The following is a 72089-nucleotide window of genomic DNA, read 5'->3' as shown; positions in this document are numbered from 1 at the left end:
TCCAGCTGTGTTTACCCTGTGGAGACTGGAAGTTCTTCTCATCACCCCCAAGGCAAGCAGCAAAAGACATGGGTGGACACGCTCCCACCTTGAGGACCAAACTGGGTCTCCAATTCTGAGCTGATCCATCCTTGGCTCCAAAGGAGGATAAGGCAGGCGGGATGAATAAATCCCTCATTGCATTCCCCAAATCAGCAGAAGTAAGGTGGGCACCTGTGGGTAGAAGTTTCCCCTCCCTCCATCAAAACCCATCCTCTCCTCTCAATCTCTGAATCCCTCTGTGGGGAGGGGTAGCTTTTCTCTCACAGAGCTTGGCTCAAATGTGGCTCTTCCAATGACCAGCTTGTGGCCTTTCACAGCTTTAAAATGTCTCCAGGCCTCAGTTTCCTCTTCTGCAAAACTCTGGATCTGAGGGCTGCTATGTGAGACCCTATACCCCATCACCCCTGGCAGTGACATCATTCACCCCAAGAGAAGCTCAGATGGACCTAGTCACTCATCCTTCTGGCCCTACATGGGCCAGTCTCATGGCTTCCCAATAATCCCCTTATCCTCCAGAAATTTCTGGAGCCATGTTCTCCCAAGTGTTAGCCGTAGGACTCCTCTTCAAATAAAACACAAGGAAGAAGCGCAACCCTACCAAAAAAAAAATTCAAGGAAGACCTGCTCACTAGGGGAGCCAGAGGACTCACCTTCTCCCTTGTTTTCAGGCAATGCAGCACCCCCATCCCAGGTTCTCCTACAGGACAGGGTACCCCCTGAACATACCATGAAATACATTAACACGTTGTGAAAAGGAAAATGTTAAGGAAAGAGAAAGATAGATGACTGCAAGAACAATTAAAGCACAGAAGAAGCCCTCTAATCCCATGAGGGGATTTCTTAAAAATCCAAACACACACAAGTTTACCTAATTGAGCAGACTCCGTATTACTTATCAATTACTTAAGAACCATAGTGATAATGCTAACAAGTATTATTAGCAGGCAGGACTCTTTGGGTTTCGAATATTGAACTTTAATTTCTGCTCAAGGGAGAACTTGTTGCTTACACACTGGCATTGTGTGTGTGGTGGGAAGAGCGGGGCAGGTAGACCAGCACACCTGGAACCTGGGCTTGGAAGGTCCCTGGATGCTCTCCCCCATAGGGTTCCTTCTTCCTACCTCTCAAGCCCTCCTTTCAACCTGCAGCAGTCTCCTGCAGGGAGGGAAACAGCCTTCTGCAGCCTCCAGACTGAGGCCACCTTTCGTTCCAGCCTGACTGAGTACTCTAGGTCTAGGGGAGCAGGGTTGTGGGTCTCCTAAGGCTCTCCCCTCAAGAACTGCATACTGGAGGGAAGGAGGAGTCGTTCTGCTGAGAGAAGGAGTGGGATGCAAAGAGGCAAATAAAGCAATGCCCATGAATAATGTCACCTGCTCCCAGCCCCCAGCCCAAGGGGTTGTGTTGAGCATGCCTGCCCCCTGCCACCACCCTTGTCCAGCCTCTTTTGAGACCCCTAACACTCCTCAGGGAGCTTTGCTCTGGCCAAGCTATCCCAGGTGTCACTATACCTGTGTCCATTCATCTGTGCTTCGTGGGGAAGCTCATGCTTCTGCTGCAAGAGACTCAGAAGGACTGTGACCTTTTCGCAAACCAAATCTGGCCAATTTCAAAATGACTAGGATGATTTGCTTGTTGAGGTTGACTGGCAATGGAGCATTGGCTTCTTTCCTTGGTTACTGGTGTACCTGCCTCTTGTCCCCAACATTTCCTGGAAGCCTGGGCCTTGGTCCCCTGTGACCCCTACCTGCTGGAAGAAATATGGGCTTCTCTCACATGTTTCTTTGTATGTTTCTGTGTATTTTTCATTCCTACTCCTATTCCCCAAGGGAAAAAAAAATTCCTGGGCAAACACTATAAACTCGCTGAAACCCTGTGGTGCCTGCAGGCCCCTTGACAGCAAGCCTGCACTCCCTCCATCCTGACCATGTGTCTCCCAGGACTTGTATGGTGGTGCGTGGGGATCTTCAGAGTGGAGGGTCACATGCGGTCTATCTGGGACATCTGTGACTCCTGAGCTGGTCCACGACAAGTGTGACAATAAAGGTGTCAGTAGGAGAAAGAGCTGGATGACCCTATAGTGAATTTTCTAGTTTTTTTCCAAAACCTGGTTTTGCCACCTGAGTCTTGACTTCCTTAATTCCTGTTTCAAAGTTATTCAGCATCCGGAACCCTAGTTGCCTTTGCTCTTCCCAGCGCCTCCCCAGATGGAGCCCCGTCTCCCTATCTTCACCCCATCTTGCCCCTGCACCCAGCTGGGTCTGCAGCCTCCTAGTCATTGCAGTCCCCTCCCCCAAACATGTACGAGACCCCCATGCCAGTGTCTCCTTGGGAGGTGAGAGCTGGGCCTCAGAGTGCACAGAAAAGCCTGGGGGTGGAGTAGGAGATGGGATGGGGGCGGGTGGTCCAGCTTTGTCCACTTAGCCCCTTTGGGCCTTGTACCCTCAACAAAATTGGGGTGATGATAATACTCACCCCCAAGCTGGTCACAAGAGCCTTCTTTTTTACATGAGAGACTTGGCAGAGTGGTCAGTGGTGGGACAATTTCCTGAGGCAGAGGTGAGGGTCAGAGTAGACAAAGTGAAAGGGGAGGTGGCTAAGACTAGGGGTTGCACACAGAGAGAGGGGAAGGTGGTTAGGCTGGGGGTTCATGGTGGATCAAGTCAGAGGGGAGTGGCTTAGATATGGTGAGGGGAGTCTACAGTGCGAGGTGGGGGGGTCTACATGGGTGGTGGTGACTGTAGTTAGAAGTGAGGGCAAAGTTTAGCCTAGAAGGGGATCGTGGACACCGTGGTGGGGGTAACGAAGGTCCCTGACACTTCCAAATGACAAGGGGCCACATCCCCGCTGGCACAGATGGGTCTTTCCTGTTTGCAAAGCCTGTTCATGCCATTCACCTCATTTATTCTCACACCCACTCTGCAAACTAGACAGTACTTTCATCCTTGTTTTACTGAGAGTAAAATAAGAGCTGAGAGAGCTTGTGCCCATGGGTATGCAGGTCAGAACCTGCAAGGCTGGGGCCTAAAGCCCAGGTGCTCATACCAAGACTGGAATAGGGAGGGGACTCCCCACCTCCACCAAGGCATGGGTGCAGCAATGCCTGGCCAAGGCTTCCAAGGGGGCAAGTTTGAATGCTTGGAGTGGGGTAGGGGGCTTAATGAAATGCTGAGGGCACACGGCAGCACTGCCTTCTATCAGGGTGGACCCTGCCCCCCCGATGACACTCTTGGTTAATCTGAGAATGTCTGGGAAGCATGATTTTCTAGATCATCATTCATCTGCATGGACACTTTCATGTGTATGATAGCAGTGACAGTAGACGAGTTTCTTCTTGGTACTGTAACAAATTACCACAAACTCTGTAGCTTAAAACAACACACATTTATTATCTTACAAGTTACTGGAGGTTAGAAGTCAGCACGGTCTCACCAGATTAAAAACATGGTGTCATCATGGCTGCTTTCCTTCTGGAGGTCTTAGGGGAAGATTCTGTTTCCCTGCTTTTTCCAACTTTAAGAGGCCACCTGCATTCCTTGGTCCCTGGTCTCTTCCTCCAAATTCAAAAGTAGCAATTGCATCCCTCTGACCTGTAGTCTCATCATCACATCAGCCCCTTCTCTGACTCCATTGCCTCCCTCTTCCATTTTCAAAGGACCCTGTGACAACATCACATCCACTCAGATAATTCCCAGGATAACCTCTCCATATCAAGGTCCTTAACAATCCCGTCTGCAAAGTCCTTTTTGCTGTGGAAGGAAACATTCACTGATTGCAGGGATTCAGACATCTTTGGGAACCATAACTGCCTGCTGCACTAGCCCGCCCACCCACTGGGTGCCCATCCTGACCCTCCACCACATTCCTGCTCCACACTTTAGTTCACTTAGTTTGAGGACTTTTTCTTTACTGCAATACACACACACACACACACAGTTTTAATCAATTTCTTGCACTAAAGTCTTAAGCACAGAACTGTCCCCCTCTACTGGGCAGCACTGAGGCTGTAAAGAGGAGGCAGTACCAAGAGGAACCACTGGCCAGAGCAGCTCTAATTCTTGCTTGAGAGTGAGGCTTGCCAGTGCCCACCTACCTCTTCTCTCACGTACTCCTCTTTTACTGCTGTGCTTCAGCCACCCAGATGATGTCCCCTTCCCGGAACATCCTTCTCTCCCAGATGATATGCCACAGCATAGCCTCCTATTTCCAGCAACATGGACTTGGTTCTTACTGGTGCCCTTCCTGGAGTTCCCTTCCATGTCTTCATCACCCAGCTGACTCCAATTTGACCTGATGACATGCCCCTGAGGCAATGGGAGCAAGCTTTGGAGAGACCAGAGGAGAGAAGATGGGGTAAAGGGAGGTGGGGAGGCTAGGCTGCCTCCTGAAGCTAGACTTGGTTCAAACCATCCTGACCCCATCCGGCCAACTTCCTTCCTCTGTCAGGACGGGTTCAACAAATCCAGCCTTAGGAATGGGACTGAGAAATACAAAACTAAGGGAAATACAAAACTGAGGCAAGGGCTAAACAACTCAAATGTTTCCTCCTTTCTGACATCTTCTCCTGACTTGTGCATTTTTTATCCTGCAAATGTGAATTGAAGGCCCTCAATGCACTGTGGATCTGGGTCTGGTTCACATAAGTGAATAAGATGTATTCCTGCTCTCATCGCAGTACCTTGGCTGTCACACAATACACAGGTGAACAAAAAAAATGGAACTTCAGATGGCAGTTATGTTTTGAAGAGAATAAAACAGGGAGTTGTGACAAGGAAAACTAAGGAAGAAACCAAGAGGTTAATTGCATAAGCCAGTTGGGTAAGGCCTCACTGAGAGGGTGTCATGGTCAGGTTCATGTATCATCTTTGCCAAGTGGTGGTACCTGTTTGTCTATTTGGGGAAGTGCTGGCCTGTCTGTTGCGATGAGGACATTTCATAGAATTAAATATTGATCATATCAGCTGTATCCACAGCTGATTCCATTTGTAATCAGCCAAGGGGAGTGTCTTCTGCAATGTGTGATGCTTAATGTAATCACTAGAAGCCTTTTAAGGAGGATTCAAAAGAGACAGGCTCTCTTCCTGCATTGGCCGGCAAGCTGCTCCTGTGGAGTTCGTCCACACCCTCCATCGGAATCGTCAGCTTCACAGACTGCTCTGCAGGTTTTGGACTCTGCATTCCCATGGTTACATGAGACACTTATAAATTTTATATCTGTGAGTGTTTCCTGTTGAATCTGTTTCTCTAGAGAACCCTAACTAATACAATTTGGTACCAGGAGTGGTTCTTAAGAAACATAATCTTAAAAATGGATTTTTATGAATGGTTTTCTACTCTGATTGGACTCAAAGGCACTAAAGACTTTGATTCCCATTAGAATGATGCTCCCAATCTATGGAGTGAGTTGGCAAAAGAAATAGTCAAAATATCACCATTTGATTCCCCTAATGCTTCGCTTGTACGAAGCCAGGCTCTGGGAGATAATGTTTATGACACCTTTTTGGAGTTTTATGGAAATAAGAAGTATAGAGATGTTGGCTGGTTGTTGTTAGATACACCGGACACATTTAAGGCATGAAAGGGATGGGCTTAAGTCTTCAAACAAGAAGCTTAAGCGCTGTCTGACAGATGTAGAAGTTTCTATGAGTATCCTGAAGGAAAATCATATTTCCTGGAGCCGTAGACTTGAGATCTCTGGAAATCAAACTCAGAATCTTATTGTTAGAGCAGCAAATTTACAACATAAGCTGAAATCTCAGTGTTGCATGGTGTCTGCCACTAAAGTGAGGGCATTGGAAAGGAGTGGGACCCTGAAAAAATGTGATGGTGACATATGGATTGATAATGATGTCGAGGGTGAGGTTGAAACCTTAGGTCATGCTGAGTCTTCTCTAGATAACCCTGCAATAGTTTGCCCTGAGGACATAGCCACCCTACCTCCAGCCTGCCTTGAGGAGTTGGCCACCCAACCTCCTCCTGAAGAGATTAGCCCTTGAGTGATTAATCTTGTTTCACCAGATGAAAGTACAAATGAAGGCCCTGAAGAAAATGGCTTGGAAGATATTTCTAATTCTTTTCATAACCCACCCCCACCACCCCTCATTTCTTCCAGACCTATATAACTAGACTGAAGTCCCCACAGGCCCCTAAAGGTGAGGTACAAAGTATCACACATGAGGAGGTACATTATACTTCAAAAGAACTGTGTGACTTTTCCAATTTATATAGACAGAAATCAGGGGAACATGTGTGGCAATGGATTTTAAGGGTGTGGGATAATGGTGGGAGGAATATAAAGCTGGATCAGGCTGAATGTATTGATATGGGCCCACTAAGCAGAGATTCTGCATTCAATGTTATAGCTCAAGGGGTTAGAAAAGGTATTAACGGTTTGTTGGGATGGTTGGTTGAAACATGGAGCAAAAGGTGGCCGACATTACCTGAGGTTGAAATGACAGAACTCCCCTGGTATAATGTAGATGAGTGAGTGGATCAAGAGGCTTGGAGAGATTGGAATGTTAGAGTGGATTTATCATGCAAATCCTGCTCTTACACCCCGGGAATGTCCAGAGGATGCACCTTTGACTAGAACAGTGAGAAATAAATTTGTGAGACTAGCACCATCATCCCTGAAGGGCTCTGTAGTTGCACTTCTCTGTAGGCCAGATATTACTGTGGGAACTGCTGCAACTGAGCTGGAATCCTTAAACACAATGGGGATGACTAGATCCGAGTTGGCAGAAGCTAGGTGGCAGCACTTAATTGCCAAAGACAGGGTAGATGTGGCTATTATAATAGACAGCAAACTCAAAGCAGGAGTCAAAATTATATGATTTGCAGAGATTTGTGGCATTGGCTAGTAAATCATGGAGAGCTTAGAAATACAATTGAAGGGCAGTCTACTAAATTCTTGTTTGAGCTGTATAATCAAAAGAGTTCTAGGTCAAGTGAACAGAAGTCTAACCTGAATTACAAAAACACTGAGTCACAGCCCCTTAATCAATTTCCAGACTTGAGACAGTTTACAGACCCAGAGCCCCTCGAATGAATGGAGGCCAGGTCCCTTTGTAGGAGAACCCTGTGACACTTCCACAAATTTATACTGTTAATCTTCCTCCAAACCTTCCCCAAGGAGACCGACGGCCTTTTTCCAGAGTAACTGTACATTGGGGAAAAGGAAATGATCAGATATTTTGGGGATTATTAGACACTGGTTCAGAAGTGACATTAATTCCAGGGGACCCAAAACGTCACTCTGGTCCACCAGTCAGAGTGGGGGCTTATGGAGGCCAGGTGATCAATGGAGTTTTAGCTCAGGTCCATCTCACAGTGGGTCCAGTGGGCCTCCAGGCCCATTCTGTAGTTATTTCCCCAAAATGTATAATTGGAATAGAAATACTGACCAACTGGCTGAATCGCCACATTGGCTCTAACTTGTGCAGTGAGGGCTATTATGGTGGGAAAGGCCAAGCGAAAGCCACTAAAACTGCCCAGCAAAATAGCAAATCAGAAACAATACTGGATTCCTGGAGGGATTGCAGATATTACTGCCACTCTTAAGAACTTGAAGAATGCAGGGGTGGTGATTCCCACCACACCCTATTCAACTCTTCTATTTGGCCTGTGCAGAAAACAGATGGGTCTTGGAGGATGACAGCAGATAATTGTAAGCTCATCCAGGCAGTAACTCCAATTGCAACTGCTGTTCCAGATGTGGTATCATTGCTTGAGCAAATCAATACATCCCCTGGTACCTGGTATGCAGCTATCGATCTGGCAAATGCTTTTTTCTCAATAGCTGTTAGTAAGGACCACCAAAAACCATTTGCTTTCAGCTGGCAAGGTCAGCAATATACTTTCACTGTCCTACCTCAGGGGTATATCAACTCTCCACCCCTATGTTGTAATCTTGTCTGAAGGGAATGTGATCGTTTCTCTCTCTCACAAGACTTCACACTGGTCCACTATATTGATGATATCATATTGATTGGGCCTAGTGAGCAAGAAGTAGCAACTACTTTAGACTTACTGGTAAGACATTTGTGTGTCAGAGGATGGGAGATAAATCTAACAAAAATACCAGGGCCTTCCACCTCAGTGAAATTTCTAGGTGTCCAGTGGTGTGGGGCTTGTTGAGATATCCCTTCTAAGGTGAAGGATAAGTTGCTGCATCTGGCCCCTCTTATGACCAAAAAAGAGGCACAACACCTAGTTGGTCTCTTTGGATTTTGGCAACAACATATTCTTCATTTGGGTGTGCTACTCTGGTCCATTTATTGAGTGACCAGATACACTGCTAATTTTTGGTGGGGACCTGAACAAGAGGAGGCTCTGTGACAGGTCCAGGCTGCTGTACAAGCTGCTTTGCCACTTATGCCGTATGATCCAGCAGATCCAATGATGCTGGAAGTGTCAGTGGCAAATAGAGATGCTGTTTGGAGCCTTTGGCAGGCCCCTATAGGAGAATCACAATGCAGACCCTTAGGATTTTTGAGCAAAGTCTTACCATCTGCTACAGATAACTACTCTCCTTTTGAGAAACAGCTTTTACCCTGCTAGTGGACCTTAGTAGAGACTAAATGCTTAACCATGGGCCACCAAATTACCATGAGACCTGAGTTGCCCCTCATGAGCTGGGTGTTGTCTGACCCACCAGGCCATAAAGTTCAGTGTGCATAGCAGCATTCTATTGTAAAATGGAAATGGTATATACGAGATAGGGCCAGAGCAGGTCCTGAAGGCACAAGTAAGTTACATGAGGAAGTGGCCCAAATGCCCATGGTCTCCACTCCTGCCACATTACCTTCTCTTTCCCAGACAAGAGCTATGGCCTCTTGGGGAGTTCCTTACAGTGAATTGACTGAGGAAGAGAAAACTCGGGCCTGGTTTACAGATGGTTCAGTACGATATGCAGGTACCACCCGAAAGTGGACAGCTGCAGCATTACAACCCCTTTCTGGGATGTCCTTGAATGACAGTGGTGAGGAGAAATCCTCCCAGTGGGCAGAACTTCGAGTAGTGCACCTGGTTGTTCATTTTGCTTGGAAGGAAAACTGACCAGATGTGTTTTTGTATACTGATTCATGGGCTGTTGCTAATGGTATGGCTGCATGGTCAGGGAATTGGAAAGACCATAATTGGAAAATTGGTGACAAAGAGGTCTGGGGAAGAAGTATTTGGATAGACCTTTCTGAGTGGGTAAAAACATGAAGATATTTGTGTCCCACGTGCATGTGCACCAGAGGGTGACTTCAGCAGAGGAAGGTTTTAATATTCAAGTGAATAAGATGATCCGTTCTGTGGATACCAGTCAACCCTTTTCCCCAGAAACTCCTGTCATTGCCCAGTGAATTCATGAACAAAGTGATCATGGTGTAGGGATGGAGGTTATGCATGGGCTCAGCAACATGGACTTCCACACACCAAGGCTAACCTGGCTACAGCCACTGCTGAGCGCCCAATCTGCCAGCAGCAGAGACCCACACTCAGCCCCCTATATGGCACCATTCCCCAAGGTGACCAGCCAGCTACATGGTGGCAGGTTGATTACATTGGACCACTCCCTTCATGGAAGGGGCAGTGATTTGCTCTAACTGGAATAGACACATACTCTGGATATGGGTTTGCTTTCCCTGCATGCAATGCTTCTGCCAAAACTACCATCCGTGGGCTTACAGAATGCCTTATCCATTGTTATGGTATTCCACACAGCATTGCTTCTGATCAAGGAACACACTTCACAGCAAACGAAATGCAGGAATGGGCATATGCTCATGGAATTCTCTGGTCTTACCATGTTCCCCATCATCCAGAAACAGCTAAATTGATAGAACGGTGGAATGGCCTTTTGAAAACTCAATTATGGTGCCAACTAGGTGACAATACCTTGAAGGACTGGGGTAATGTTCTCCAGGAAGCTGTATATGCTCTGAATCAGCATCTGCTGTATGGTGCTGTTTCTCCCATAGCCAGGATCCATGAGTCCAGGAAGAAGGGGTGGAAATGGGAATGGTACCACTCACTATTACCCCTAGTGATCTGGTAGGAAAATTTTTGCTTCCTGTCTCTGCGACCCTGAGCTCTGCTGGTCTACAGGTTTTAGTTCCAAAAAGGGGAGTGCTTCCACCAGGAGAAACAACAATGATTCCATTGAACTGGAATTCTAAGATTGCCACCTGGTCACTTTGGGCTACTCACTCTTGGCTACAAGCCAAGAAGGGGATAACATCATTGTCTGGGGTGACTGACCTTGTCTATCAGGGGAAATAGGACTGCAACTACACAATGAAGGTAAAGAAAAGTTTTCTTGGAATATGGAAGATCCCCTAGGGCATCTTTTAGTACTACCATATGATTAAAATCAATGGAAAACTGCAACAACCCAAACCAGGTAGGGCTACCAATGGCTCTGAAACTTCAGGAATGAAGGTTTGCATCACCCCACCAGGCAAAGAACCATGGCCAGCTGAAGTGCTTCCTGAAGGTAAAGGGAACATGGAATGGGTAGTTGAAGAAGGTAGTGATAAATATGAACTATGACCACGTGATCAGTTACAGAAACGAGGACTATAATGCTGTTTTGTTCATGCTCTACTATTTAAGTTATAGAATATCATGTTTAAGAATGAACATTACCCAAGGACTTGCACCCTATTCTGGAGAGATTTAATGTGTTTCAAGTTATATGCTGGACAGTTGAGTATTGTTAGGTGAAAGAAAAAATGTGTGTTTTAATGTTTTTTATTTAGAAATTAGGTATGGTTCAAGGTGATACGTATAGCTGCCAAGTTGACAAGGGGTGGGCTCTCATGGTCAGATTCATGTGTCAACTTGGCCAAGTGGTGGTACTTGTTTGGTCGGGCAAGTGCTGGCCTGTCTGTTGCGATGAGGACATTTCATAGAATTAAATCATGATCATGTCAACTGCATCCACAGCTGATTCCATTTGTAATCAGCCAAGGTAGAGTGTCTTCTGCAATGAGTGATGCTTAATCTAATCACTGGAAGCCTTTTAAAGAGGATTCAGAAGAGACAGCCTCTCTTCCTGCTTCGGCCGGTGAGCCTCTCCTGTGAAGTTCATCCAGACCCTCCATCAGAATTGTCAGCTTCACAGCCTGCCCTGTGGATTTTGGACTCTGCATTCCCATGGTTACAGAGAATGACTTATAAATTTTACATTTGTGAGTGTTTCCTGTTGATTCTGTTTCTCTAGAGAACCCTAACTAATACAGGAGGCAACATTTGAACTTGACCCAAGTGATAAAGAGTTTTCAACCATGTATATATCTAAAGGCACAGCACAAACACTACTAGTTTGCAGAAAGAATGCCTTGCTTGAAGAGTAGAAAGAAAGCCAAGCTTGGGGAGGACTGGGGAGAGAGACAGGCCCAGAGCAGAATTAGGAGGGCCAGATCACACAGGGCTGTGGAGGACCCGATGGGATGGTGGATATCTCCAGGGCCAGGAGAGTACTCAATTCATGTACTTAAGACATCATTCTGAGTGCTAAACAGAGGACAGATTATAAAGGGGAAGGATGGAAACAGAAAGACCATCTGGAGGACTATGCCATGATCTAGTTGTGAGAAGAGAATGGATCAAGATAGTAGGAAAGAAGTAGAAAGATGCAGACTACATTTGGAAAATAGAACGAGTAGGACTTGCTGATGAGGGCTATGAAGGGAGTTGTAGATAATTCTTTTTTCACTTGACCACTAGGACAACTGGTGAAACTATTTATTGAAATGGAGGATCTAGGGTTCAATGCAAGGAACAGAAACCACTCCAGGAATCCCAATCAGAAAAGGATGAGGGGTTAGTTGCCTATAAAACCATTGGAAGGGCTGAAGGAACAGAGCTGGAGGCCCACTAGACTTTGTGCTGCTGTCACATACTGCATTGCAATCCCAGGATCTGGGAGCTAGGGTCACTGCCTCCACTGGCTCACCTAGAATATGGATCCAGGCACTACAAATACTCATGTTGTTCAGAGCTTGCTTGTCAACTGCCATATACACACAACTATGGCCACACCACTATTGTGAATAATACTACTACAAACATTGGCATGCAAGTATCTGGTTGAGTCCCTGTTTTCAATTCTTTTGGATATAAACCTAGAATTAGACTTGTTAGCTCATATGATAACTCTATGTTTAACTTTTTAAGGAACTGCCAAACTGTTTTCCACAGCAGCTGTACCATTTTCCATTTCCAACAGCAATGCATGAGGGTTCCAGTTTCTCTGTATCTTTACCAAAACTTATGCATTAGTCAGGGTTCTCTAGAGAAACAGAACCAACAGGAGATATCTGTAAACATAAGATTCATAAAGGTGTTTCACACAACCATGAGAATGGAAGAGTCCAAAATCCATAGGGCAGGTTGTGAAGCTGGCGACTTTGATGAAGGGTCTGGATGAACTCTACAGGAGGGGCTTGCTAGCTGAAGAAGCAGTGAAAAATTCTCTCTTCTTCCTAAAACGTCTTCAGCTGATTGGATTATCTCACTTGCAGGAGACATGTCCTTAGTTGATCAGAACGTAATCAGCCACAGCTGCAACCAACTGACTGATGATTTAATACACCAGCCTTCTGTTTTATCAACCAGCCATGAAATATCTTTGCAGCAAGGGTCAGGCCAGTGCTTGCCTGACCAAACTACTGGGTATCATCACCTGGCAAGTTGACACCAGAACCTAAACATCACAACTTGTTTTTTCTTTTTTATTATTATTAAAGAAGTTTTAAGTTTACAGAAGATACAGAATTCCCATATATCATGCTATTATTAATATCTTGCATTAGTGTGGTACATTTGTTACAATTGATGAAAGATTTTTATAGTTGTACTGTTAACTACAGTCCATGGTTTATATTAAGGTTCACTGTTTGTGTTGTACAAACAGTGGTTTTTTAAAAAAATTCTGTTAACATATATGCAACCTAAAATTTCCTCTTTAATTACCTTCAGATATATAATTCAGTGTCAATTACATTCACAATGCTGAGCTACCATCACCACAGTCCATTAGCAAAACTTTTCCACTGAATAGAAACTCTGTACAAGTAAGTACTAACTCTGCATTTCCTAACCCGACCCTAGCCCCTGATAACCTATATTATAACTTCTGATTCTATGAATTTGCTTCTTCTTATTTTTTTCATATCAGTGAGATTACACGATATTTGTCCTTCTCTGCCTGTCTGACTTATTTCACTCAACATGATGTCTTCTAAGTTCATCCATGTTGTCAAATATATCAGAACTTCATTCCCTCCATGGCTGAATAACATTCCATTGTACATATGTATATGTATACATTTTATATATGTACATATACCACATTTTATTTATCCATTCAAAGTTGATGAACACTTGGGGTGCGTCCTTATTTTAGCAATTGTGAATAATGCCACTATGAACATCATTGTGAAAATATCTGTTGGAGTCTATGCTATCAGTTTCCTTGGGTATTTACCTAGAAGTGGAATTCCCAGGTCATATGGTAATTCGGTACTTAATGTTCTGAGGAACTGCCAAACTGTCTTCTACAGTGGCTGCACCATTTTACATTCCCACCAGTAATGAATGAGTGTTCCTATTCTCCACATTCTCTCCAGCATTTCTAATTTTCTATCGTTTTTATTTAAATAGTAGCCATTTCTAGTGGGTAATGAAATGGTGTCTCATTGTAGTTTTGACTTGCATTTCCCTAATAGTTAATGATGTATTAATGCTTTTCATGTTATTTTCGGACATTTGTATACCTTCTTTGGAGAAATGTTTATTCAAGTCCTTTGCCCATTTTTAAATTGGATTGTTATCTTTTTTATTTTGAATTGTAGAATTTCTTTATATATTCTGATATTAAATCCTTATCAGATATATATTTTCCAAATATTTTCTCCAATTCTGTTATCTTTTCATTTTTTTGATGATGTTCTTTAAAAATTTTTATTGGTAAAACAATACACAAACACAGACATTCTTAACATGCAAACATTCCATACATGGTGTACATTCAATGGCTCACAATATCATCACATAGTTGGGTATTCATCACCATATCATTTTTTAGAACATTTGCATCACTCCAGAAAAAGAAATAAAGAGAAAAAATTCATACATCCCATACCCCTAACCTCTCTCATTGACCACTAGTATTTCAATCTACACAATTTATTTTAACCTTTGTTTCCCCTATTATTTGTTTATTTTTCTATCCATATTATTTTACTCATCTGTCCATATACCCTGGATAAAAACAGCACCAGACACAAGGTTTTCACAATCACACAATCACATTGTAAAAGCTATATCATTATACAATCATCTTTAAGAAACAAGGCTACTGGAACACAGCTCAAAAGTTTCAGGTACTTCCCTTTAGTCACTCAAATACACCATAAAATAAGGAGGGGTATCTATATAATGTGTAAGAATGACCTCCAGGATAACCTCTCATCTCTGTTTGAAATCTCTCAGCCACTGACACTTCATTTTGTCTCATTTCTCTCTTCCCCTTTTTGGTTATGAAGGTTTTCTCAATCCCTTGATGCTGGGTCCAAGCTCATCCCGGGATTTCTGGCCCACATTGCCATGGAGATTTACACCCCTGAGAGTCATGTCCCACATAGTGGGGGAGGGCAATGGGTTTACTTGCCATGTTGGCTTAGAGAGAGAGGATGTGTCTGAGCAACAAAAGAGGTTCTCTGGGGTTGACTCTTAGGCCTAATTTTGAGTATGCTTAGCCTTTCCTTTGCAGGAATAAGTTTCATAGGGATGAACCCCAAGATCATTGACTAAGATCTGGTTGTCCCTACTGCTTGCAAGTGTTCTTGATAATGTCCCTTGATGCACATAAGTTTTTAATTTTGATAAAATCCAATTTAACTATTTTTCTTTTGTTGCTTATACTTTTGTATCATATTTAAGAATCAATTTCCAAATCCAAGGTCATGAATATTCCTGCCCCTCCCATGTTTTCTTCTAATGGTTTCATGGTTTTAGCTCTTATATTTGGGTTGTGGCTACATTTTTTAGTTAATTTTGGTATATGATATGATGTAATGGTCCAACTTCATTATTTTTGCATAAGTAAATCCAGTTTACCTCACACCATTCATTAGAGAGACTTTTTTTCCCCTGTTGAATGAACTAGGCACCCTTGTCAAAGAGCTACAGAGGTGTGGGTTAATTACCAGATGCTCAAATCTATTCCATTGATCTGTACATCTATTCTCATGGCCATACGACAGGGTTTTTATTACTGTTAGCTTTGTAATGAGTTTTGAAATCAGGAAGTATGAGTCTTCCAGTTTTGTTCTCCTTTTTCAAGATTGTTTTGGGATTTGGGGTCCCTTTAAATTCCATTTGAAGGTTGGCTTTTCCATTGCTATAAAAGAGAAGAAAGGATTCTAGAATTTTGATAGGGATTATGTTGAATCTATAGATCACTTAATATTATCTTCCAGTTCATGAATATGGAATGCCTTTCCATTTATTTAGGTCTTTTTTAAGCAAAGTTTTGTAGTTTTCAGTGTACATATGTTTCACCTCCTTGGTTAAATTTATTCCTAGATATTTTATTCCTTCAGATGCTATTTTAAGTGCAGTTGTTGTTTTTTTAATTTCCTTTTTGGATTATTCATTGCTGGTGTAGAAAAATACAAAAACAATTTTTGGGTGTTTCTCTTGTACCACAACTTTTTTGAATTCACTTACTTGCTCTAGAAGCTTTCTTTTAGATTCTTTGGAATTTTCTATATATAGAATCAGTTATCTGCATACAGAGATAGTTTTACCTCTTCTGTTCCAATTTGGATATCTTTTATTTCTTTTCCTTGCTTAATTGCTCTGGCTGTAACTTCTAGTATGAATTTGAATAGTAGTGGTGAAAGAGGGCATTTCTTCTGATGTTAGAAGAAAAGATTTTAGAGTATGATGTCCACTGTGGGTTTTGCATAAATGCCCTTTATCATGTTGAGAAAGTTCCCCCTCTTTTCCTATTTTCTGAGTGTATTTATCATGAAAGGATGTTTGATTTTATCAAATGCTTTCTCTGTGTCTATTAAGAGGCTTTTTTCCCCCTTCATTCTACTAATGTGGTGCATTACATTGGTTGATTTTCTTATATTGAACCACCTCACTTTCATGGGAAAAGTCTCACCTGGTTATGGTACATAATCTTTTTAATATGCTGTGGGATTCAGTTGGCCAGTATTTCTTGAAGATCCTTCTATAAAATATGGGTCTGTAATTTTCCTTTCTTATGGTGTCTTCATCTGGCCTTGGTATCAGGATAATGCTGACCTCATAGAATGAGTTAGGGAGTGTTCCCTCTATTCCAGTTTTTTGGAAGAGATTAAGAAGGGTTGTGTCAATTCTTTGAGTATTTGGAAGAATTCAGCAGGGAAGCCATCTGGTCCTAGATTTTTTCTTGTTAGGAGGTTTTTGGTTTCTGATCCAATCTCTTTATGTTTTATAGTTCTGTTGAGATTTTTCATTTCTTCTTGACTCACTTTAGGTAATTTGTGTGTTCTTATGAATGTGTTCATTTCATTTAGACTATCTAAGTTGTTGACAAACAATTGTTTATAATATTCTCTTATAAGAATTTTTATTTCTGTAGGGTTGATAGTAATGTTCCCTCATTTATGATTTTAATTATTTGCATCTTCTCTCTTTTTTTTGTCAGTCTAGATAAAGGTTTGAAAATTTTATTGATCCTTTGAAGAACCAACGTTTGGTTTCATTGACTCTCTAGATTGTTTTACTATTCTCTATTTCATTGATCTTTATTTCAATTACTTTTATCTTCATTATTTCCTTCCTTCTACTCACTTTGGCCTTAATTTGCTTTCTGTTACTAAATCTCCCAGGTGTGAGATCAGGTTACTAATTTGAGATCTGTATTCTTTTTGTTGTTGTTGGGTGCATAGGCCGGGAATCAAACCTGAGTCTCCCACATGGCAGGTGAACATTCTGCCATGGAAATACCCATGAATCCCATATCCTTTTTTAATGTTGATGTTTACAGCTATAAAGTTCCCTCTGAACACTGCTTTTGCTGTACCTCATCAGTTTTCATATGCTGTGTATTGGTTTTAATTTATTTGTCCCAAAGTATTTTCTAATTTCCTTTGTGATTTATTCTTTGACCCATATAATGCTTAATTTCCTTATGTTTATTAATTGTCCAGTTTTCCTTCTGTTATTGATTTCTAGCCTCATTCTGTTATAGTTGGAGAAAATATTTGATATGATTTTAATCTTTTAAAATTTATTGAGACTTTAAAAGAAATTTATAACCTATAGTCTATCCTGGAGAATGATCCATGTGCACTTGAAGAGAATGTGTATTCTCTTGCTGTTAGATGGGGTGTTCTATGTATCTATCTCAGGGAATTGGTTTTTGTTTTGTTCAAGTTTTCTATTTCTTTTTGATATTATGTCCAGATATTCTATAAATTACTATTTTTGTTTTGTTCAAGTTTTCCTTTTTTTTGATATTATGTCTAGATATTCTATCAATTGCTAAAAGCGGTGTATTGAAGTCTCCAACTATTGCAGTAGAAATGTGCATATCATAGTTTCACTGGCTGCTAAGATAAATACCACACAATGGGTTGGCTTAAACAATGGGGATGTATGGGCTCATGATTTTGAGGTTGGAAGTCCAAAAGCAAGGCATTAGAAAGTAATGCTTTTTCCCTGAAGGCTGTCATGTGCTGGTACTGGTTGCCAGTGATCCTTGGATCCTTGATTTTCTGTCATAAGGCAATGCACACGGAGGCATTCTCTCTGGGTTCATTGACTTCCAGCTCCTTTTCCTCTATCATTCTCTTCTTAAAACCTCCCATAATAGGATTAAGACCTAATCTCATTCAATTAGGCCACACCTTAACTAAAATAGTATCTTCAAAAGGTCCTACTTATAATGGGTTCACACCCACAGGAATGGATCAAGAAAAAAGTTTTTCTTGAGTACATAATTTAGCCTAACACATTTTTCTCTCTAGACTGCAGAAGACATTCACTTCATCACAACATCCAAGAAACCTTAAGCCATTGCAGTAACAATGCTAATTACAAAGTCTTACCAAAATCAGTTATGGTGTGGTTTGTCCTGGGGCAAAATTCCTCTCTGTCTTTGGGCCTGCAAAACCTAGAAAAAAATTTTTTATTCCAAAATATAATGGGATGACAGGGATAAGCATTCCCATTCCAGAAAGGAGAAATTAGAAGAAAAACAGGAATCACTGATTTCAAACAAGTCAAAAATCCAGCAGGACAAATTCCACTAGATCTCAAGATCTAAGTATCATCTCTGGATTAATGCTTTGTCCTCCAGGCCTGCTGGAATAACATCCCCACCCTTTCCAAGCACTTGCACAGCAGCCATACTCTTACTGGATACCAGGTATAAGCCCCACCCTTCTGAGCATCACAATGGTGGCCAGGCTCTTGTAAATGAATAGTCTCCACTAATTTTCAGCACTTAGCTGGCAATCAGGCACTCCACAAACTCTAGGGCATAGGCCCTGCCATCTTTGTGCACTGAGGTTGTGGCATTCTCCCCAAACATCAGGGTTCAAGTCCTTTACCCTCCAAGTGTCAGGGAAAATAGCCTGTTGGCTCCAAGTTAAGGGTTTGACCTGTCTTTTCCATGCATACACATGTGTGTGTCTTTTTCACACACATGTGGGACTGCTCTCTTGAGACCTTTTCAATCTAGACTGCTGCTTCCATATTTCTGCCCTTAAAGTAATTCCTTCGATTTGCCCCTTCTTTATCCCTTTCAGTTCAGGTTGGCAGTGGTTTGCTCATACAAATTTCTCAGAAATCTTGTAGGCTTTGTGTGCAGTCCAGAGGTTCAAATCATCCATCAAAAGGACTTTCCAAAGTCCTGCCTTCCACTGAAATGCCTGACTGGGTCCATATGCAGGCACATCCTCCTTAGTAAAGGGTTGTTCATATAAACCTTAACATGGAAATGTTCTTTAGGGGCACACACTTCCTGGAATTTCAGGGAGGTCCCTGATAGAGCTGCTTCTGGTCCTAGTCTCAAAGCACACTATCTGGATAGGCTGAAAATCTTCAATATCATCAACTTCTGTTTCTTTTGTGCTTAAGAACTTATTTCTAAGCTTATCCTTTTCCTCTCACATTTTACTATGAACTGCAATATCCAAGTTCATTGGTTTCAATTTCTGCCTTCCATAAAACATCAGAACACATTTTTTTTCAGATTCTCTGTCACTTTATAAAAAGGGTTGCTTTTCCTCCAGTTTCCAATAACACATTCATTGTTTCCTTCTAAAGCCTCATCAGAGATACCTTTAAAACCCATATTTTTACCTATAGATTCTTCAAAGCAATCTAAGCTTCTTCTTTCTTTTTTTTTTAACTTTTTTTTGTGTAAAATATAACATATATTCAAAAAAGAAGCAATGTATTTCCAAGTACATTTTAACAAGTAGTTACAGAACAGATTTTAAAGTTTGGTATGGGCTACAGTTCCACAATTATTAATTTTTTTCTTCTAGCTGCTCCAAGACACTGGAGACCAACAGAAATATCAATATACTGATTCAGAAGTTATATTCATTTGTTAAATCCTTTCTTCTCTGTTAATTCTAGGCTTTTTCTATCAAGTGCCTCACATTTCCTCCAGCCTCTATCTACTACTCAATTCTAACGCCAGTTTGATATTTTTAAGTAGTTGTAATAGCAGCATCCCTTTCCCGTACCAAAAACTATTTAGTTTCCCAGTTACTAAGACAAATACCACAGCATGGGTTGGGTAAAACAATGGGAATTTATCATCTTTGACTTTAAGGCTAGGAGAAGTCCAAGATTGGTTCACCAGTCACACAAAACTTTCTCCCCAAGGGCTGTGGTGTTCTGCTGTGACTGCCAGTGATCTCTGGATCGTTGGCTTTTCAGTCACATGGCAATACACATGGCGCCATCCTCTCCTTTCCCTTCAGGGTTCTGTTGACTTCCAGCCCCTTCTCCATGTGGCTTTCTCTTCATAAAGCCTCCAGTAATACAATTAAGGCCCAACCTCATTCAGGTGGATGACACCTGAAAATAACATCTTCAAAAGATCTATTTGCAACAGGTTTATACACCCACAGGAATGGATTAATATTATATGTATGTATATTTTTTCTGGGTTACGTAAATCAACCTACCAAGTCTATTTCTCATTTCAATTCTGTCACTTGTTACTTCATATATTTGAGGCATTAGGTGGATATATGTTTAGAATTGTTACGTCTCCTTGATGAATTGGCCCTTTTATCAATATATATCGTCCCTCTTTGTCTCTTGTAACAATTTTGACAGAAAGTATATTTTGTCTTGTGTTAGGATAGTCATCCCAACTCTCTTTTGGTTAATATTTGCCTAGGATGTATTTTTTACAGTTTTTCACATTCAACATATTTGTGTCTTTGTATTTAAGATGAGTCTCTTGTTATACATCATAACATTGGATTGTGCTTTTTAATCCATTCTTCTAACTTCTGCTTGTTGATTAGAAAGTTTACTCCATTTACATTTAAGGTAACTACTGATTTTGCAATTTGTTTTTGGTACATCTTACGCCATTTTTGTCCTTCATTTACTTCATTACTGCCTTCTTTTGTGTTTAGTTGCTCTTTTGTAGTAAACTATTTTAATTCCTTTCTCTTTTCTTTTGTGTATGCATTTTAGATATTTTCTTTGTGGTTACTATGGGAGTTACATTTAAAATCCTAAATTTGTGTCCACTTCATCTGAATTGGTACCAACTGATCTTCAATAGTATTTGAGAAATTTGTGCCTATGTCACTCTATACCGCCTTATGTTGTTTTTGTCACAAATTACATCTTTATACATTGTGTAAACAAAATAAAATAAATTTATAATAAATTATAACAATATAATAATTATGAATAATACATTTATATTGTAGTGTTTATGATTATTAAATTTATAATTACTTTTCATGCATTTGTATTTTAAATCATGTATGAAATACAAAGTGAAGTTACAATCCCAAAACACAATACTAGCATTTATAAATACTTAAGCTAGAGATCTTTATTTTTTAATATGGTTTTGTGCTACTCTTGGTGACCTTTCCTTCAACCTGAACGACTCTCTTTAATATTTCTCATAGGTCTAGTGGAAATGAACTCCCTCAGCTTTTATCTGGGAATGTCTTTCATTTTGAAGGACACTTTTGCTAGCTATGGAATTCCTGGGTAACAGCTTTTCTTTCAGCACTTTAAATACATCATCCCATTGTTTTCTGGCCTCCATGGTTTCTGGCTGTTAATCTTATTGAGGATTCCTTATTTTGTCACATCATTTTTCTCTTGCTACTTTCAGGATTCTCTTTGTCTGTGGTATTTGATAGTTGTATTAGAATGTGTCACTTTGTGGATCTCTTTGATTCATTCTATTTGGATTTTTTTTTAACTTCGTAGATGTGTATAGTCATGTCTTGTCACATTTAGAGAGGGTTTGGCCATTATTTCTGCCCCTTTCTCTATTTCATTTCTTTCTTTTGGTCCTGCTATAATACATATGTTGGTATGTTTGATTGTATCCCACAGGTCCCTTAGGTTTTGCTCACTTTTCTTCATTCTTTTTTCTTTCTGCTACTCAGGCTGGATAATTTCAATAGTCCTATCTTCAAGTTTTCTGATTCTTTCTTCTTCATGCTCAGATCTGTTGTTGAGTCCCTCTAGTGAATTGTTTTTAACCATTTTTTATTGTATAATATAACATATAGACAAAGAAAAGAAAGGAAACACCAATAATTTTCAGAGCACTCTTCAACTAATAGTTACAAGGCAGATCCCAGAGTTTGTCATGGGCTAACCATACCATCATCTCAGATTGTTCCTCCTAGCTGCTTCAGAACATAGGAGGCTAGAAGGAATAAATTTTTTTATCATCACAATTGACTTTTTTATTTCTTTTGTAAAAAGCATATATCAAAAAAGCAATAAATTTCAAAGCACAGCACAACAATTAGCTGTAGAACAGATTTCAGAGTTTGGTATGGGTTACAACTCCACAATTTTAGGTTTTACTTCTAGCTGCTCTAAGATACTGTTGACTAAAAGAAATATCAATCCAATGATTCAGGAATCATATTCATTTGTTAAACCCTACCTCCTCTGTATAACTTTACCATCATCTTTGATCTTTCTATCCTACTCTTTAGGGGAATGGGGCTATGTCCATTCTCACTTTTTCATGTTGGAAGGGGTGTAGCTTAGTAGTTTGTTCATTGTTTTTTTTTTTTTTTAACTTTTTTATTGTATAATATAACATTTATACACAGCAAAGAAAGAAAAAAGCAATAGCTTCCTTCAACAAGTAGTTATAGGATAGATGCAAGAGTTTGTCATGAGCTACCATATGATCTTCTCAGATTTTTCCTTCTAGCTGCTCCAGAATGTAGGAGGCTAGAAGGTGTACTGGTTTGAAATGATGTATGGACCCTAGGAAAGCCATGTTTTAATCTTAATCCCATTTTGTAAAGGCAGCCATTTCTTCTAATCCCTATTCGGTATTGTATGTTTGAAACTGTAATTAGATCATCTCCCTGGAGATGTGATTTAATCAAGAGTGGTTGTTAAGCTGAATGAGGTGATGACATGTCTCCACTCATTTGCGTGGGTCTTGATAATTTTCTGGAGTCCTATAAAAGAGGAAACATTTTGGAGAATGAGAGATTCAGAGAGAGCACAGCAGAACAAAATAGCCACAAGAAGCAGAGTCCACCAGCCAGCAACCTTTGTAGATGAAGAAGGAAAATGTCTCCCAGGGAGTTTCATGAAACAGGAAGCCAGGAGAAGAAGCTAACAGATGATGCTGTGTTTGCCATGTGCCCTTCCATATGAGAGAGGGACCCTGACTGTGTTCACCATGTGCCTTTCCAGACCAGAGAGAAACTGTGACTGTGTTTGCCATGTGCCTCCCACTTGAGAAAGAAGCCCTGAACTGCATTGGCCCTCTTGAATGAAGGTATCTTTCCCTGGATGCCTTTGGTTGGACATTTCTATAGACTTGTTTTAATTGGGACATTTTCTCGGCCTTACAACTATAAACTAGCAACTCATTAAATTCCCCTTTTTAAAGGCCATTCTGTTTCTGGTATATTGCATTCTGACAGCTAGCAAACTAGAACAAAGGCATACATTTTTTTAATCATCACAATCAACTTTTTTTCTTTCTTGTAAAGAATAACATATATACAAAAAAGCAATTAAGTTTCAAAGCACACCACCACAATTAGTTATAGAACATATTTCAGAATTTGGCATGGGTTACAATTCCAAAATTTTAGGTTTTTACTTCAAGTTGCTCTAAAATACTGGAGACTAAAAGAGATATCAATTTAATGATTCAAAAATCATAGTCATTTGTTAAATCCTATCTTCTTCGTGTTACTCCACCATCACCTTTGATCTTTCTGCCCTCTCTTTTTAGTGAATTTTTAAAATAAGTATTTAATTTTCAGCTCCATAATTTTGTTTGGTTTCTTTTCTTTTCTTTCTTTCTTTTTTTGTATGCTGTATGGTGTGTTCACATTTCATTCTTTTTCCATGTGAGTATCCTGTTATTGCAGCCCCTTTGTTTGTTGAATTTTTGTTTCTTTGTTTTCTGTGGTTTTTTTTTTTTTTTTTTTTTGGAAGTGCATGGACCAGGAATCGAGTCTAGGTGTTTGGTTTCTTTTTATAATTCCTATCTCTCTGTTGAAATTCTCATTTGTTTATGTATTATTTTCCTTATTTTCTTTAGTTTTAATCCATGCTTTCCTGTTTCTCATTAAACATATTGAGTATAATTGATTTAACATCTTTGACTCATAATTACAATGTTTGGGTTTCTTCAGGGATGGTATCCATCATGTTATGTGTTTTTATGATTTTTTTCTCTGTTGAAATCTGATATTTGGTTATTATAATGTGGTAACTCTAGAAATCAGAGTCTCTCCCTTCCCCTGGGTTTGCTGTTGTTTTCTTTTTATTGTAGGAGCCTATAGTAGTCTGTTTGTTGAGTGATTTTCCAAAATATTTGCAAAACTATGCTCCCTGTTGTATGTCACTGAAGTCTCTGTTCCTTTTACTCGTACTCAGCTAGTGCTTTGACAGAGATTTCCTTGAATACCAGGAATTAAAAAGAAGAACAAAACAAACCAAAAGACAAATCACCACCACCACCACACACACACACAAAACATCTCTTCCAGTTTGCAGATTGACCCATTGCTGTTGTTCCCTTTCAATACTTTGCCAGGATTCACTAAACCTAGAGACCAGCCCAAGGTGAAAACTTAGGTTCTCAGGGCTTTTCTGATCATGTGTCTTGCCTTGCTATTGCAGCATTACTTTCTAAATTGTCCCTATACAAGGGTGCCTCATGCATGCACTAGTTTCCCAAAGAAACTCTCCACAGCTTTTCCTCCTGTTCCCCACATGCTCTATTGTATGTCTTGACCAAAATCTCTACTTCAGGTGGCTAGGGTTTGATCATTCCCTTACAGTGTTTTCATGTCAATGCCTGCTGCTTCTCCACCCTGAGTGAGTTCTGAAATTGGTGAAAAAGGGTAAAGTACCTTTGGTCAGTCCTTCAGGTAGCCACCCGTGGCCTAAACAGACATACACACTAATTTGCAAATAAGCAGGGCCTTGGGATCTACTCTAAAGAATTCAAGATGCCTTAAGACCGCTGCAGAGTTGGGAAGGTGTGGGGCAAGCGCTAAAGTTCTGTGAAGTTTCCTACCATTTTTATCATGCCTTTTGATGGATCCAGCATTTGCTTGTTGCTGCAAACTTTTTAAAAAAAAAAGTTTTATTGTGAAGAATTTCAATCATAGCCAAACTAGGCAAAATGGTACAATGATCCCCTATATGTACATCATCTGGTCCCAACATCCGCAACCTGTCTGTCTTGCCTCGTTCCCAGTCTCCACTGACTTCCCCCCTCCTCTCTTCTCTCAAAGTCACCCCATACCTCATATAATTTCTGTAAATATTTCAGTATGAATGCTGCAAACTTTTGACTGCTTTCCAGAGTTCTGAGAAATTTGGTTTAGACAGTTTCTGCTTGTTTTGATTGTTTCAGTGGAGAGCAGGCATTTGGAGCTTCCTACATACCATCTCGCTGATACTGTTCAATGAGGCTAAATTTTACACAAATTAATCTTAATGAAACTATATCAGCTCCAGAAATCTCCTTAAACATGTACTTATGTGCTGGAGTAATTTTCATAATATTTCTCACCTGTTACACTTGGGCTTTGACTAGTCTCAATGGGATCTTTGCTGTAAATAATCAGTGAATATTAGCCCTGCTAGTAAGCAATTAGGAATGGTGGAGAGGCCACAGCTGTGAAATCTGACTGCACATGAAGACATTCTCTTTGAACCATGGTTATCCTCTGCTAGTTGAACACATATCTGAATAGTCATTCTAATGACTTACCAAAAAGTTCCCCAAAATTCAGTCTTCAAATGGAAAATGGATATAATGAATAAATGCTTATGTTTCACATGATTCCTGGTGAGAGGATGCAGATTATTCCACAGCCATGGCTTGGTTGCTCTCCCAAGAGGAACTTGTCTCAGGCTCTTTGTTAACATGGACACACAACACTTTTACTAGATTTGGTGCAATATAAAAGGAAAAAGTAATTTGCATCTGGTTTTTGTCAGGCTCCCAAGAATAGAACCTGTGATTGAAATTCTTGGGAAAAGAATTTCCCACAGGACCTGTGGACCTGCTCAAACTTGACTTCAGATGTACCACTTCCATCTTATGGTAGAAGGCTGCTGGGCCTGTCTGACCTTATAACGTAGTGAGTTTGAGAGCATTCAGTTCAGGATAAGCAGTTCGAGCCACATGGTCACTTGCTATCCCATATGCTTTTCAGGAGATACTTGGCTCTTTGCTGCAACTGGCATGACTGTGTTCCAGAGTGCAAGTGTTCTAGACTGTGACTCTCCTACTGGGGTTTATCACAATTTCATACAATATATTTTCCGCCAACAGTTACTTCTAGTATCATAGGATCGTCCAGGTCATACGGCCTAAGAATCTGGGCTGATTGTAGCAAAGTCTGGACCAGCTCCTGAGCCCTTTCTTGCTCTGAGCACACTTAAGCTATAAGCTTCTATGTCCCAAGTATGGGATATGCTGTCTCCCAAACCTGAATAAACCATCCATGCACCTTTCTTAGTGATAACAGAAGCAAGGTACAATAATGTGTTACTTATTTTAAAGACTTCATCCTGAAATGTCCCTGACCACTGGATCCCTAGAAACTTCACCACCTGGCAGGCCCCTGAATCTTTTCTGCAGTGCATGTGTCTTGCCTCTTCTTGATTAATAGGTCCAACTCGCATCATGTCATCAATATAGTATACCAACATGATGTTCTGTGGAATGCCCAGAGAGTACAGGTCTCTTTGGACTATATTGTGAGAGAGAGGAGAATCCATTCCACTTTGGGATAATATCAGGAGTGTATACTGTTGTTTGTCTCATGTGAGTGCAAACTGTCTCTGATTGTCGTTACAGATGGGTATTGGAAAAAAAAAAGGATTTTCCAGATCACTAGCTGCCTGCTTTTTAGAAAAGTTACTATGTCCAAACATGGAAAAATGTAAAATTTGGTGGATCTGGGTATCTGGATGGGGAGCTATGTTGGAGCTCTGTATGGGCTTTGTATTATTTTTGTAAGTGTCTTCTAAGTTTGAAATCATTTCAAAATAAAAAGTTTAAGCACACACACGCACATAAGATACTATGTCCAGCATATCAATTGCAATTGAACTACTATTTGGCTTATTTTTGATAGTTCACTCTCATCTGTCATGATCTAATCAGTTTTTTTTTTTTTTTTTGGTATGCTGTATGGTGGGAGTCAGAGTTCATTCTTTTTCCATGTGAGTATCCCATTATTACAGCACCATTTGTTGAAATTTTTTGGCAGAGGAAGTGGGCGAGGGGAGAGTGCATGGGCCAGGAATTGAACCCTGGTCTTCCACATGGCAGGCAAGAATTACCACTGAACTATCCTTGCACCCCCCAATCAGTTTTTACAGGGGTCAGACCAGAGAATTAAATGATGATATGATGAGGCCCACCACCTTGGTTTTGAGAATGGCAATAATTTCTGCACTTCTCCCCAGCATTTGATTTTTTGTTTTGCTTTGGATGGGGAAGAAGTGTGGCAGTTTCAGGGGTTTCTGCTTTGCCTTCCTTATTATCGATGCTCTTATTCTACAAGAACATCAGTTAAGGAACTGATGTGAGGGTTTTTCCAATAGCTAAGTATACCCATTTAATTATACATTTGGGAACCAGGGAAAAGACTACCAGCTAGATCCACAGAACTAGTGGAATCAGTGAGAGGCAGACTTGAGCCAAAACTCTATTTATTACTGTGTTAGTTTGCTAGCCGCTGGCGTGTGATATACCAGAACTGGAACAGCTTTTACAAAAGGGGAATTTAATAAGTTACAAGTTTACAGTTCTAAGGAAGTAAAGGTGTCCCAATTAAGGCACCAACAAGAGGTTATCTTCACTCAAGAAAGGACAATGGGTCTGAAACACCTGTCAGCTAAGTAGTCACGTGGCTGGCATCTGCTGGATCCTTGCTCCTGAGCTCCCTTGCTTTCCACCTCTGTTCCTGTGGGGGGTTCCTCACTTTACTTCTCCAGGGCTGGCTTTCATCTCTTGGCTTCCCTTGGCTCTGTCCAGGTTCTGACTTGCTTAACATCCCATGGCAATGGCTGCTGGGCTCCAACATCTCCAAACGTCCATGTCTCTGTTCTCCGTGCGTCTGCATCTGTGTCAGCTCTGCTTATAAAATTTCTGTCAGCTCTGAGGCTTCTGTCATTTTTCTAGGTTCTGTCATTTTTGTAGTTTCTCTCCAAAATGTTTCCTCTTTTAAAGGGTTCCAGTAAATTAACCAAGAGCCACTTGGAATAGGTGGATTCGCATCTCCATCTAATCAAAGTTCATACCCTCAATGGGGTGTGTCATATCTCAGTGGAGATAATCTAATCAAACATATTTCCAACCTATAGTGTTGAATCAGGATTAGATGAAATGGCTATCTCCACAAGATTGGATCAGGATTAAAGCATGGCTTTTCTAGGGTACATAGTTTCAAATTGGCACAATTACCTTCCCTCAATATGCCCCAATCTAGCATGGGAGCCATAATGGCACTTTGGGAGCTAGATACCAGTGTTAATGGCCAGCAAATGGGCATCAGATGATCTGAGTGTTACCTTTTACCCAGTCAATTAAATAGCCATAAGTTCTCCTTATATGCACTTGCGATAGTGTTGTAGGGTCCTTCCCCATGGGGACCCATGCAGTTCCTCTTTCAATCAGTGGGTTATGGATGTGAGAACTGGCTCAAGTTTGGAAACTGTATAGGTTCTGAATAGGTTCTTCTCATCCTCTTTTGCCTCTAGGAATACAAGACAAGCTAAATTCCTCTGGTTGTTAGTCTCATATAATACTGCCCAATATGAGAACTATTCCCACTTTGCTTTTGATGTGCTTCTAGGTGCTTCCATCTGTCCTATGATATGAAGGAATCTATCATCACCATTGCACTAAGGAGAGCAGTTCTGAAACAGATTCTCCCCTGCTCCTCCCATCTGCCTGGTGTACAGAGGATAGCCACTCCTGCCTCCCTTGATTGTATGCTTGCAGCCCTGGTAGACAGTGCCCTCTAGGTCTTTCCAAGGAGCACAGTAACCTTGTGGGTTTTCCAATCTTATATGCTAGGTCAGTTTTATTATGCCCATATTTCTTATCCTTTTGGTCACTTCCTCCGTGGTCTACCATGTAAATTCAGGTATTTCTACTTTGTTTAATGTGGACCATTGTTTTCACCAAGCTTTCAAAAGCCATTCTAGCAGTGTATTCGAACCATCTTTTGAGACCTTAGTCAGAATTGTAAATCCTGCATTTTGGAAGTATGACCCTGCATCAGCAAAGTCTCTCTTATCCTCTTCATATTCTATCCCCTTGATCTCATATATCCTGGGTCTAGCTTCAAATGCACTTTCCCAGTGCTTGCTCATCCATTAGCCAGCACTTGCAGCTCCTTTGGCATCCAATTCTTTTCTTTCCTTAGCAGGTCCAGTACTTCCACAGTTGGGCCATGTTGAGATCTGATCCTAGTTATTGCAGCTAGGAGGGGAGGTGGAGGCAGAGGCCTCAGTGGACTATTACTTCTGCATAGTCTTCAATCAAGAGAAGGCATCCTTATAATAAGGCTACATCTCTAGGCCCAGAGGATTCTCAGGAGTCTGAGAATTCAGCATTTTCAAGCACATCTACCCACTCACTCAGAAAAGCTGACAACTCACATTTCTTTCCAACTCCATGTCTGGTGACATTGGGCTGGTATCTTGAGATCAGCTGTGACGGGAATATTTATACCATGGAAATCATAAAATGTTACAAATCAGGGCATCCCCTATTCCCAGACAGCCAGTTGTCAGGCATGGACCAGTACACCACTGCATACTCTCCTTCCTTTTCAGAACCGTAGCAAGCCTAGGCTGAGAATGTTCCTTTCCTGCTTTCATGGTGAAGACCTCTGCTTGGTCTTCAGCTCTGGCTGCATGAGAAAAGACCGCCTAGGACAGCCCCTAGCTCTCAACAGCATCTATTACAGTATCTGAAATGAACAGGATCATTATATACTGCACACTAACATGCCCACTATTGTGTTCCTTAAGGGTTACATAATTAGGTAATCAATGTTTAAAATGTTTCGTATCATACAGAAATTCTTGATTGATTGCTATATAGGTCTTTCCTTTTTTTATTACAGGGTTGTAGGTTTACAGAAACATCATGCCGAAAGTACAGAGCTCCCATACACCCCCCCCACATCCACTATTTTCCCTGTCATTAACATTTTACATTAGTGTGGTACAATTTTTCATAATTCATGAAACCGTATTATTATAATTATGTTATTAACTTAAGTCCACTATTTACATTAGGGTTCGCTCTTTGTATTATACAGTTTTATGGGTTTGTGTATGTATATGTGTGGTGACTTTATATATAATCATAGGATTTCCCTTTCTTTCTCTTTTTGAATATACAATTCAGTGGTGTTAATTACATATCCAAAACTTGGCCTTCATCTTCCTCATCAATTGTCAAAACGTTTCCACCACCACAAACAGAAACTTCATACCAATTGAATATTAACAACCCCTCCTCCTTCCCCACTTGGCCTCTTGTAAACTGTATCCTGATTTCTGACTTCATGAATATGCATATTCTGCTTTTGTCATGTAAGTGAGATCATACATTGTTTTTCCTTTTGTGTCCGGTTTATTTCACTCAACTTGATGTCTTCAAGATTCATCCATGTTGTAGCATACATTAGAACTCTATTCATTTTTACAGCCAAAAAATATTCCATTGTATGTATACTACATTTGGTTTATCCATTCTGCTGTTGATGGACACTTGGTTTTCTTCCACCATTTGACAATTGTTAATAATGTTACTATGAACAGTGGTGTACAAATGTCTGCTCAAGTTACTACCTTCAAGTCTTTGGGGTATATACCTAGAAATGGATTCCCAGATTATATGGTAATTTTTAATTTAACTTTCTAAGGAATTGCCACACTGTTTTCTATAGTGGTTGCACTGTTTTACATTCCTACCAACAATGAATGAATGTTCCCATTTCTCCATATCCTTTCCAACATTCGTTATTTTCTATTTTTTTAGTAGTAGCCATTCTAGTAGATGAGAGATGGTATCTCACTTTGTTTTGACTTGTATCTCCCTGGTAGCTAATGACTTTGAGCATCTTTTTTGTGTGCTTGTTCACCACTTCCACGTCTTCTAAAAATATCTATTCAAGTCTTTTTCCAATTTTTTAAAATGGGTTGTGTGTCTTTTTGTTGTTGAGCTGTAAGAAGGGGATTAGCAAGCCCAAATTCCATAGGGCAGACCACAAGTAGGAAACTCAGTGAAGTTGAAGTTGAACTTCCCAGGAGACACTGGCTGAAGTAGAGATAGAAATTCTTTCTGACTGCTGAAATTCTTGCTTTAAGACCTCCAACTGAGTGGATGAGGTGACTCGTCTGATTTCCAAAGGCAATCTCCTTGGTTAATTGTAGATGCAATCAGCTATGAATGTAATCAACTGACTAATGATTTAAATTCATCCATGAAATCCCCTCACAGTAATAATTAGGCCAGTGCTTGCTTAACTAAACAACTGGATACTGTAAGATAACCAAGTTGACACCTGAACTCAGCCATGACAAAGGCAATCGAAGGAAGCTTCAAGCCTGGGGAAGGGAGATGGTTTAGGAAATCCTATGAGAAGGTCCCAGGAGAGGGGAGTGAGCTGCAGATCGGGTCATGTGGACTGAGACTGATGTGTCTGCCTGTTCTCCACATCTTCTTCACTGACGTCAGGTTGGTGCTTGAAATTGGCACTGTTTATACCACAGAAACCCCCTGAACACTATAAATCAGATCTTTTCCCCCTAGGAAGCCAGTTGTTAAATCTTTTCCAGCACAGCACTGGGTTTTGTAACTTTGTAAGGAGGGACAGGAGATGGCTCTGAGATGTAGCACAGCCACACCTCTCCACGAGCTGAGTCCTACTCCTCTTTCAGAGCTCCCACCTTCCCTCCCTGGAGGAGACTTTCCTCAGCCCCACTCTGTTTAAATAAGTGTTCTGTTTTGTGCCCCCATGGTACTTTGTTTTCCACCTATCTAGAGTATCTCTCACTAGGAATAGAATGAAATGAAATGCAATGGAATGGAGTGATGTGGAGTAGAAAGGAATTCAGTGGAGTGGAATGAAGTCAAGTGAAATGGAATGGAATGGAGTGGAGCTGAATATAGTAGAGTGCAGTGGCGTGGAGTGGAATGGAATTCAGTGGAGTGGAATGGAGTGGAATTCAGTGGAGTGGAATGGAGTGGAATGGGAATGGAGTGAGCTGCAAAATGGCAGCCATAGATACAAGTAGTACTTACAGACTTCTATGTTCCCAGGGCAAGATGGAGGTGGGGCTGTGCCTTGTGACTCTGCTTTCAAGAAGGCTCTCTTTCTGGCATGGCTAATCCAGGCTGAAATAGCAGGCATCTTAAGGAGTGGAGGGTATGGTCAGGGAGTGGGAGACCTGGTTCTCCTAACCTGGGGGAAAACCCTTCTCTTTAAGGGCTCAGAACTCCTTGTCTGGTTAACAACAGAAGAACGTGTCTGAATAACAATTTTCCTCATTTAATCCCCATGCAGCTGTATGCGACAGATAACCTTTTAGCCCCGTTATACAGAGGCAGAAAGTGAGGTTTGGAAGAAGAAATTGCTTGTGTAAGGTCAGGTGGCTGATCCAATTCCCCTCTCAAAGCCCCACATTCTGCTGTGTTCAGGAGCCTGTGAGGGGGAGACATGCCTGCCAAGGGAAGCTTTGGGAGGAGGGGGAAGGCTGCAGCCTCAGGGTAAAGGTTGGATCTTTCCACCCTTGACTCTTCCACCATCCCTTCTTCTTCTTCTTCTCCTTTTATTAAGGTATAGTATACATGCAAAAAAAAAAAAAAAAAAAACACCATTTTACGCATGCAGTTTGATGAGTTTTGCCAAATATATGATTATGTAACCATTACCTTCAAGGTACAGAATCTTTCCATTGCCCAAAAAGTTACCTCGATCCTATCCCTTGGAGTTCATCGCCGCTCCTAGAAATCATTGACACTTTTTCTGTTTCTTTTGTTTCATCTTTTTAGAGTGCTATATAACTGGGGTGATTGAGAATGTAGTTTTTTGTATCAGGCTTTTTTATTTAGCATAATCCCTTTGTATATATCAGCAGTATATCAACAGTTCATTCCCCTCCACTGTTGAGTAGTTGTCCATTCTAAGATGTACCACAAACTGTTTATCTCTTTATTCATCTTCCAGCTAAAGGGAAAGCTATGGTCACCCTGCAAAGCAGGAGAAACCCCACCCAAAGTGGTTTGAATGTGGAGACTGATGATGGCCTCCGAGAACAGCTGTTTGTGTGGACATAGGTTTTCATTTCTTTGGGGAGGGAGTATATACCATATGACCCCACTCTTAGATATTTAACCTTGTAAGAAACTGGCAAATTGTTCTCCAAAGTGCACTATATCATTTTTTGTTTTTTAATATTTGCTGTATGGTAGGGTCACATTTCACCATAGGTTTAAATCATCACAATATGTAATTCTTTATCTTTCCCATTCTATCCACTGCCATTGCACCCCAAACTGTTTTGCAGATTCTCCCTTCAAAGCCCATCTGAAAACCCGAAACCCCAGCACTCCATATCCTTTGAAAAGGCTGCTCCTTGGATAAAGGTAGAGGAGGAAAGGGTAGGCCAAGCAACTCCAATGCCTGCCCAAGAGAGGAGAAGCAGGGAACTCAAGCCGCAATAATCTTGTCTCCACAAAAGGAGCAGAGCTCCTCCCAGAGATACCAAAATTCTGCTCTGGCATATTTAATTAAAGGAAGTAGGCATTGTCCAATCCCCTCTATTCCTATCATTGAGACTTTTAGTAACTCCTGGGCCTACCTGAGCCCATGTTCAGTCCCGCCCAAGCCTGCCTCTCTGTGCGATGTTGGATACCCTCCTTTATACCCCATCTCTCTCCAGAGGGGTATCCTCTCTCTCCTTCCTCAGCTTAAGGAATCTTATTCCATGCTTGCCAAACTCTTTAAATCTTGGATATATACCACCAGTCCATTGTGTAGAGTTCAATAAGATAGACATGCAACTTTCTCTTTATTACACTTAAATTTTCGACAACAAAGAGAATCTAGTCTTTGAAAATGCAACTTTTATTACTTAGACCCTTGCTTCACTCACTCACCAACCAATTCTTGAGTATCTGCTGGTGCCAGACTCTATGCTACAGTCACGAACAGCTCAGGAAGCCTGGGACCTTGTGGGGCTGGGAGCAAAGCCAAGTACGTCCCTGAGCAAGTGGCAGGTGTTATACCGTGACCACCTCGAGAAGGGCTGGAACCGTCTCCACTTTAACATTCCCGGTCACAAGTGGCCTGGCTTAGAGCAGATGCTCAGGAAGCCAAGGTGGATGGCAGTGTCCCCACTGATGGATTATGTGATAGTTTATGTCATTAGGGCGTCTGCAGCACTGGTGACATACTACAATCAAAGACACAAACCATGTAGAGAGGGCTTAAAAGAGTTGAACCTCAGAAACCCTCTCCCACTCTCAGCCTCGAACAAGAGATCAAACCTTGTTCCGCCAGGAAAAACCTTGTCAATCACAAATATCCATTGTCACCTTCCACAATGCACTGGTAACTTCAAGGACATCTATATGGGAACTAAGCTGGGCACTCCAACTCTACCTTAAGGCCAATCATAAGCCCCATGGAATTCTGACAACCTTGAAAAATTTTGTAAGTTTTCACCAAAGTCCCCCAGTGAGGTGTCAAAGGGCACCATGTACTACACGACAACAGCAGAACTCTGAAATGTCCTCTCTGTTGAATTTCACTCATTGTAGCCGCTCCTTTCTGACAAATCTCTCCTCTCTTCCCCTTTTCCCTTTGCTAGCCCACAAGTTCATCTCCCCTGTGTCTACAACTTCAGCTCCTTTTTTCTTCCTCCTGGGCCTGTTCTTCCTTGGTAACTCCATCACTTTCCACATACAGTGGGCACCCCTCTCCCCATTGGTTTATGTGATGGCAAGTGTGTGGGCGGGGGACAGGAATAATAGTTGAGGGCAGGCCTTTCTGCTGGCAAGCACCTGGCTCATTGCCACTGCTATAGGTGGAAGTGAGCACATGACTACTTCTGGGAGTAAACATCAGGGGCCGGGTGTATAGTCTACCTGCATTTTAGGTTCATCTCATAGACTTGTACTACTATGACTCCTGTGGAAGCTTCATTCCCTAACTCAGATCCCTGTTCAGATAAATGATGCTTCATTGCATTTGATAATGGCAAAGTGGCTTTATGGACCAAATAAAGCTCCCAAATGGCCTGGGTTCATTCCACGCAATGTTCACGGGGAAAATGAAGCTCTATGCCATCGTGGCATAATATGAGCATTTACCACTAGAAATGATAGCAACAACAATCAGAACTAAATAATTATTTAGCACTTCCTAAGTGCTTACATATAAAGTTTATTGAATCCTCATTACAATTTTATGAAGTAGGGAATATTATCACCCCCATTTTACAGATAAGAAAACTGAGGCACAGGCAGATAGTGAGGGCAGAGCCAGGGTTTTTGCTGTTGTTATTTATTTTTTGTCCATATTATTTTACTCGTCTGTCCATATACCCTGGATAAAAGGAGCACCAGACACAAGGTTTTCACAATCACACAGTCACATTGTAAAAGCTATCTTTATACAATCATCTTCAAGAAAGGTTACTGGAACACAGCTCAGCAACTTCAGGTACTTCCCTCTAGCCACTCTAAAACACCACAAACTCAAAAAGGATATCTATAAAATGCATAAGAACAATCTCCAAGATAACCTCTCTGTTTGAAATCTCTCAGCCACTGAACCTTTATTTTTACTCCTTTCTCTCTTCCCCCTTTTGGTCAAGAAGGCTTTCTCAATCTCTTGATGCCGGGTCCAACCTTATCCCAGGTTTTCTGTCCCATGTTGCCAGGGAGATTTACACCCCTGGGAGTCATGACCCCATAGAGGGGGAGCCAACCTGCTGAGTTGGCTTAGAGAGAGAGGCCACATCTGAGCAGCAAAAAAAAAAAAAGAGAGAGTTCTCTGGGGATGACTCTTAGGCCTGGTTTTAAGTAGGCTTAGCCTATCCATTGCAGGAGTAAGTTTCATACGGGCAAACCCCAAGATCGAGATCTTGGCTTATTGATTTGATTGTCCCAACTGCTTGTGGGAATATCAGAAATTCTTCAAATGGGGAAGTCGAATATTTCCTCCTTTCTCCCCAGTCCCCCAAGGGGACCTTGCAAATACTTCTTTATTCATTGCCCAAATTACTCTGGAATATTAAGGGAATCACACTAACTTGGACAAACCAACAAAATCTCATGCCCTTGTATGAGTTTTTTCTTTCCTCTTTTCTTTTTTCTTTCTTTTGTTGGAGACATGCAAATGTTCAAAAAATGATCATGGTGATGAACACACAATTATGTGATGATATTGTGAGCCACTGATTGTAACTATGACAAGAAAGTTTGTATGTTTATTAGTTGTTTATAATAAAAATATTAAAGAAAAATCTCGTGCCTTATTCAAGATTTCATGTACTTATGATTTTCAACTAAACTGACCATACAAGTGAAATTATGAAATGCATTACCCAAAATCTAAATTTTAAAGATAAGATTTAGACATAAACTCTAGAATCCATGTTCTTAAGCCTGCACTATTCTTTATAATAAGTGGCATTACAGGATAGAGACAAACCATTTCACCTCATAATAAAAGGATAACTACAAATGTCTGCCAGTCCTATTTAGCACATCAAATAAATTTCATATAAACATTTCAAAACCAAAGCCAGAAGCTATGTTCTGCAAGGCTCTGCATACACAAAGATTCCAGAATCTTATGGTTTGAAGGGAGCCATTCAGTACCAGAATTCTTTTCACAGCCCCTTTTCTATGGCCACCTAGACTCAGCTTGAATGCTCCCCATGATAAGGGGCTGCTCATTCTCTGTATACCACCCATTGTGCACAAACATGACACATGTCCTGAAACTCTCTTAGCCCATGCCCAGGCCAGGCATCACTAACTGATCACAGTTCTCTTTCCCCAGGGCTGTTACAGACATCACTAACTGCTCATGGCTCATTTTGTTATGGAACCCAGATGCAGACTCACAATTATTACTACATAATGCTCCAGGCAAACTCTTTGATAGCTACTGATCAGAGTTAATGCTAGAAGTGAAATCTATTTGCTATCCCATGTCTATGGAATGACATTGCCTCCAGTATTTCCTATGACTTGGTCCTGGTCATCCCTCCAAACTCTCCTCATTTGTTTTAAGTCAAAAATAGTGTCCTTCTAAATTTTTTGAAATGAAATGTACATGTAAAAAGTTTAAAATAAGAGTAAAAAATGCAATCCTCCACTTAGTACCTGTTTTAATTTTCTAGCTGCTAAGACAAATACCATGTGATGAGTTGGCTTAAACAATGGGAATTTATTAGCTCACTGTTCTGAGGCTAGAGAAGTCCAAATCAAGGTGTCATCAGGGTGATGCTTTCACACTGAAGACTGTGACATGTAAGGGCTGGCTGCTTGTGATTCTTAGTCCTTGGCTTTTCTGTCACATGCCAAAGTACATAGTAGCCTCTTCTTTCTTTTCTGGATTCTGTTGACTCCCAGTGTCTGGTTGCTTTCTGTGGCTTCTTTCTTTGTCTAATTGCTTTTAAGTACGTCAGCCCTATTGAGTTAAGACCCACCCTTATTCAGTATGGGCACACTTTAGCTAATAACGTCTTCAAAGGTCCTGTTTACAAATGGGTTCACACTCACAGGACCAGGTTTGGGACCAGAACATGCCTTTGTGGGAGATGTAATTCAATCCCCAACTTATCTGGAGGCAGTCATGCCTCCCTATTAATTTCCTGTATTATGGTTTGGTGGTGTGACTCTTGGTATGAACTTATTTACATATATGGTATACATGTGTAGAGTTTGGGTTCCTTTAACATAATGGGATCACTCTAAATATGGCATCCAAACTTGCTTTTCCCCAGGTCAGCATATAAAGTACACTGCATTCTTTTAAGCTACTGCATAGTATTCCTTAGCATTAATTTTCCTGGGAATTAGTCTGTTTCTAGTTCTTCCTTATGACAACTGCATATCTCTTGGAGTTCATATATGGGAGTATTCTTCTAGAAGAGATTCCTTATCTATGATCAATGACACTTTTGTGATAGTCACGAGAGTACTTATTTTGTGGGAGAGTTTTTGCTATCTTACACAAAGTATGATGTTTAATTTAGGTTTCTGACAGACCCCTTAATTTTTTTAAATCAAGAATGGGTGTTGCATTTTATCAAGTTTCTGGCATCTATTGTGGTATTAAATATATTAAATTATCGAGGGGGAAGATTTCTCATAATTTAATAAATTCTTAGATGGGATTTGTTGAGGTTTTATTTGTGATTTTTATATTTGCATCATAAGTGAGATTGATCAAAAGCTTTCTTTTTGTGTCATCCTTATGTAATCTGAATATCAGCCCTAATGAAATAGTTTGAGGGAGCTTCTATCTTTTTCTATGCTTTCTATCCTTTTAAATAAAAGGAATAAATTGCGTCTTAAAGTTTTTAAGAACTCACCTTTAAAACTAGGTAGGCAGGACATGCCGAAGTTTCATCATGAAGTTTGCTCCATGCTATTCTGGTAGTGGGCTCCGGTACACGACCATGGCACACTACAACTTCAGGACAATTATGGTGGTTCTGTCCGCCAAGGACTTTATTGACCTGACATTATCAAAGACTCAACAAAAGACTCCAACAGTTATTCATAAACATTACCAAATTTATTGTGTTAGACATTTTTACATGAGGAAAGTCAAATTTATGCAACAAAATTACCATGACAGACTTTCACAGATTTTATCTGATTTCCCCAAATTGGGCTATATCCATCCATTTTATGCCGATTTGATGAATATTCTCTATGACAAGGATCATTATAAGTTGGCTCTAGGATAAATAAATATTGCCAAAAATTTAGTGGACAATGTTACTAAAGATTATGCATGGATTATGAAATACGGAGATTCTCTCTACTGCTGCAAACAGCTAAAATGGGCTGCCCTTGGACAAATGTGCACTATTATCAAGAGACAGAAACAGAATTTGGAATATTTGGAACAAGTGCATCAACATTTATCCCGTTTGCCAACCATTGATCCAAATACAAGGATTTTGCTTTTATGTGGGTACCCAAATGTCAGAAAATTCAGCTTCAACAAAGTGATAAGAGCAGATGTAGATGTTCAGCCTTATGCCTTTACAACTAAATCTTTGTTTGTTGGGCACATGGATTACAAATGTCTATGTTGGCAGCTTGTGGATACTCCAAGGATTTTGGATCACTCTTTGGAGGATAAGAACACCATTGAAATGCAGGTTATCACATCACTGGCTGGCCTTTGTGCTGCAATTCTGTATGTAATGGATTTGTCTGAACAATGTGGTCACGGATTGAAGGAGCAGCTAGAACTCTTCCAAAATATTAGGCCTTTCTTTGTCAATAAGCCTCTTATAGTTATAGCAAATAAATGTGATGTGAAGGGAGTAGCTGAGCTTTCTGAAGATGATCAGAAAGTATTTATTGATTTGCAGGCTGAAGGATTTCCTGTGATAGAAACTAGCACCCTGATAGAGGATTATTAAAGTTAAAACAGAGGCTTGTGGCAGGCTTTTGGCTCATTGGGTTGAAACCATAATGAAAGGAAATAAAGTGAATGAGGTGCTGAACAGATTGCATTTAGCCCTACCAAACGAAAGAAATGATAAGAAAAAACTACCTTTCATTCCAGAAAGAGTAGTGGTCCGTAAGAAGAAAATGGAAACTGAGGAGCCTAAAAAGAGATAGAATGAGATATTGAGCTGAAAATGGGAGATGATTATATTTTAGATTTTCAGAAGTACTGGAATTTTTTAATCATTTTTTTAATTGTGAAATATAAAAAATATACAAAAAAACCCAATAAATTTCCAAGAACATTTTTTTAACATATGATCATTCCATTCTAAATATATAATCAGTAATTCACAATATCATCACATAGTTGCATATTCATCATCATGATCATTTCTTAGAACATTTGCATCAATTCAGAAAAAGAAATAAAAAGACAACAGAAAAAGAAATAAAATGAAAACAGAAAAAAAAAATAAATAAATAAATTGTACTTTCCATACCCCTTACCTTTCCCTTTCATTGATCACTAGTATTTCAATCTAAACTTATTTTAACATTTGTTCCCCCTATTATTTATCTTTATTCCATATGTTCTACTGATCTGTTGACAAGGTAGATAAAAGGAGCATCAGACACAAGGTTTTCACAATCACACGGTCACATTGTGAAAGCTATATCATTATACAATCATCATCAAGAAACATGGCTACTGGAACACAGCTCTACGTTTTCAGGCAGTTCCCTCCAGCCTCTCCATTACATCTTGAATAACAAGGTGATATCTACTTAACATGTAAGAATAGCCTCCAGGATAACCTCTTGACTCTGTTTGGAATCTCTCAGCCATTGACACTTTGTCTCATTTCACTCTTCCCCCTTTTGGTTGAGAAGGTTTTCTTAATCCCTTGATGCTGAGTCTCAGCTCATTCTAGGATTTCTATCCCACGTTGCCAGGAAGATCCACACCCCTGGGAGTTATGTCCCATGTAGACAGGGGGAGGGTGGTGAGTTTGCATCCTGTGTTGGCTGGAGAGAGAGGCCACATCTGAGTAACAAAAGAAGTTCTCTTGGGGGTGACTCTTAGGCCTAATTTTAAGTAGTCTTGACCTATCCTTTGTGGGGTTAAGTTTCATATGAACAAACCCAAAGACTGGAGACTCAGCCTATAGCTTTGGTTGTCCACACTGCTTGTGAGAATATTCAAGAATTCAGCTTGGGGAGGTTGAATTTTCCCTCGTTCTCACCATTCTCCCAAGGGGACTTTGCAAATACTTTTTTATTCACTGATCAAATCACTCTGGGATTTATCGGGGCATCACTCTGAACAAACCAACACAATCTCATGTCCTACTCAAGGTTCCATGAGAAGTGCTGGAATTTAATGGATTCATCCGAAAATATAAGATACCAGAGATCTGGAAAGGCCATAATATAGCTGATTATAGTGATCCTGATATCATGAAGAAATTGGAAGAGTTAGAAAAAGAAGAAAACTAAGAACAGCTGCTGGAGAGTATGACAGTGAATCTGAAAGTGAAAATGAGGAAATGCTGGAAGTCTGACAGTTGGCAAAGCAAATTAGAGAAATAAAGAAACTGAAAATTCTGCAGTTCAAAGAAAAGAATACACAGGGACCCAGAACACCTCAAACTGCTAAAAAGGTTCAGCAGGAAGTTTTGGAGAATGAGATGTGTAGTCTTGGTGTTGACATGGATGATAAAGACAATGTCCACTATGCAGTCTGGGCGAGAAGATCTCAGAACATTACCAGGAAAAGCAAACAGGAAGACTCTGTTCCACCCTCTTCTATAGCGCGGAGTTGTGGCTGCTCTCGAACACCACATGATGTCTCTGGTCTCAGGGACGTCAAGATGGTGAAGAAAACCAAGACTGTGACGAAGAGTGCTCAGAAGAAAGGGGAGGCAGACAGACATGTGTGTGATAAGAAACTGATAAAAAGGATAGAAGATAAATGTCCTTTTAAATTGAAATTGGCTGAACTGAAAAAAAAACTAGGTAGGTCTGGTATTCTTGTTAGGGGTCTTTGACATCTTTTAGCATTTTTTTTCCTATCGCTATCAATCTGTTCAGGTTTTTCTGTCTTCCTGAATCAATTTTGATGCTTTCTAATTTTTTGAAAAGCAACCATTTCCTCTAGATTTTTTTACTTTATTGAAATATGTTGTTTATACAACTCAGAAGATTTTCAAGTTCCTCTGAATCTGTAACCATGTTCCTAAAACTGTTTATTGGTGTCTTTTTTCTCTGACAAGATTTCCATTTATTTTATTGGTCTTTTAAAAGAACTGGGTTTGGGATTTTTTTTTTTTATCAAGTTCACTGCTTTTTGTTTGTTTGTTTGTTTTATGCATAATTTGTTTCTGCTTTTGCATTACTGGTTCCTTTATTCTACTTTTCTTTCCCTAGGTGTACTTTGTCTTCTGTGTATTGGGGTTTTTAGCATGCTGAGAAGAATGTTCATCAGCTTTCCATCTTCTATATTTTCTTAAGTGTACATAAGAATGAAAATGTTCCTTTGAGGTCTGCTTTGGCTAGTAGCCGTAATTCTTATATTTGGAACATGCATGAGCATCCATTTATTAAGTGGTCTCTAATTCAATTTAGATATCCTCTTTGGCCTAAATGTCATTTAGAAGAGTGCTTTCAATTTCAAGTGGACAAAATTTTGGGTTGCCTTTTTGTCCTTCATTTCTAGTCTGGCTTCAGCCTCCTTTGCTAAGTGTGTCCTTGAGCACCTTCCATCTGAGTTCTAAAATACTTGCCTTTCTTCAATCACCTCATTGTGGTCCTGCAGGCCCCTCTCTCTAGATGTCCTTCCCTCCTTTCTCTTCCTGGCCAGTTCTCACTCACATGCCAAGGGTGGCTGGAAGGTTTTTATGCGACCTGCCCTATATCCACCAGTCTCTTTCATGTTCTCCAAAGACTCTACAGCTTTCTCATCACCAGAATCTTTTTGTATTACAGTTATTTGTCTGTCTCTTCTGCTAGACTGTAAGCAACTTGGGAACTAAAAACTAACCACTTTTGTAACCTTAGACTGAACAAAAATTAGCGATTCAGTAAGAGTGGAATGAATAAGTGATCCAACATTTCCTTTCAGCCTATTTTTGTTCACTGATACCATCATTTTGTTATTAATTAGGGTACACTTAATCACTGTAACCAATAGACCAAAACATGAAATGGGTCTCCACAATGAAATCATAGTCTTCATTCATATAGTAGTCAAATGTAGGTGTTATTTGGCTGGGGGAGGCATAGTATTATAGAACCCAGTTTTATCCTGCTTCATGGCCCCACTCCCCCCCCCCCCCCCCACTGCCAGAGGCTTATTGCCTTTAGCATCTAGCCCATGCAAAAATAAGAAAGAATGTGGTGGGCTGGCCACGGTGGCTCAGCAGGCAGAGTTCCTGCCTGCCATGCGGGAGACCCAGGTTCAATTTCCGGTGCCTGCCCATGCAAAAAGAAAAAAAAAGAAAGAAAGAAAGAACATGGAGGAGCCAACTTTTCCATAAAAGCCTGGACCTGGGAACGATACACATCACTTCTGCTCAAATTCCATAAGCAAGAACTTGTATACATCCAACTGCAAGGGAGGCTGGGAAATACAGAACAGCTGGCCACAGTCCCTCCTCTAGCCACCAGATATCCCTGTGCATCTTTCTTCTTATACACTGAATACACATTCATACCTTCCCATAAGAGGTAACCCAAGATTCCATGCAGTCTCTTTATCCAGGGCAAAACCCAGAATCTCTGGGTTACAGGCAGGCCACCTCATCAGATAATGCTTCAGGTAATGATTCAGATAATGCTGCTTGGTGTCCAGGAATCTATGAACTAAAAAGACAAATGACTTCTCCATCCTTCCTTGCCCAATTTGTGACAAGGGAGCATGGACAGGGCATCTGTCATAAAAATTCCCATTTGGAAAATGGAAGAATGGAACATAAAGAAGTCACTTCCATGGCAAGGATGAAATCCCACCCAGCAGGGGTTCAGAAGTCCTCCTTACATTGCATTGGGGATGTTCCTTGCTCTGACTCTGGTTCTGTCTCTTGAGCAAACTCAATTTCCCACCGTTCTCTGCAGCCTTGGGCATCTGCTATTTGGGAGATTTCTCCTTGACTATTGCCCCCACCCCTCTCAGCTGTGTTTGAAGTGAGTTTTGGCAGTAAGCCTTTTCATAGCCCAATTTCTGTTGATGAAAGTTTGGGGGCTGAAGGGTTGTTTTATGGCTTGAACAATCAAGGGCTTTTACAGGCCAAACTTGTGGGAGTTTTATTGATAAATTTCCCTCAAAAAAAGGTAGTAAGCATCTCCCCTACTTGCTCACAGAAGGCAGAAATGTGCAAGAACTACAAAGTTCCTCCTAGACATGGTTAGTACAAATACTTTATTTCTTTCTTCCCCAGACCCTCCTCCTCTCTTGCCTCAACAGCAGGTAGCTTCTTGGAGACCACCTGAAACCTCAGTAGTAAGGCCACACCGCCAAATTATAATCTTTATAGTGAGTCCCTTTGCTTAATCGAGATTTCCAAATGGGTCTTTGCCACACAAAATCTTCTTCTGTTTTCTGTGTGATTTGGGGGAATCTGGAAGCAGTCAGCATCTCTGGTCCTGTGTACAGGCCCTAGGACACTTGTTTAGTCTCTAGAACTGTACAAGGAAACTGCTGGAAACACTGTTTACTGGATGATTGAATACGCAGGAGTGATGGGGTGGCAATTCTGTTTGGGAAGTAAAAACCTTGCTTTTGCTATGAAAATAGACCGTCTATTTAGTCATTCTCTCTTCAAGCAAGAAGCTTCATTGATTTACTATGGGGCTGCTTTCTAGAGGCTGGGCTGCCTCTTCTTCTCCTTAGAACACTTCCACAGGTGCCAGAGTGGGATCAAGGGCTTTAGATCTGCCAGAGAGCAAGAGCTCTGGGGCAGCTTGTGTTCTGAACTCTGAAAATGATGCAAAGCATCTTTTGCCAGCAGCAGTAGCTGCAATTATTGAACAATGTACATGTGCTAACAGTCTTACCTGCACATTCTCATGTAAACTTCTCAATGGCCCTGTGAGGGAGGTAAATTGCTATCCCCATTTGACAAATGACAAAACTGAGGCCCAGAAGCATGAAGGAACTTGCCTAAGGCAAGTGAATGACAGGTCGGCATTCAAACTCAGGTTGGTGACTCCACAATTGCTAAACTACTTGGAGTTACCCTGCCTTTCTACGAGAGCGCTCTGAGTGACCCTCCGGTCCAGCCTCCCCCTGCCAAGGCTGCTGGAACAAATACTACAGAACTACAGACCTGTTGGCTTAGACAATAGGAATTTATTGCCTCAGAGCATTGGAGGCAAGATATACAAAGTGAAAGTGTTAGCAGGTTCATGCTCTCTCCAAAGTCTGCAGGGTTCTGGTGGTGGCTTGCCAGCAAGCCATAACTCAATCTCTGCCTCTGGCCCATGGCCGTCTATCTCCCCCTAACCATATCCAGATTTCCTTTGTTTATAAGGACTCTAGTCATATTGGAGTAAGCCCCATCTTGATTCCCTTCCAAGGGATCTTCTAAGATCCCATTTACAAATGAATTAACTCACAGGGTTCAACATGGGACACAGTTCAATCTAAAACCAAATCCCATCTGCCTTCCTTGGTAGACACTGGGCAGAGACCTCTGTGGCTGTAGCTAAAGCCTCTGAACATCTCCAACATGCAAGCAGCCCCAAAGGGCATTTCCTGGCCCTCTACATATGCTTGGACCACAAGGAGCTCGCAGACTAGTCAAGGAAACCAAACTGGCAACAATCCCAGAGTCACACTGGCCAGGGTGTAGGTCCCAGCCAGGCCGCTTGCAGCTGTGTGGTCTCCATGCAGAGTCCAATGGACAGGTCGGTGTAGTCCATGTGAAGTGTCCATGTGGAAACCACTGCACACATGCTAGTTGTGTTACTATAATTCCAAGCTTATCCCTGCTGTCTCCTGGCTCATGTGCCCCTTGCCTTTCTGTCTCTGATGTCCTAGCTGCAGGACACCCACCCACCCAGCCCCCACAGCCAGACCCAGCGCAGCCTTGCTTGACACCTTCCCCCTCACACTCCACCAGGCCCCTGGCCTCACCCTTAGCATGAGGACACAGGCAGCCTGCAGACAAATACTTGCAACACCACCCTGACCTCCATGCCCAGGTTGCATAAGTGAAAGGGTACCTCTAGGTGCCCAGCTGTGTTGAGGGGTGGTCAGAGCACAGGCCATTTGGGGAAGGACCAGTGTTCTGGGTTCCCCTAGACTCCAAATGTGGGCTCCCTGGCCTCCTCCCCTCTTCCTGCCCACTGGCATACGAGATCTGGCAATTTGGCCCATTTAAATGTCCTTTAGCATCTGGCCCTTGCAACCTTTGTGCAAAAATATCAGGTAAGTCCCAACCAACATTTTGGATTTCTCTTTTAAGTTCGTTTTCAAAATATCACTCCATTAATGCACATTCCTTAAGAAAAGCCTAGGAAATGCAGATAAACAAAAAAGAAAACAAATTAGAATCACTCATCCTCCCACTGTGGAAGCTCTTACCATTCTGCTATATTTCCCTCCAAGCAAATGTCCATATATAGGACCAAAAAATGGATACCATACTTTGTACCCTTTCCCCTGTGTTAGTTACCTATTGCTGTGTAACAAGTTACCTCAAAACTTAGGGGCCTACCTTGCACCGGCAGCAGCCTTGTGTCACCTGCTGTGCCCACCCACTCATCAAACAACTGTTGCTACTGAACCTTTGAAGGTTGTGGCTGGGAAGGGTAGCCCTGGCCTCAGGGGGCTCCTGCATGTGGTAGGGGCACCCACACTCTGGTGTACCCCAGACTTCCCATGATTTTGCTGTGATGGGAAGTGACACTGAGGACAAGGTCCTGATCCATTTAAGTTCCCTCAGGTTCCCCCCAACACTCCTGGCCTCTAGGCTCCACCTCCTGGAAGGGCCTTTGGGATTTTGCATTTGGTGTGATGTGCTCCATGATCTGGGTTTCTGTGTGTGTGTGTGTGTGTGTGTGTCCAGCAATGCAGGGCCCGAATGCCCTGCAGCCACCTGCCTGCCTGAGCAGTAGAGAGGTGGTGTCGGCCCCAGTTTTGCCCTGGTCTCTTACCAGGTGAGATGTGTAGTTTCCTGGAGGGCGAGCAGCAACACTGGATTTGCTGTCTTCTACTGACAGTGTCTGTGACATTAGTGTAGAGAGATGTGGTCAGTTTTTAGTTTCATAACTGACACTGTACAGGTGAAATATATGTCTGTATACTGCAGACATGCAGGCTATGGGAAGGAGAGCTGGGGATGCCTGCAGACATGTCCCGGATGCCTGCTGCAGAAGTGCCTCCCTCACTAGGCAGAGGCCACCGGCCCCTGGGTGGTGCTTGCCTTGGCTGGGAGCTGTGGATTGCAGTCATCTTCTTGTGTCCTCCACATCGAAAAACGGTGATAACCTGTGGAATAAAAGCCACCCAGGTGGAAAAAAAAACAACCAAAAAACTTAGAACAGCCAGCAACATTTATGGTCTGAATTCCAGGTTACTCAGGAATTCAGAAAGAGTTCAGTTGGCTCAGGCCTTTCCTGAGGTTGCAGACAAGGTGTTCTATGGCTCTGCTCTCATCTGAAGATACAGCTGGAGCTGGATGGTCTGCTTTCAGAGTGGCCACTCATGTGCCTGCCTGTCTGCAGGAAGCCTCGGTTCCTCTCAGTGGGACTCTCCATAGGCTTTGGGTATCCCATGACATGGCGGCTGGCTTCCACCAGGACAGTCCAAGGAGAGCAAGGCAGTAGCTGCAGTGTCTCTCATGGCCTAGGCTCAGAAGTCACACGTCACCATTTCTGCAATATCCTGTTAGTCACACAGGTCGAACTACTTGGTGTGGGAGGGGACAGGACGAGGGTGGGGACACCAAAGGCGCGATGCGTTGGAGGCCCTCATGGTGAGTGGCTACCATGTTCCCTTTCTACAGTGCATCATGGACATCTTTCCATGACCACAGGGTAAATTAATCCTACCACTTTTAACGTCTGCGTATAGATGTGGCATAATTTATTTAACTGATCCTCTATAGGGGGATACTTAGATTGTGCCCCATGTTCTGATTCTAAGATAAATAACCTGAAATATCCATTGCCAGACTTGTCAGGTTATTTTCTTGGGATAAATGAAAACGAAAATCAAATGATGCCGTTGATCAGCTCCAACTTGAGCAGCCAAGGGCTGGGATTACCAACTGTGACATGGAGCATGAGTCCCATCCCTTCTGATTGTGCCCTTTCAAATGCCCTGGTTCTTTCTCACCCCATTATCAGGGAGCTCACTATCAACTGAGACATGCTATCCCATTGTTGGACAACTCTGCTTTCTAAGAAATTTCAAACAGAGACCATATCTATCCATCCTCCTTGAGACAGCTCTTGGATATGGAAGACTATAATTATATCTTGGGTAGTCCCTGGTCCTTCAGCCACCCCTTGTGAACCACCATCTCTGAGGCCATCCCCTTCCTGGCTCCTCTCCTTTGTCCCTGGCTGGGTTAATCTCTGGGCTGTAGCCCAGTGCCGACCAATTGGAGTGGCTCCTTCACTTAAGGAGGACAGGTGGGGTGCACAGAAGGGTGGCCTGAGGTTTGAGAATTGGCATCTGGAGAGTCAACTAATGTGGGGAAATGGTGGTACTGGGCCCCTTCCTATACTCACAGGTACCTGTGAATGAGGAGAGGTGGTCACCAAGATCCTTGATGCTCACAGAAGCAAGCAGGATGGGCCTAAGAATACAGGCAACCAGGAAGGGCCAACTGTCTCTGCCCAGTCTTTGCCCATACCCTCCACTCATAGAGGGTGTTAGGCATTCTAGGGGCAACATGTGGGATAATTTCAACCTTCCTCCCATGTCTGTGTGTCAGGAATGGAAGAAGGGTAGGCCCTCTTGGCCTGTCTAAGGCTGGAAGGGCCCCCACTTCAAACCCTGGGATGTGCAAACGGTGGTTCAGAGCTAGAGGCTGAGCAGGTGGTGACCCTCTGTAGCCTGGCGAAGCCATTTTTTATCTATTTTGGGAAAGGGATTGATCGTGTCAAGTGTTCCCTCATGGCAACCACACTGGTCATTGGTGGGAAAGCCTGGGCTTTCTGTCAAACTTCTACCTGTTTCTTGATCTCTTGGGAGCCCCAGATAATTTTAGCTGCTCCTGGCAAGGGCAGAAAGCTACTTTCAGGCTGGGTCATCTCAGCACTCACCTTTCCCCACCTTCGACCTGGCCAAAGGGACAGGGGAGCAACTTGCTCAGGAAGAGAGGCTTGATTAATACAGGCATTCGGGGTTCCCCCTGGGAGAGCAGGCTGAGGTTAGCAAAGCTTGTGGCCTGCCCTGTCTTTGTGCAGGGGTTGTGGGAGGGAAGGTGGGGGGCCTGATGAATCTGAAAGTCTCTGCTCCAGCCTCTCCTGACCCTATGCCCTCCTGAGTACCCACCACCACCATACACCCTATACCCCCCACAGTCCTTAGTGCCCCCTATTTCCCCCATGCCTCCGTGACCCCCTGCACTCCCTGAACTCCCCTGAGCCCTCCGTCCCTCCCACATCCTCCTGTGCCACTTCATGCTCCCTCATGCCTCCCTGCACCCCATTTCCCAAGCCCTTGATTCAGGGCTGCTTCAGGTCCTGCCTGGAAATCAGCAAGGGCCTATGAACCAGCCCCACCATTCTACCCAAGCTCCACTCAGACCCCAGAATTTATAAACACAATTTGACCCTAATTAACAACCTCCTGGGATCCCCATCACCTCCAAGATCAAGTCCAAACACTTGGCACAGGCAAAGCCTCTTTTCCTGCCCCCTCCCCTTTCCCGTTTGTCAGGCATTTCAAATCCAGGTGGCTTCCTGCACCCCAGGGCACCCTGGCTACCCCCTGGCCCCTGCATCAAAAGGGCATGGGAAAGCATTGAATTAAAAACCCACCCAGCCTTGGACGGTGGAAAGACCCTTTCTTTCACCTCCCCCAGAACCTCTGGACAGCAAATCCTATGTTCTGCTCTATATGTAGAGGGCATGATAGGTCACTCAGGGTCTCTGACCTGGCTCAAGGTAACTTCCTCTTTCCTCTCTGCCCCACCTCCCAAGCCCCTGACCTCAGGGCAGTAAAAAGTCAAGTATTTCGGAGCTCATCCTGCCTCCCTGGGCTGTCTGCCTTACCTACCACAGATGAGCTCAAGGCCAGGAGGCCACAGGGCGTCTCCACCTTCCAAAACTTTCCTAGAGAGATGGTGATGGCCCGGCCAACTCTGAACCTGGTAAGGACCCCTTCTAAAGAACCAGCCCTTTCTTTTCAAGGGAGCTTGAACTCAGCAGAACAGAAGGGCTGGGGACCAGGGTCGGGAGCAGAGGTAATTCCTAGTGGCAGATCACATCAGGGAGTGCAAAGGGTGGGGATGGCTGTGCTCCTTTGAAGGTGGCAGGTGGCAGACATGCTTGTCCTCACCCCTCTCTTGCCTGACTCCTCCTCATTGTCACCCTCCTGACACTCCCTGCCCAAACACCTGCAGGAGAAGTATCAAGGGTAAAGCTTAGGGGTAGAGGTGTCTTACCAGGAGCTTCCCCTAGAAGCTTTCCCCTCCCAACTCCCCCCCACACACACCAACATGTTCACTTCAGGTGCTGGCAGCTGGGGCTTGACAAGGAAGAGGCCGTACTGGCTCAGTGCTTTCTGCATCTAGGGGCTCCCAGGTCCTGGCAGTTCTGTGAGGTGGAGGTGGGGACTCTCCTACCTGGGAATGCTTGGGCAGCTGGCCTGGGTCACTGGGTCATAAGAAGTGACAGTGGTATGTAACAACATGGATGGACCTTGAGAACATTATGCTGAGTGAGACTAGCCAAAACTAAAGGATTGTATGGTCTCATTGATATGAACTGACATTAGTGAATAAACCTGGAATATTTTGTTCATAACAGAGACCATCAGGAGATAGAAATAGGGTAAGATATTGGGTCATTGGAGCTGAAGGGATACAGACTGTGCAACAGGACTGGATACAAAAACTCAGAAATGGACAGCACGATACTACCTAACTGTAATATAATTATGTTAAAACACTGAATGAAGCTGCATGTGAGAATGATAGAGGGAGGAGGGCTGGGAACAAAAGTGAAATCAGAAAGAATGATAGATATTAAAGATTGAGATGGTATAATCTAGGAATGTCTAGAGTATATAATAATAGTGAAATGTACCAGGTACAATTTTAAAAATGTTTTTGCATGAGGAAGAACAAAGGAATGTCATTATTGCAGGGTACTGAAAATAGATGGTAATTAATATTTTAAAATGTCACCTTCTGTGTGAGACTAAAGCAAAAAATGTTTATTTGTTACAAAATTTATATTTTGACTAGTGCGTTTCCTAATACAACTTATGTAGATAGTTTGATTGAACGCCATAAGTACTTGGAATCTCAGGTAGGACATGAGATTTTGCTGGTTTGTCCAGAGTGATGCCCCGATGAATCCCAGAGTGATTCGATCAGTGAATGGAAAAGTATCTGCAAAGCCCCCTTTGGGGAGTGGTGAGAACGGGGAGAAATTCAACTTCCCCAAGTTGAATTCTTGATATTCTCACAAGCAGTGTGGACAACCAAAGCTATAGGCAGAGCCCCCAGTCTTAGGGTTTGTTCATATGAAACTTAACCCCACAAAGGATAGGTCAAGACTATTTAAAATTTAGGCCTAAGAGTTACCTGCAAGAGAGCCTCTTTTGTTGCTCAGATGTAGCCCCTCTCTCCAGCCAACACAACGAGCAGTCTCACCACCTTCCCCCTCTCTACGTGGGACATGACTCCCAGGGGTGTGGACCTTCCTGGCAACATGGGACAGAGATCTTGGATAGAGTTGAGACTCAGCATCAAGGGATTGAGAAAAACCTTAGAATGAGCTGAGACTTAGCATCAAGGGATTGAGAAAACCTTCTCGACCAAAAGGGGGAAAAGGGAAATGAGACAAAGTGTCAATGGCTGAGAGATTCCAAACAGAGTCGAGAGGTTACCCTGGAGGTTTTTCTTATGCATCAAGTAGATACCATCTTGTTATTCAAGATGTAATGGAGAGGCTGGAGGGAACTGCCTGAAAATGTAGAGCTGTGTTCCAGTAGCCATGTTTCTTGAGGATGATTGAATAATGATGCAGCTGTCACCATGTGACTGTGTGATTGTGAAAACCTTGTGTCTGATGTTCCTTTTATCTACCTTGTCAACAAAGGAGTAGAACATATGGAATAAAAATAAATAATAAGGGGAACAAATGCTAAAAAAAAAGAAGTGACAGTGTCCACTCTATCAAGAGTGCTGCATACCTTATCCCTACCATATCACAGATGCTTAAGATGGTAGAGATGGAAGGTCAGGGATGTGTGGATGGGCAGGAAGGTATCAAGGCACTAGCAGTTGGCCCCAAGGTATCCTCCAGGTCCCAGTTGGGGTGAGGAAGGGAGAGAGCCCCCTGCAGGGTGCGGCCATGCCTTCTGTCAGCCTCCCAAAGCTAAGGTCCTGCACTGGGCTGCCTACCTAGGTGCATGTGCCTGTTGGAGAGTGGCTGTGGCAATTCCAGGTCCTGTGTCCAGCAGTGGGAGATGACCACTGGGCTCATACCTCTCATGGTCTTGTGCCTGGGCCTCAGCTTCCTCGTCTGTGGTCAGAGGCCCTACCAGGCCTCCTCTCCTTTCTAGTAGCCAGGCCAGTCCCGGGGTGGTTGTTTCTCATCTCAGCCTACCCTGAGCACCTCCTTCCTTGCCTGGTTCCTGTATTCTGTGTGAGTCTTTGAAGGGCGGGCCTTAAGAAAAAGGGAGGGCAGAATGGCTTCCCAGCACGGACTTTTATAAGTGTGACTGCAACTCTGAAGCTGTTTCCCTCTGCTGGGTCTGTATAAAAAAGGAAGCTATCTGTAGCTATAGACCAGGTCTACTTTCATTCCAATGCTCCCAGGGAACTGTCCATGCAGGTCTCCCCAGACCCAGCCCAGACATCAGGGAAAGCCTGAGCTTGCCACCCCAGGTCCCAGGTGTCTAGGCCAGACCCGGCACGACCAGCTGGTGAGAAGGGCAGGAGAGAGGGGAGGCTTCCCCAACAGTGCCAAGGGAGGAGTGAGGACCAAGCTGTCCCCAGCTCCCGGGGCATGCAGACCCAGCGACTCCTTGACTTGGGCACATACTTCTTCCACCAGTGTGAGAGCAGCTCACAGCACCCAGGCTCTTTCCAGCTGGAGCCAGGGGTGGGCCTGGGGCAGGGTGGGAAAGAAGGAGAGCCCTGACTACAAGGCCTAGTCTGAAGCCTCCAGCTCCACCTGCGCTGGCTGAGCAACTCCTGGGCAGGCACAGCTGGCTCAGAGTGGCCCTCGGCACTCGCGTTCCCGCCAGCTGGCTCCCTTTAGTTCCTCTTCTTCCGGTGAACCAGAGGTACCGGAAGACAAATTGGGGTCAAGTGTGAAGATGACAGAATTTAATTTGGGACACCATAAGTTTTGCTGCAGCAAGGAAGCCAGATCACTTGCAAAAACAGAAGCAGCTTTGAGGTTCTAAGACTGGAGAGCGAATTTTATAGACATAAAGAGGAAGGCAGCTTGACTCCTATTGGTTGGATGAGGGTTTATCGGTCTTATAGGGGTGGGTTTACTTTGCAGTGGGGCAAAGGTAATGAACTAGGGGCTTGATTGGCAATTTGAGTTGGCTGCCTTGGTGGGGATTTCAAATTTCAAAAGGTATCAAGGGGAAACTAAAAAGAGAATTCAAAGAGGAAGGAGAGAACATGGTTTAGTTTTGGCTCTGAAGCATCTCTGGGGCTTTCTCTGTATAATTTCATCAAAATGTCCTGGGTCCTGGGGTTGGTGCAACAAGCTAAGGGGCAGGGGTCAGGGGCTTGTGCGTGAAGGGGCACACAGTAGATTCCTTGCAAGCCTGCTCACCAGTCACCTCCCCTTAAGTTCAGATCTCCACCCTCTCCCTTACCTGTGCTTGTCTCAGTGGCCTTATCCCATCCCATGGGCCTTCAGAACTGCTTGCATACTGCTTCCAAATTTACACCCTGGCCAGACTCTCCCTGAGCTCTACCCTCTTGTGCCTACCCATTGCTTGGCACCTCCACCCGGTCCACCGACATCACAACCTGCCTCAGTCGCATTCTTGCCTTCCCCATCTCAGCAACCAGAACCTCTCCTTCCAGTTGCTCAGGCCAAACCTGTGGAGTTGTCTTAGACTCTTCTCCTTCCCTCACCTTCAAAATACATCTAGAACTTTCTGCTTTTACCACCTCCCTGCTTCTTCCCATCCTCCAATCTGCAGCCAAAGTAGCCTGGTCCTATTGAAGCTGGGTCCCAGGAGATAACCTCCCATAGGCTTCTCATCCTTCTGGGGCCAGAGTCAAGCCCAGCAGGGGCCCCAGCAAGACACCTGCTCCTGCCTCTGCTTTCTCAATCTCTGATCAAACCTGCCCTTACCTAATCAGAAGGATTCACCCCAGCAATTTACGTAAAACACAATCACCTCACCCTTTACCTTGCCCTGTTTTACTTTTTCCACCACCTTCTCCATTACTTGTCTATTGGGTTATATTCCATGGCTCCCAGCACAGGTTAGGGGAAGGACTTGTCCTGCTCTCCACCACCCTCCACGTCCACATGTGGCAGCCAGCTGATACCAAGCAGACACCATGGCACAGGAGCATCCATCCTTACACATGATCAGGCAGCTGTCTCTTCTAGGAAGTCGTTCTCTCTCCCTGGAAGCAGAAAATATCTGCTGTTGGGATTGTAGCTGTGAAGTTCTAGTGATGTGTCCTGTTTACTTACTGGGTGACGTCAGCAAGGAGAACATCTGTGAGCTGTCCAGACCTCGCCAACAACAGCCAGATGTCTCTTGGAGGCTGCTAGAGGCGGGAGAGGGAGAAGGCAGGGCTGGCTGAGCTTGTTTGTCTCCAGAGGCCTGTACTGGGGGATGATGGTAGAGTTGGGGGGGGGTCTCAGAGTGACCAGTGAGGATAGGCGGGTTTCTCAATGCTGCTCAAGAGGGATCTGTGCATTTCCTAGGCTGCTCATGCAAGCTGTGTAAAAAGCCTCCTGCACAGACTCCCAGCTGGAGACTCGCTATAGGGGCTTTGTGACCTGGCTCCAGGAAGGCATTGGCTAGCCCCCGAAGTCAAAGTCGCGTGTCCCTGCTGTGCAGGAGGCAGCCCAGGAAGTGGGCAGGAGTGGGCTCTGGAGTCCAAGCACAGGGCTGAGAGCTCTGGAAAGCATTCGGCCTCTCTGGGCCTCATTTGGGCAAATGGACCTAGAGAAGTATCTACACCTTGGGGTGAATGTCAGAATCCTGGGGGAGGCCTGAGGGCAGCAAGGCAGAGCCTGGCCCACGGTAGGTGTAGCCCCAGCCTCGGCTGCTGTCTCTGTTTCTGGGATAAGCCTCCAGAATGTCCTGAGAGGCCCAGAGGGTCAGGAGCTGCAGCCTCAGCCAGTGTATTGAGCTTATTAAATGTTCTGAATGCCCATTCTGTTCCCGCCTGTAGTCACTGAGTACTCACAGCCTTGAGGGGCCTGCGGGAGGGGCCAGTGGGGAGGTGCCTGCCCAAGGGCTTTGCAGCAATTCCTCTGCAGTGTCTCTGTGCACTGATGGAGCACTGGAGTGTGGGCGCTGGCAGGCCCAGACATGCTTGGAGGACCCCCTCACCCCAAGGGATTGAAATCTTCTAGGGGCCATGCCAGCTCATGGCCACCTGAAGCATTGAACTGCAGACTTGGAACCTTCCAGCATCCTTCTCCATCCCTTTCTCCCCTCAGACTCTGGAATGGACAGTGAAGGGTTTAACAGCACTTGGGGTGGGGTGGGGCTCTGCAGACACATCTGCAGGCACCATCACCCCTCAGGTCCCCACACTGCCTGCCCAAAGCAGGCAATCTCCCCATACCCCAGTGAGAATGCAGGCCAGAAAAAAGGCCAGAAATTCAGACTTTTAGGCAAAAATCTCTTTTGCAATGCTACTAGCAAAGTTAAGCTTTTGTGGATATTATACTAGGCAAAATCAATCTATATGCCAGAAACAACATTGACAGAGATGGACCCATGTCATATATAAGGTTCCCCTCTCACTCTCTGTTGTGCCACAGGTGCACCTTTTAGAGATCTGTCTCATCCTCTGAAGGCCATGGAATATTTTTCTGCCAGGCATGGGTGCTGGTGGAAGCAGTCCCTCTCACAGCGCTCAGCCACCAGGCCACCCATGCAGAATTGCGTCAGAACGAAATTTTTATTACTATTATGACTTGACTTGTGTTCCTCAGCCCCCCAGCCCCCCCAAAATGACATGTTCAATCCTATTTCCTACCCTGGGAATGCGACTGTGTTTAGAAATAGGGTCTTTAAAGATGTGATTAGTTAAAATAAGGCCAACTAGGTGGGAATGTAAAATGGTACAAGCACTCTAGAAGGCAGTTTAGCAGTTCCTCAGGAAGCTAAGTATAGAACTGCTACATGATCCAGTGATCCCATCGCTAGGTGTATATTCAGAAGACCTAAGGGCAAGGACACAAGCAGACATTTGCACACCAATATTCATAGCAGCATTACTTATAGAAAGAGGAAATTTGGACACAGATGAAAACTGGGGAGGAGGGCATGAGAGGCAGGGATTGAAATGATGCCACCACAAGCCAAGGGATGCTGGGAACCACCAGAAGTTGGGAGAGGCCAAGGAGGAGAATTTCCTAGAGTGTCCAGAGGAAGCAAGGCCCTGTCAACCACCTTGACTTTGGATTGCCAGTTCCCAGAAGGTAAGAGAATAGATTTTGTTTGTTGTAAGGCACCCAATTTGTGGCAATTCATTACACCAGATACAATTACGAAACTACAACAGATAGAAATTCTCAAGTGCCGCTGTGAGTTCCATTGAGCTAGCAGGTGGTCCCCAGACCTGGCAATTTTCAGGACAAGCTCTGCAGGTCACAGATGGGCAGATGGCTAAGAGAGGGCCTCATGGTCTGGCCTGTAGGATCCCGCAGCCATACCTTGAGACATCCCCCCCACCCCGACTTGAACCCTGCAATAGTGGCCCCACTTTGTTCAGAACTCATGGCCACTCTATAACCGGCACATCGGGACAGCCTTGTAAAGATCTGCACACAACGTGGTGTGCAGACCTTTGTAGACCCTGTACAGGCTGGCGTGTGTTACACAAGGGACTTCTGTGAGCCTTTGGACACATGAACAACAGGTGGGACTGGCTGTTGCCAAGGGGGAGGTAGCCTGGTGAAACCTTGGGTGCAGCCAGCTGGTTAGGAAAATTCAGCAAATTTCCTAACCGTTAGGCCAGGTTTGGGTGTGGTAACTTACACATACCATAATTTTTACCATTTTGTCATTTTTATGCGTACAATTCAGTGGCATTAATTACATGCACAATGTTGTGCTCACGTCATCGCCATCCATTGCCAAAAAATTGTCATCACTCCCAACAGAAACTCTGCACCCATTAAGCATTAATTTCCCATTTCCTCCTCCCACCAGCCCCTTGTAACCTCAAATCTACTTTCTGTCTCTATGAATTTGCCTGTCCTAGATATTTCATATGAGTGAAATCATACACTCTTTGTAAGGACAAAAGTGTGCCTGGCTTACTTCATTTAGCCTAATGTCTTTGCGGTTCTTCCACGTTGTAGCAGATTATGGTTAGCATTTCATTCCCAGTTGTGACACTGTGTGGCTATACCCCACAATTTGTGTCTCTCCTGGCATATTTCATGTGTGAAGGAAGGAGAGCAAAGTCTGTAGCTGTGAACCAGTGAGAAAAGCCTGGATTGCTACACAGAGTGCTGAAGATGTTATCAGGGGTGGTGTGTCAATTTCCTTGGGCTTCTGTAACAAATTTGCTACAAACTGGGTGGCTTAAAACAATCAAAATGTATTATCTGGCTGTTCTGGAGGACAGCTATTGGAAATCAAGACGTCAGCAGGCCTTGCTCCCTCTGAAGCCTTTAAGAGAGAACATTTCCTTGTGTCTTCCAAGTTCTGGGGGCTGCTGGCATTCTTTGGCTGGTGGCTGCATCACTCCAATCTCTACCCCATCATCACCTGGACTTCTCCCATCTGTGTCTAAGCCTCTCCTCTCCTTATAAGGATGCCAGTCATTGGATTTAGGGTCCGCTGTAATCCAGTGTGACCTCAACTTAATGAATTAAATCTGTAAAAAACCCTGTTCCAATAAGATCACATCCTGAGGTTCCAGGTGAATGTAGATTTGACAGGGTTCTTCAACCCAGGACAGGTGTGTATCATAGGAGGCCACCTTGGGGTGGGCTGCAATCTGATCTCCCACCACCACCACCAATACCCAGAGCTGCAGAACAATGTCTGCTTAGCCAACATGGGTGTTTTGTTCTGTTTGGGGTTTTTTCATAGTCTTTGTCAGCCTCATCCCTTTTCAGCCCTCCCTGGGTTCACATTTTTTGTGGTTCTTATCCAGGAACCTGTATCCCTGAGTAATGCTTTGGGCTATAAGAAACAGGAAGTCTGACTCACTGTGGCTTAAGCATATATGTGTTCCTTAACCAGCCCATGGAGGGGGTGATCCTGGGGCTGGCTCAACTGGATGCCACCAGGACCAGTCTCAGTATATCTCTCTCCCCCACCATCTGGAGTATGATAACAGCTTTTGCCCCTCAAGCCTGTCTCCTCACAGGTACAGAATGGCTGCCACAGTGCCTGTCATCACATCCTTGTACAGCTATATTCACAAAGTTAGAGGTGGCCCCTTCTTCTTGTTAAAATCAGGCTTCCCTTCAGCTGTCATTGGCCAGAAATGCCCAACACTACACTACTCACCAGCAAAAAGAAATGAGATTGATCTGCTTGGCTTAGACCATTACAGATATCTGGGGACAGGGGAGGAGTCTGCCTTCCTTTAATGTGCTACCCCTGACCAAATCTGGGTTCTGAAGATGAAGGAAGAAGGGACAAATGGCTGTGCTGGCTCCTGGCTGGAATTTAGAGTATCCCCAACCCCCCTGTTTCTTAGGCTGTTCACACAAATACCATGAAATGGGTCAACACAAGCAATGGGAATTTATAAGCTCATGGTTTTGAGGCTAAAAGAAAGTTCAAATCAAGGCATCATCAAGGTGATGCTTTCTCCTTGAAGACTGTGTTGTTCTGGGACTGGCTGCCTGTGATCCTTGGTCCTTAGCTTGTCACATAGCAAGATACATGGTGGTGTCTCCTGGTGTCTCCCTTCTTTTCCAGGTTCCTTTGATGTTCAGCTTCTGGCTGCTCCTTCTGTGGCTTTTTCTTGCTGTGTCTGAATTTCATTCTCTTATAAAGGACTCCAGTAATAAGTTTAAGATGGGCCGCATCTTAAGTGAAGTAATCTCACCATAAGGCCCACACCAACAGGAATGAATTACATTTAAGAACACATTCTTCTGGGGTACATACAGCTCCAAACAACCACAGCACCCAACCCTGTACGTGAAACTACATGCAAGAGAATGTGAACTTTTGTGAAGAGTGGCTTCACAGTTTTTCTCAGAATATCTTTGTTTTTTCCTTGGAAATGAAAATATCTTTACGATTTCTTTTCTTACCACTGCCAGGAGATTACCAGCATATCTGGTAATATTTTCTCCAGGAATACAGGCCATGCTGCTAGGGACACACACACACACACACACACACACACACACACACACGTGCATATACCATGGGCCACATGCTGCGTCAGAGCAGCCTTGAGATGCTGGGGACCTGGGCAGAGACCCACAGGGGCGCGTCAGTCCTTGGGCTATCCTGTGAGGAGCCCATGGTGACAGCCACGCAACGCAGGTGTCTGCTGTTCGCGGGAAGTGAGAGCTTTGAACCTGACCTTGTGTGTGCAGGTGTGCAGGCATCTTTCCATGTTGGGCAGAGACCCCACCTCCCCTAATGCCTAAGAGCATTCCATAGGCTGGGCTGCCTTGCTTTCCTTAACCAAACGCCTCCCAGTAGACCAATCTTTCCTTATAAATGGTCATGCCTCAATTCTCTCTTGTGCAGGCTAGTCCATTTATTTTCCTTAGAATAAATGCCTAGATGCAGAATGCAGGACCTTTGAGATAGAAATGCCTGCTGCCAAGCTGCCCTCCGGAGAGGCTGGGCCTCAATAAATCTCCCAGACTGCACCTTCCCAGTTTGGCCCCAATTGGCTTGGGACAGGAGGACACTAAAGGAAACTGTGTCCTGGGGACTTTCTCAGGGGATGAGAGCCATGCATCTGTTTGCTGCTCAGCTCACCAGTGTGCCCCTCGGTTCAACTTATTTAGGAACTGGTCTTTGAACCCTGTTGCTTCTATTTGTCAACTGGTTTTAACTGGTAAATAGTTTGAAATCACGCATGAGGTTCTTTTTAGCATTTTTAATTGATATATCAATAAATTTATTGTTTCTAAAATACTGACCATGTCTTCCTTACCCCTGTATTCTGAATTAATTTAATCCTGACCTGACTGGTTTCATTCTTATCTTTAAATATTAGGTTATACATATATAAAAGACTCTCAAAATCCAGAAATAATACTTACTGCTCCAGACTAAATGTGACTACTTTAAGAGATTAAAATCCAAGCTCAAATTTTCTTATAAGTATTTTCTAAATGAGACCATACAATATTTTCTCTTGTGAAAAATGAGAGAAAATTTTCTTGGCAAAAATTCTGCCACTGAGCCATCATTGCATTGCCCACCTATTGATATCATTACCCCATTTTATAATCGGTTGTTTGTTCTTTTATGGTTGAGTTGCATGATTTCTTTATGTATATAGGATATTAACCCTTTATCTGATACGTGATTTCCAAATATTTTCTCCCATTGAGTTGGCTGCCTCTTCACCTTTTTGACAAAATCTTTTGAGGCACAGAAGCATTTGATTTTGAGGAGTTTCCATTTATCTATTTTTTCTTTTGTTGCTTGTCTTTGGGTGTAAAATTTAGGAAGCTACCTCCTATTACTAGGTTTTGAAGATGGTTTCCTACATTTTCTTTCAGGAGTTTTATGGTACTGGTTCTTATATTTAGATGTTTGATCCACGTTGAGTTAATTTTTGTATAGGGTGTAAGGTTAAGGGTCTTCTTTCATTCTATTGGCTATTGATATCCAGTTCTCCCATGGCCATTTATTGAAAAGAATATTTTGTCTCAGTTCGGTGGATTGGGGTTCTTTGTCAAAGATCACTTGACCACAGATGGTCTATTTCTGCACTCTCAATTCAATTCCATTGGTCAATACTTCTATCTTTGTGCCAGTACCATGCGGTTTTGACCACTGTGGCTTTCTTTAAGTTTTAAAATCAGGAAGCGTTAATTCTCCCACTTCATTCTTCTTTTTTTTTTCAGGATGTTTTTAGCTATTCAGGGTCTCTTTTCCTTCCAGATGAATTTGGTAACTAGCTTTTCCAAGTCTTCAAAGTAGGTGGATGGAATTTTGATTGGTATTGCATTGAATCTGTAGATTAATTTGGGGAGAACTGACATCTTAACTACATTTAACCTTCCTATCCAAGAGCAGGGAATGTCTTTCCACCTATTTAAATCTTCTTTGATTTCTTTTGGCAATGTTATGCAGTTCTCTGTGTACAAGTCCTTTACATTCCTAGTTAAGTTCATTCCTAAATACTTGATATTTTTAATTGCTATTTTGAATGGAATTTTTTCCTTAACTGACTCTTCAGTTAGTTCATTACTTGTACATAGAAACATTACTGATTTTTGCACATGAATTTTATATCCTGACACCTTGCTAAATTTGTTTATTAGCTCAAGTAACTGATTTTTAGATTTCTCAGGATTTTCCAAGTATAGTTTCATGTCATCTGCAGATAATGAAAGTTTTACTTCTTCCTTTCCAAATTGGATGCCTTTTATTTCTTTTTCCTGCCTGATTGCTCTAGCTAGAACTTCTAGTACAATGTTGAATAATAGTGATGACAGAGGGCATCCTTTTCTTATCCCCAATCTTAAGGGGAAAGTTTTCAGTATCTCACTATTGAGTACAATGCTGGCTATGGGTTTTTCATATATGCCCTTTATCATATTGAGGAAGTTACTTTTGATTCCTATCTTTTGAAGTGTTTTTATGAGAAAAGGATGTTTAATTTTGTCAAATGCTTTTTTAGCATCAATCAAGATGTTCATGTGATTTTTTTCATTTTCAATTTGTTAATGTGCTGTCCTACTTTAATTGATTGCCTTGTGTTGAACCATCCTTGCATTACTGGTATAAACCCCCTTTGGTTGGGGTGTACAGTTCTTTTAGTGTATCATTGGATTTGATTTGCTAGTATTTTGCTGAGAATTTTTGCATCTATGTTCATCAGAGAGATTGGCCTGTAGTTGTTCTTTCTTACAGCATCTTTATGCAGTTTTGGTATTAAAGTAATGTTACCTTCATAAGATGAATTAAGTAGTGCTCCTTTTTCCTCAATTTTTTGGAAAAGTTTGAGCATGATTGATGTTGGTTCTTTTTGGAATGTTAACAAAATTCCCCTGTGAAGCCATTTGGCCCTGGGCTTTTCTTTGTAGGAAGATTTTTGATGATGGATCAAATCTCTTTACTTGTGATTGGTTTGTTGAGATATTCTATTTGTTTGTGAGTCAGTGTAGCTTGTTTATGTGTTTCCAGGAATTTGTCCATTTCACCTAAGTCTAATTTGTTGGCATATAGTTGTTCTTAGTATCTTGTAATGATTTTTTTTATTTCTTCAGGGTCTGTGGTAATGACCCCTCTCTCATTTCTGATTTTGTTTATTTGCTTCCTCTCTCTCTTTTTTCTTTGTCAGCCTTGCTAGTGGTCCATTGATTTTACTGTTTTTCTCAAAGAATCAACTTTTGGTTTTGTTGATTCTCTCTATTGTTCTTTTGTTTTCCCATTCATTTAACTCAGCTTTAATCTTTGTTATTTCTCTTCTTCTATTTGCTTTGGGGGTTAGTTTGCTGTTCTTTCTCTAGTTCCTTCAGGTGAGCAGTTAAGTTCTTGACTTTTGCTTTTTCTTCTATTTTAATATAGGCATTTAAGGCAGTAAATTTCCCTCTCAGCATTGCCTTTGCCACATGTTCTAGTTTGCTAGCTGCCGGAATGCAACACACCAGAGACGGATTGGCTTTTAATAAAAGGGGATTTATTTTGTTAGTTCTTCAGAGGAAAGGCAGTTAACTTTCATCTGAGGTTCTTTCTTACGTGGGAAGGCTCAGGGTAATCTCTGCTGGTCTTCTCTCCAGGCCTCTGGGTTCCAACAACTTTCCCCGGGGTGATTGCTTTCTGTGTCTCCAAAGGCCTGGGCTGAGCTGCAGTGCTGAGATGAGGTATGCCAAGCTGCTTGGGCTGTGCTACATTGTGCTCTCTCATTTAAGCACCAGGCAATTAAGTCAAACATCATTCATTGCAGCAGGCACGCCTCCTAACTGACTGCAGATGTAATCAGCAACAGATGAGGTTCACGTACCATTGGCTCATGTCCGCAGCAACAAAACTAGGTGCCTTCACCTGGCCAAGTTGACAACTGAATCTAACTACCACACCACATTCCATAAGTTCTGATACGTTGTATTCTAGTTTTCATTCATCTCCAAACAGCTGCTAATTTCTTTAGAAAATTTATTCTTTAATGTACTGGTTGTTTAAGAGCGTGTTATTTAATCTCCATATATTTGTGAAAGTTCTTGTTCTTTGGTGGTTATCCATTTCCAGCTTCATTCCATTGTGATCAGAGAAAGTGCTTTGAATAATTTCAATGTTCTTAAATTTCTAAAGACCTGTTTTATGTCCCAGCATATGACCTATCCCAGAGAATGTTTCGAGAGAACTAGAGAAGAATCTATATCCTAGTGTTTGGGGGTGTAACAACCTATATATGTCTGTTAGAGCTAATTCACTTATCAAATTATTGAAGTTCTCTATTTCCTTGTTGATCTTCTGTCTTGTTGTTCTACATATAGAGGAGAATGGTGTATTGAAGTCTCCTATTATTATTGCTGAAATGTCTATTGGTCCCTTCAATTTTGACAATATTTGTCTCATGTGCTTTGGAGCTCCTTGATTGGGAGCATACATGAAATCATGCAAAGTTTAAAAGGGTCTCCCTAGACTTTGGGTCAGAAGAAGGCACAGTTCCTGCTGTGTACACAAGGTGGTATAGACAGCATGTGACTGGCCCAGCCCTCCTACCACGCTCTCCCCTTGCTCCCTTTCCTCCCCCTTACACCTTCCCCTTGTTCCTTCCCCCACTCTCCTCTTTCCATGCTCCTTTTCCTGCTCTCCCTTTCCTCTCACCCACGCTTTCCCCTCCCCCCTTGTTCCTCCTACTGTGCTCTCTTCCTATATCACTTGAGGTCCTCCACCTGCTCCTCCCCCTGAGCCCTAGCCCCACCAGACTTCCCACCTCCCCACCCTACACAACATCCCCAGCCCAGGCTGCTTCCAATCTCATCCCTTTGGCAGGCGGAGAAGATCCTAGCGGAGTTCCAGCTGCAAGAGGAGGACCTGAAGAAGGTGATGAGACGGATGCAGAAGGAGATGGACCGTGGCCTGAGGCTTGAGACCCACGAGGAGGCCAGTGTGAAGATGCTGCCCACCTATGTACGCTCCACCCCGGAAGGCTCAGGTAACATGGTGCAGGGCGGGGTGCAGGGGCGGGACACTGGGACAGCTCTGCATCCTGGAGGCTTTCCCATGGACTGTTTCTTAATCTTGCCTTTGACCCCTTCCACAGTTTTCCCAGGGGACCCCCAGATTCCTGGCCTTGGCAGGCCTTGTCTGGCCCCTTTGGACCTTCCCCACCTCTCTCTCTTGGCCATGAGGGCTGCTGGGGAAACCCATAAGGCCAATGAGCTTCTCCCTGTGGTTGCAGAAGTCGGGGACTTCCTCTCCCTGGATCTGGGCGGCACCAACTTCAGGGTGATGCTGGTGAAGGTGGGGGAAGGCGAGGAGGGGCAGTGGAGCGTCAAAACCAAGCACCAAATGTACTCCATTCCTGAGGACGTCATGACCGGCACAGCTGAGATGGTCAGCAGTGGGGCCGAGAGGGGTGGTGAGGCAGGGGGTATGGCAAAAAAGACTCTGGGTGCCGGGGTGAAAACTGATGTCATGGTTAGGGATGTGCTCCAGCCCCAAGCCTTTCACGGGATGAGGAAGCAGGCGGAAGCTGAACGTTGCTGGGTGCAGCTAGGGGCTGGGTTGATTGTCCACCTGCCCACCCTCTGAAGCAAGGGTGGCTCACCTGGGTATGTGTTTTCCAGCTTTTTGACTACATCTCTGAATGCATCTCTGACTTCCTGGACAAGCATCAGATGAAGCACAAGAAGTTACCCTTGGGCTTCACCTTTTCCTTTCCTGTACGGCATGAAGATATCGACAAGGTGGGGCCAGCCTGCTGAACAGTGCGTTGGGGAGGAGGTCCCACCCATCAGGGGCACTGATGAGGGTGCATCCCAGAAAAAGGGGCCCTGTGAAATCTGCTTCATGCTGCCTTCAAATGTAGTACTGCCATTTGAGAGAACCAAGGTTCCAAAGGGGAAGAGCCAGATTCAAATTGTGACTCTGTCACTATTAGCTTCATCACTACCCGGTGGGGCATGTTTTATTATTACCCCCATTGCAGTCAAGGAAACTGAAGTTCTTGGCTAAAGAGGGAAGAAGCAGTGCTGGAATTCAACTCAGGCTGTCTGACTCCAGCATGCATATGCTTCTTCTGTATAAGACACTGTCTCTTGTTAAGTCGGGGGCTGCAGAGAGCCTGAGAGTTTATCCTACTCATGAACTAACAAGTTAGGTTGCCACAGTTTAACACACACACATAGATTATATATATATGCACACACATAGATTATACATACATATATACACACATACACAGAGATTATATATGCAGATTATACATACACAGATTATACACATGTATAGATTATACATACACACACAGACTATATATACACACACACATGCAGATTATACGTACGCACCCACACATATACTTAAAACACAAAACCTCTGGATCAGAGACAAAGAGAGTTGTTACAGCCAAAGCAGAAGCTGAGCAACATCTTGTGCTGGCTTTCCAAGCTCCAGTCTCCACAGAGAGACTCAATGAAGACCAAGATGGTCCCTTCACATACAGTTGGGTACATTACAAGAGAACTCCAAAAGTAGAAAACTGATTTTTGGGCCGCTCCCCTCCAGACTCAATTCATACTTTGGAAGGATGTCTCTAAGCGTTTACTACATGAATATTCTTAAATCGGCTGGGATTCAGCCATGCAGAAATATTAGATATTCGTGGAGAAGTATCTCCAAACACCTCTTGAAGTTATGGGCCTGCTCAGAGCTTCAGTTTCCTCAACTGTGAAATAGAACTTCATGTCCCAGGGGTCAGAGTTAGCTCCCTGGCCCTTCACCCCCTGCCCAGGGCTGGGATGAAGGGCCCGTTGTAGCTTGCTGCCCCTACATCCCAACCTCCCCTCCCCAGCATTTATCAGCAGGAGCCACCGAAGGGCCTCTCTCTTCCCACAGGGTATCCTTCTCAACTGGACGAAAGGCTTCAAGGCCTCTGGAGCCGAAGGGAACAATGTCGTGGGGCTCCTGAGAGATGCCATCAAGCGGAGAGGGGTGAGTTGGCTGCTGTGCCTGCCCTCAGGGTTGCCCATCCCCAGGCACTCCCTGCTACCTGCATTTGGCTGAAAAGACCCTAACCAGGCTGAACGCTGAGACCCCCTTCCTGCCCCTAGCCTCAGGGGCCCCAGCACTGCCACTTCTGTGCTTCTTGGCAGGACTTTGAAATGGATGTGGTTGCCATGGTGAACGACACCGTGGCTACGATGATATCCTGTTACTATGAGGACCACCGGTGTGAGGTCGGCATGATTGTGGGTAAGATCCTCCCCTCTTCCGGGAGCCCCTCTTACCTCCCAGAAGGCTGTGCCAAGGCCCATGTCCATAGAAGGCTGCACAGAACAGGGGGTTCCCAGCCATCTGAGAGGCCCCACAGTCCAAGTACTTAACAAATTACCAGGCCAGGCTACAATCGTTCTGTCCATGCAAACCCCTCATGGGGCAGAGATGGCAAAGGGGTGACCTCCTGACCCCTGTGGCCTGTTCACGTGCCCTGCCTGGCTCCTAAGGGCATTCGAGTTTGCAGACCTTGACCATCTTACAGGAAAGCAACCAGTGCAGACTCACACCCCATCTCTCACCCCCTCAGAAGAGCCTCGAGCTTGACTTGATGCCCTGCTGTCACCATTTTGAAATTCTTAATAATTTGTGAATAAGGGACCTCACATTTCACTTTGCAGTAGACCCTGCAAATGTCATAGCTGGTGCTGCCTGCAGTTGTCCACGATGGACTGAGGAGTGGGGTGGGGGCACACTTTTTATAGCCCAGAGAGGTGGGGTGGCCGCACCTAGCCCAGGTCTTTCCACTGATCCAGGCAATGCAAGGAGGCCCTTCACTGCAGTATGGGGGCCGAAGAATGGAGGGTGGGAGGACACTGGGCCAAAAGAACTTCCCTGCCCGTTGGAATCCCAGAGAGATGGGGTTCTCCTCCCCAGGTGCCCTACTCCTGCTGTACTCCCACACCATCCAGCAGGGGGTGGGGTTAGGGGGACAGACACAGCAAGGCAGGGCCTGAAGCTGCCTCCCGCCGCAGGCACTGGCTGCAACGCCTGCTACATGGAGGAGATGCACAACGTGGAACTCGTGGAGGGAAACGAGGGCCGCATGTGTGTCAACACCGAGTGGGGCGCCTTCGGGGACTCGGGCGAGCTGGACGAGTTCCTGCTGGAGTATGACCGCGTTGTGGACGAGAACTCCGTGAACCCTGGTCAGCAGCTGTAAGGACCGCCCCGCCCAGCTCCCGCCCTGGTACCTTCCCCACCCCCAACCCCAACCCCTCTGAACAGCTGCGCTTGGGCTGCGCCGGTCGAGTGCAGCAGCAGATGGGCGCCCTGACCTCTGCCACATAATGGTCTTGTTTTTAAACACCTCTGGGGAAAAGCAAATTGACAGTCCCTTCCTCCACGGGCTCCTGGGTCCGTTCATTCTGCTCCCAGTTACAGTGGCCCCTCTGTGGGCTGGATACAGCACAGATGGGAATGCTCGGGCCTCAGAAAGAGGGTCTCTGGTTAGATGATGGGGGAGGGGAGCAATCTCCGCCTCCTGGAAGTTTCACAGAGGACAAGGTCACAACAAAGGCTCTGGGAAACGCGGCAAAGATTAATTGTGTTGAACCTCGAGTTCCCCAAAGCAAATACGTGTTGATATTGTGCTGCACGCTGCTGGGTGCAGACCCCAGCTTGAGAGGCACGCCACAGAGCTTGTCACTGACCCCAGCTGTCATCACTCAGTTGCCTTCTACTCTACATCAGGGTGTGCTAGTTGAGCCTTGTCCGCTTCATCTCTGATGTTCTTACACCCCTTGGCCACTAGCATTAAATGTATTCCAAGATGCAGAGATTGAAGCTCATTGACACTCAGGAAGTTCACGCCCAGCTCCACCGAGTATCAAGAGCTGATGTCCTAGTTCACACCCCTAGGGGTGCCCCAGCTCTCACCTGGGGTGACGACACTAGAACCCCTCACTGGGCATATGCTTAGGGCCCTGACGAGAGTGGCTTCAGAAGGATGCCAGCTGGGTTCTCCACCTCTCCACTCCCTTTCTGCCGCCCTTGCCAGCAGCAGGCCCTGGCTCCTCCAAGTACCCAACCAGGTTCTGAACCCCTCAGGTGAAGTTATCACACGTCATAGTGGCTGTGCCATGTTTGAACCCATACTTAGAGCCACAGGGCGGAAGGAGGGGGTCCCCAGGCGGGGCCTGGCGTCACATCTCCACTCCCACCTACGCACCCTCTGGCTGGGCTAGTTTCTGCGTAAGCGCCTCGCGGTGATCCGTCCGCCTGCCCTCTGCCGCAGGTATGAGAAAATCATCGGCGGCAAGTACATGGGCGAACTGGTGCGGCTCGTGCTGCTGAAGCTTGTGGACCAGAACCTGCTCTTCAACGGCGAGGCTTCGGAGCACCTGCGCACGCGGGGCGCCTTCGAGACGCGCTTCGTTTCGCAGGTGGAGAGGTGCGGCGGGGCTCAGGGGGCACTAGACGTGGAGACGGAGTTCTCCTGAGAGTCATGACATTGGGTTGGAGGCCCACGGAGTGGCTCAGGACCCTTGTGGCGGCTTCTTGTCTTTTTTCAACATTAAAGATGGGAGGAAGGAAAAATGAGCTATTCATTCATTATATACCGGAGTTCCAGTTCCGAGGGGGAGGTGTGAGACCCGGAGGGTCCCACGCGGGTCTGGAGGCTGAGCCCTAGGGTGGAGGTGGGGTCCCCCTTGGGGGTGGGCAGACTGGCGAGGCCCGCGGCGACCTTTCCACCTCCTGCCCCTCACCCTGCAGCGACTCAGGCGACCGTAAGCAGATCTACAACATCCTGAGCACACTGGGGCTGCGACCCTCGGCCACCGACTGCGACATTGTGCGCCATGCCTGCGAAAGCGTGTCCACGCGCGCCGCGCAGATGTGCTCAGCTGGGCTGGCAGCCGTCATCAACCGTATGCGCCAGAGCCGCAGCGAAGACATGTTGCACATTACTGTGGGCGTGGACGGCTCCGTGTACAAGCTGCACCCCAGGTAAGCCCACAGCACACAGGAGGGCAGAGGGGCGCCTAGGGTGGGGGCTGGTCATATCGGAGCCTCCATCTCCCATTCGGGCCCACCCTTCCTCTAGATGCGTGTACTGTTCTAAGCACTGAGGTTGAAACCCATGTTCCCCGAAAACCTTCAGGCTCACCATTACAGGAATTCTCCACCCTCTGCCTGCCTTCCTCCCCTCCTTTTTCTCCTTGACCCAAATTCTGAAGAAGATCCCTTGCTCCAGGCTGCCTGGGTTCTCTAGTGTCCCCTCCTTGCAGCGGCACTCAGGCCGCTGAGGAGTTGGCTCTGAAGGGTGGGAAGGGCAAGTCTGGGGGGGGGGGGGGCGGGTAGTGGCCAGCCCTGATTCCCTTCTCTCCAGCTTCAAGGACCGGTTTCATGCCAGTGTGAGGAGGCTGACGCCCGACTGTGAGATCACCTTCATTGAGTCCCAAGAGGGCAGCGGCCGGGGCGCTGCTCTGGTGTCTGCAGTGGCCTGTAAGAAGGCCTGTATGCTGGGCCAGTGAAAGCAGAGGCCTGAGGACAAGGAGGAGGAGGCTGCTGCTGGATCCCAGACCTGGGCCCCATCAGGACAGGACTCTCCACAGATTCTACCAGCCTGGGCCAGGACTGGATGCCTCTCCTTGTATGTACCATGGATGCCCATCCATCCCCATTGCCAACCCCAAGAAGGCTGGAAAAAGACCCACCCGGGAACCAGTCAGGCCTCATTTTTGAGTCAGTGGACTGAAAACCCAGGGACCGTAGCTGGGTGTTGGGGCTTGAAACTGAAATGAGAATAGAGACCCCCAAAGCCACTTATCCCTCTTGCTTGATTGCAAGAAGAAGAATGCAAGAATGGAGTTGCCCACTCAAGACTTTGTTGCATCTCAGCATTGCCTGCACCTCTGAGCTGTCAGCCTGGTGCAGCCCAGCATGATCTGTGCCTGGGGAGGGGGCTGCCAGCTCTGGGTACTGCTGTAGCTTCCCTGGGAGCTCATTCCATATGCAGGAAGGCAGCTTCATCTGGTTTGGCCAGACTGCCTCCCAGTGAGGCGGGGGACTACTGCTCCCCCAGGCCTGGCCACTCTCTTGCCTGTGACTCAGTGGAGTAATGGGAAGGGGTCAGCTTCATGGTGGAGTCTTCCTGGACTGTAGGTGCCTCCCAAAGGGGCCTAGTGATAGTGGACTTGTCCCTGTGGTACCTGGCTTGATTTCTGGTCCTAGAATGGATCCTTATGTAAGGTGCAAGAGACAGAGTCCCTGACCGAGGGGTGGGGTCAACTCTGTGGGTGAGGGGTCCATTCAGGGGAGCAGAGGTCCAGCCACCTCTGAGCCAACAGAATCTCCTGGAAGGTCACAAGGCCCCTGCTTATTTTCATAGGGCATCTTGAACTCTCACAAGTGCTGCCTCAGGAGGAAACCCCAAGCAGCCTTGGCACCACCCAAAGCATCCCCAGGACCTCACTCTTCTCCTCACCAAATCTCTCATGCACCACACCACCCTACCCATACCCAACCCATGACTGGGTGGTTTTAATTTTTTTTTAAACACTTCCCCTTCCCCCATCTCCCAGTAACCTCTAAAGCTGCTTTCTATCTCTGGGAATTTGCTATCTCCAGTCATCTCTTGTAAGTGATATCATATACTTTTTGTCCTGATGTGTCTTGCTTATTACAGTAAGCATAATGTTTTCAGGGTTCTTCCATGTTGCAGCATGTCTCTGTACTTCATTCTTTTCTTATGCCTGAATAATATTCCATTGTGTGTATGTTCCACATTTTGTTTATACATTCATTTGTTGATGAACATTTGGGTTGTTACCACCTTTTAGCTATTGTGAATAATGCTGCTATAAACAGTGATGTACAGGTAAACTGAGACCCTGTTTTCACTCTCTTTGAGTTTAAACCTTGACATGGAATTGTCAGGTCATATGGTAATTCTATATTTAACTTTTTGAAGACCCATGCTTTCCATGGTGGCTGCACCATTTTCATGCCTACCAACAATACATTAGCATTCCAATTTCTGAACATCCACTCCAGCACTTGCTATTTTCCATTTTTTAATAATAGCCATCCTTGTGTAGGGTGGTTTCTCATTGTGGTTTTGATTTGTATTTCCCTAATGGCTAATGATGTTGACATCTTTTAATGTATTTATTGGCCATTTGAATACCTTCTTTGGAGAAATGTCTATTCAAGCCCTTTGGCCATTTTTAAATTGGGTTTGTCTTTTTGTTGTTGCATTGTGAAAGTTCTTTATATTTTCTGGATACTAAGCCCTTGTATGATAAGTGGCTTGCAACTATTTTCTCCCATTTTCTAATGTTGTCTTTTCACTTTCTTTATATTTTCTTTCAAGGCACAAAACTTTTAAATTTTGATGAAATAAAATTTATCTATTGTTTCTTTTGTTGCTAGTGCTTGTGGTGTCATATCCAACAACCCATTGCAGAATTCTAGGTCATGAAGATATGCCCCTATGTTATCTACTAGAGTTTTATAGTGTTAGCATTTGTATTTGGGTCCTTGATCTATGTGAGTTGATTTTTGTATAGAGTGTGAGGGGTCCACTTGCATTCTTTTGCATGTGGAGATCCAGTTTTCCCAACAGCATTTGTTGAAGAAGCTATTCTTTTCCACTGTATGAACTTAGCACCCTTATAAGAAATCAATCACCTGTAGACGCATGGGCCCTTGTCAAAAATCAATCAGCCATAGATGTATGGGTCTATTTCTGGACTTTCAATTCTGTTCCATTATTTTATTTGTTTATCTTTATGCCAGTACTACATGCTGTAGCCATGAAGAGCAATTTGAAATCAGCAACTGTGAGCCCTCCTACACTGTTCTGTTTTGAGATTGTTT

General features: G+C 43.8%; 1 protein-coding gene and 1 pseudogene across 1 annotated transcript; both read left to right on the top strand.

The window, feature by feature from the left end:
- Positions 1 to 38505: 38505 nt before the first annotated feature.
- Positions 38506 to 64802, top strand: LOC143680848 (GTP-binding protein 4-like; annotated as a pseudogene).
- A 3607-nt stretch (positions 64803 to 68409) lies between these two features.
- On the top strand, positions 68410 to 70054 carry GCK (glucokinase). The gene is made up of 3 exons (XM_077162010.1): positions 68410 to 68658; positions 68982 to 69215; positions 69598 to 70054. Exons 1-3 carry the CDS (start codon positions 68531 to 68533, stop codon positions 69740 to 69742), a joined length of 507 nt encoding a protein of 168 aa, XP_077018125.1. The 5' UTR covers positions 68410 to 68530; the 3' UTR covers positions 69743 to 70054.
- The last annotated feature ends 2035 nt before the right edge of the window (positions 70055 to 72089 follow it).

This window comes from Tamandua tetradactyla, chromosome 1 (assembly GCF_023851605.1).
Source record: "Tamandua tetradactyla isolate mTamTet1 chromosome 1, mTamTet1.pri, whole genome shotgun sequence".
Classification (NCBI taxonomy): Eukaryota; Metazoa; Chordata; class Mammalia; order Pilosa; family Myrmecophagidae; genus Tamandua; species Tamandua tetradactyla.
The sequence above is the reverse complement of the archived record's forward strand: the minus strand, read 5'-3'. Positions and strand labels throughout refer to the sequence as shown.

Coding starts and splice junctions, on each gene's coding strand:
- GCK (XM_077162010.1), top strand. CDS start 68,531: ATGGGCGAACTGGTGCGGCTCGTGCTGCTGAAGCTTGTGGACCAGAAC. Junction 68,659..68,981: donor TTCGTTTCGCAGGTGGAGAG/GTGCGGCGGGGC, acceptor CTCACCCTGCAG/CGACTCAGGCGACCGTAAGC. Junction 69,216..69,597: donor GTGTACAAGCTGCACCCCAG/GTAAGCCCACAG, acceptor CCTTCTCTCCAG/CTTCAAGGACCGGTTTCATG.